Genomic DNA, 72,089 nt, shown 5'->3' on the forward strand with positions numbered 1-72,089 from the left:
CTTGGCGGGAGACGCTAATTTCTAGCCATCTTTACGTTCTCACTGTGAGCTCAGAACTTAAAAGAGCGACATGATGCGATCGACAGGCATACTAGACACAGTGCCCAACGCATCTGTGCAAAACTTCATCAGATTTTCACTGTATTTTCCATTTCGCGACCGACCGTTCCTTACTTTTCAAGAAACCACCGTATCTACATCCAGGGATGATCAGACAGTTCACCCGTAATGAGGTGCGTGACCATCGTGCTTGTGGAGTGGTAGCCACCTTCTCTGGATTTGAGACCACTACATTTCTGTCTATGAAGACATGTGAAGGAAATTGTGTGATGGGTGAAGATCTGGCACCCTGCACACATCAGAGAGGGGATTTTTCATGCTTGTCCTCGCATTCTGGTACGTCTGTTCCTTAAAGTTCATGAGGTATTGGTGAAGCGGATAACAAAAATCATGCAACGTGCTGAACAACACATCGAGCACATTATGTAGCCTTCATATGTTATCATCAGTATTTGCCTTCCTGTGTACAACACGCCACGTAACTCGAGTATCAAAAATCTATCATAAAATGAAAGGCCTCAGTATGTTTCTCGTGTAATTTTCTATCTCATATGTCACATGATTGCCATCCAAGATGGCAGATTCAAAAATGTTAGTAACAAGGTTCTTCTCCTGTCCCCTTTTATGTACATGGCACGAAATTGCTTTCTTTCCATCTCCTTTTGTTTTAGTTGTGTGGTTCCATTCCTACGGGTTACCCTCTACATTCTACACTCCTGGAAATGGAAAAAAGAACACATTGACACCGGCGTGTCAGACCCACCATACTTGCTCCAGACACTGCGAGAGGGCTGTACAAGCAATGATCACACGCACGGCACAGCGGACACACCAGGAACCGCGGTGTTGGCCGTCGAATGGCGCTAGCTGCGCAGCATTTGTGCACCGCCGCCGTTAGTGTCAGCCAGTTTGCCGTGGCATACGGAGCTCCATCGCAGTCTTTAACACTGGTAGCATGCCGCGACAGCGTGGACGTGAACCGTATGTGCAGTTGACGGACTTTGAGCGAGGGCGTATAGTGGGCATGTGGGAGGCCGGGTGGACGTACCGCCGAATTGCTCAACACGTGGGGCGTGAGGTCTCCACAGTACATCGATGTTGTCGCCAGTGGTCGGCGGAAGGTGCACGTGCCCGTCGACCTGGGACCGGACCGCAGCGACGCACGGATGCACGCCAAGACCGTAGGATCCTACGCAGTGCCGTAGGGGACCGTACCGCCACTTCCCAGCAAATTAGGGACACTGTTGCTCTTGGGGTATCGGCGAGGACCATTCGCAACCGTCTCCATGAAGCTGGGCTACGGTCCCGCACACCATTAGGCCGTCTTCCGCTCACGCCCCAACATCGTGCAGCGCGCCTCCAGTGGTGTCGCGACAGGCGTGAATGGAGGGACGAATGGAGACGTGTCGTCGTCAGCAATGAGAGTCGCTTCTGCCTTGGTGCCAATGATGGTCGTATGCGTGTTTGGCGCCGTGCAGGTGAGCGCCACAATCAGGACTGCATACGACCGAGGCACACAGGGCCAACACCCGGCATCATGGTGTGGGGAGCGATCTCCTACACTGGCCGTACACCACTGGTGATCGTCGAGGGGACACTGAATAGTGCACGGTACATCCAAACCGTCATCGAACCCATCGTTCTACCATTCCTAGACCGGCAAGGGAACTTGCTGTTCCAACAGGACAATGCACGTCCGCATGTATCCCGTGCCACCCAACGTGCTCTAGAAGGTGTAAGTCAACTACCCTGGCCAGCAAGATCTCCGGATCTGTCCCCCATTGAGCATGTTTGGGACTGGATGAAGCGTCGTCTCACGCGGTCTGCACGTCCAGCACGAACGCTGGTCCAACTGAGGCGCCAGGTGGAAATGGCATGGCAAGCCATTCCACAGGACTACATCCAGCATCTCTACGATCGTCTCCATGGGAGAATAGCAGCCTGCATTGCTGCGAAAGGTGGATATACACTGTACTAGTGCCGACATTGTGCATTCTCTGTTGCCTGTGTCTATGTGCCTGTGGTTCTGTCAGTGTGATCATGTGATGTATCTGACCCCAGGAATGTGTCAATAAAGATTCCCCTTCCTGGAACAATGAATTCACGGTGTTCTTATTTCAATTTCCAGGAGTGTATTTTATATTGTACATTGATTCGGTTTAGCGAAGTGATGCGACGCAAGTGTGGCTATATGGTGTACTAAATATGCAAGCCCAAATAATTAACGAAAAAATTTCTACGTGCTCAAGTTGTAACATAACGAGCAATGGGTCAGCTATGTAAAAAATAATCAGTGAACAGTAGGTTTATTTGAGCTTCACGTAGCTGGGAAATTACCATGTCGCGGGCAGATGAGGTAGGTACTGGTTTGGGCTCCTAGTCCTTCCAGAAAGGAGAAGAGGATGTGGGGTGAAGTGCAGCGGACAGCTGGATGGAAGCCGCCTGGAAATCCCGTAGCAGCAAGGGTAAACTGCATCACCGCATGATTATGGACGCTAAGCAGACTGACGAGATTCTTACTGTGTCAAAATTAAAGCTTCAAGTATTCACTAATAACACTGAAAACGCTAACAGTCATGCCACAGAAAATGTGGAGACAATGTTGAAACCGCAGTAAAGAGTCGAATATCATAAAATTATTACCACATTTATACACCAACGCTACTAATATTTACGTGTATAATTGTTTATTATAACCATATCAAAAACTACAGACGCGCTACTAATCGGTAGAACGTAACATCGGGTAGGACTGGATGTCAGTTATAAATTGACTTCTGCCTCGTGATGACTGGGTGTTATGTGATGTCCTTAGGTTAGTTAGGTTTCAGTAGTTCTAAGTTCTAGGGGACTGATGACCATAGATGTTAAGTCTCATAGTGCTCAGAGCCATTTGAACCATTTTATAAATTGACTACATTTACGATTGCACAGACTAGACGACTATAAATAAACTACTCAATCAATATTAACTGAATGCCAGACAAAGAGTTCTCCGCAAGTACAGGAAAAATTTTCTTGAGCATGGAAGACTTATACTATTGCTTCAATTTCTTTATTTTTGATTGACAAGAACACTTGGAAGACAATGATTGTAAGATATCATATTCGACAATGCTGGATGTATCATCATATGGCGAGATGCACCCAGGAAAATTGTCGAACATGGATATTTTGGTGGTCCATGTGTTATGGTATGGGGAGGTACAATGTTGTGTGGGCGGACTGACCTTTACATCTTTGAATCTTTGAACATGGTATACTCATTGGCCAACGTTATAGTGACATTCTACTCCTTCCAAGCGTTCGTCTTTTCAGGAGTAAAAGGACCCTGACGTCTTTTGTATAGATGACAATATGGAACCACATCGAACAGTATAGATGGAGGAGCTCTTGGAACGAGAGGATATACGGCAAAGGGACTGGCCCTCCTATTGCGCCGGATAAAACCCAATCGAATACGTGTGGGATGCGTGGGGGAGATGCATTACAGCACATCCACATGCACCCAGAAGTTGTCAGCCGCGCTGGCGGTGGAATGGAACGCCCTATGACACGAATTTCTTAATGATCTTATGGTCAGCGTGAGAGCGCATTACAGGGCATACATTTCTGTCCGTTGTGATTACACACACTATTAAGAACAACGTCTCATCTTTTGTAATATCTCGGGGACCATCATAAATCACAGTAACTTGAGGGTGATTATTGTCTTTGAATAAAAATGCCATTTATTTCGTCTCATTGGGTACTTCTTTCAGTTAAAAAGCACTCCGTCTTCCCATCTTCAGGTCACAAGTGGCCCGTCGGGATTATCCGACCGCCGATTCATCCTCAGCTGAGGATGCGGATAGGTGGGGCGTGTGGCCAGCACACCACTTTCCCGGTCGGTGTGATGGTTTTCTTTCACCGGATGCGCTACTGTTTGGTCGAGTAGCTCCTCAATTTGCATCAGGAGGCTGAGTAAACCCCGAAAAATTGCAACACTGCATCGCGGCCCTGATGATCACCCATCCTAGTGCCAGCCACTCACGACAGCGCTTAACTTGGGTGATCTGGTGTGTCCACTGTGGCAAGGCCGTTGCACTCTTTCAGTTACCTTTTACACTATATTGTAGGACTTCTTCCTAATAAGTTCCTATTTTAATCTAGCATGTTACTTGCCACTGACACAACATGCGAAAGTGGCTTTCGTCCTTAAGTTTTGCACGCCTGTGTATTTTCACGTGGCGTTAGGCTAAAGTGGTGTTTTTTGCTATAGTAACTTGTTTCAATTCTCTCATTTCATTACGAAGTTGTTAAGAAACCAACCATTAACCGTCTTGCAGAACGCTGAGGTTATTTTCTGGGTGTGCTAAATAACGATTACTGTGAAAAATGTGATCTTTGCCAATTTTTGGTATCATTGATCAACTAAAATGTTCGATTCTTCTGCACTGAGTGTGCCAATTTATTTGTCACAAAATGTTAGATTCCACGCCGTTGCGTAGTGCCAATTGTTCGCTCAATTCCAATACCTATTTTCGTTTTGTATTACATTCCATTAAGAGATCATAATTATATGATGCCACAACAAATAATGAATCTTAAGAAAGCACTCCAGAAAACTCGAATCCCAAGAACAACAATGAAAAGCTCAGTTCCAGGTAGCCCTACTTTATAATGACTCTTGACATATGTATGCGCACTGTAGCCTGGATTATCAGTATGCTTTTTACTATATTTTACGAATTTTCGATACTGTTGTTGTATTCTTTCATCTTTTGTTTCTTGTATGGCATAATGTACGCTCTGTTACTACTATATGTAAGGACATACGTACATGTCACCTGAATGTGACTGAACAATAAAAATTGGTCAGCACTGTGGAACAAATCATTTCGTTCACATTTTGCGACACATGTGTGTGAACTTCTCTAAATGTCACGTTATTTCTGATTAGAGACATTTAAGTCTTAGATTTAGAGAACATCATTTTTTGTAAATTATGGATTGGCAGCGTATACAGGGCGTATAAAAACACATTTCAAAAATTTTATAGGTTTATTCTTGACATCAAACACACTTCGGAAAACTCTGTGGCTCACAGCCTTTACGCAGCGACCGAGAGCCTCAGCGTTTGCTTTGAGTTGTCAGTTCTAACAGACAACCAACACTGTGTGAAATAACCTCAGCAGTCAACGTGGACGCACGACGAACATGACTGTTAGGACCGTGCCACGAAATTTGATGATAATGAGCTATGCCAGCATACGACCGATGCGAGTGTCTCTCTTAACAGCACGACATCGCCTGCAGCGCCTCTTCTGAGCTCGTAATGATTTCGGTTGGACCGTAGACGACTCGAAAACCGTGGTCTGGTCAGATGACTCGCGATTTCAGTTGGTAAGAGCTGATAGTAGGGTTCGAGTGATGCTTAGACCCCACGAGGCCATGGACCCAAGTTTTCAACAAGGTAATGTGAAAGCTGGTAGTGGCTCCATAATGGTGTGGGCTGTGTTTACATGGAATGGAGTGGGACTTCTCGATGTTCTGCTACTTAGAGACCATTTACAGCTATTGAAACAGAGATGGGATTTTGATGGACGACAATACGCCATGTCACCGGGCTTGAATCTTCGCGAGAAATTTGAAGAATGTTCTTGAGTGTCCAAGTCAATGGTTTGGCTACCCACATTTCTCTACATGAATCCCATCGAACATTTATGGGACAAATAGAGAGGTCAGATCGTGCTCAAAATCGTGCACCTGTAACACTTTCGCAGTTATGGACGGCTACAGACGCACCACGACCCAGTATTCCTGCGCGGAACTTTCAATGACTTGTTGAGTCCATGTCTCGTCGAGATGTTGTATTACGCCGGGAAAAGGGGGTGCGACACTGTATTAGGAGGTATGACTTTTGTCATAACAGCGTACTTGTGCTGTGTCCGCATTCACATCTACTGGACCATACAATCACGTAGTGCACATCCGTCATTTCAGACACTGAATACAGTTTTGTTATGTTGTGTGATAGAAGTTCCTATAAAACAAAATAATCGAGGAACAGACAAAACGAATCAAATACCATTACCAACGGTAGCAATACAGTGTGTAAATATGCACATTTGAGGTAAATTACACAACCAGGAGTCACTACAGTGAGTTCTTTCATACCCCCCCTAACGTTAGATACTCTGAGCAATGTTCATACAAACATTTTCTGACGTTTTGATGTTAAGAATGAATCTGACGCCAAGAACAATCCCCTAAAAGGTCAGGAGATATGATGTCATAAACGCTAAGATGTGGGAGAACTGTCAAATCATACATGATGTTTAAATTTATTACGTCTCCGCTACTTCCTGTATTCGACACATATTTCGCAGAGGGTATCCACGTATGCCACTGAATGTACGTTCACAAATATATCATTGTGTGACACATAGTTCAAGAGATAGGACGTCATAAAAACTGAGATGCGTGAAAAAATACCGCATCACGTATGAATTTTTAATACATTTACTCTTTGCTAGTAAAACACTCCTACAGCCGAGTCAGCTTACGGAAATCACCGACACCTGTCAGTGCTTTTGGCAGCTTTCAATTGCGGAGCTCAAACGACTTTTGGCGAAAACAGTAGCCGTCTATAGAGCTATGAAGAGGTGCTGCCATAGAGATGTTTACAAAATCGCGTTGTAGACACACGAATCAGCTGCGCCTAGTGTACAGAAACTATACACTACAAACACAATTAATTGTTTGTTTTTATTTCCAATAGCTAATTAGGAAAGTGAATACCCCCGCAATGCCGAGTTCTCAGCTGGTAATAAATATAACCTTTTGTAATCCTAAGCTGTTGGTCTCAATGTGACAGTGCTTTCGTTGTACTCTCAACGATCAGTTACTTAAAATTCAGAGAATCGAACGAGCGTTGCAGTCGCTTTTTTTATGTGGTTATAGATCAGATTATTGACCATAGTGAGTGGCTTCCAGTTTCCCTTGGTCTACAATTTGGCACTGTGTTTTCTCGTGACACGGTGACCAACGGACTTTAAAACAGAGATCACTTGATAAAATTTCGAGTAATAGTAATAATATTAACAGTAGTGATAGATCGCAAAGAGAAGTGACAACAAAGAAAGCCTGCAAAGACTGTTTCTGCAATCAGAGCCGGCGCTATTGCCCACAGTACTCCTCCACGCGTTTTGCGTTCAACAAGCGTGGCCATGTAGGCAAGTGACACCAGCGGCTCCCGCCACTGTGTAATAACGCACTGCACTACAACATTCCAGTGCAATATGTCGATTCGAGAAGTGCACTCAAACTCATGATCTCAATTGGCTATCGACAATGTGCTCGTGGGTTTAGAAGTAGATATGGGGGTTTCCGCATCCCTGATTATATCTGAAATGCACTGGCGTATCGACCACTGTACTTTGAGGAAACTAATTGTTTCGTGTCGTACAGTAATCAGCCAACTGTTTCAAAAGACCAACTAGCAGTTTACTTCTTCTTAGAGTTGTACTCTACCAAAACTACGGTTCGATAGTTTTGGTAGCTACATAAATGACATAGTAAATCGTATAATTACCGGTAGTTTTCAGTAGCTGCAGGGGCAACCGTCTGGATGATTGATTGAACTGGCTTTGTACCATTAACCAAAACGGCCTTGCTGTGCAAACGTCTAAAACCATGGGGAAAGTACAGCCGTAATTTTTGCCGAGGGCCTGCAGCCTTACTGTATGGTTAAATGATGATGGCGTCCTCTTGGGTAAAATATTCCGGAGGTAAAATAGTCCCTCATTCGGATCTCTGGGCAGGGGCTACTCAGGAGGACGTCGGTATCAGGAGAAAGAAAACTGGCGTTCTACGGATCGGAGCATAGAATGTCAGATCCCTTAATCGCGCAGGTAGGTTAGAAAATTTAAAAAGGGAAATGGATAGATTGGTGTTAGATATAGAGGCAGTTAGTAAAGTTTGGTGCAGGAGGAACAAGACTTCTGGATACAAGGTTATAAATACAACATCAACTAGCGGTAATGCAGCTGTAGGTTTAATAATGAATAAAATAAATAGGATCGCGGATAAGCTGCTACGAACACCACAGTGAACGCATTATTGTGGCCACGATAGACACGAAGCCCATGCCTACTACAGTAGTACAAGTTTATATGCCAACTAGCTCTGCAGATGGTGAAGAAATTGATGAAATGTATGATGAGATAAAAGAAATTATTCAGATAGTGAAGGGAGACGAAAATTTAATAATCATGGGTGACTGGAATTCGAGAGTAGGAAAAGGGAGAGAAGGAAACATAGTAGGTGAATATGGATTGGGGTTAACAAAGGAAAGCGGAAGCGGCCTAGTAGAATTTTGCGCAGAGCATAACTTAATCGTAGCTGACACTTGGTTTAAGAATCATGAAAGAAGGCTGTATACTTGAATGAGGCCTGGAGACACTGGAAGATTTCAGATAGATTGTACAATGGTATGACAGAGATTTAGGAACCAGGTTTTAAATTGTAAGACATTTCCAGACCACAACAACAACATGTGAAGAATACTCCAATTTATTTCAATCTAACATGGATTGTGCACAAAATTTTGAAGCGCAAATATCATTAAAATCTAATGCTACTCCTCGTTTTCTCTGGACAAGTCCCGTCGCTTTTGCTGTGAGTCAAGTGGCTAAAGCAGAACTCTCAGCTACGGTGACGCCATTGCACCAAGACAATGGAGATAACACATGACGGTAACTGAAGCATCCATCCTCACAATTCGAATTGATGGAGATTTTAAAGACTAATGTTGGTATTTCATCTATTCTGCGTCCCATATAGCAGCTACCAAAATTATCAGGGGCAGCTCTGTTCTAAGGTAGACTTAACTGGCGCTTACTTGCAATTACCTTTAGATGAAGAATCAAAACACTTTCTGGCAACTATTAAGCTATCCGTTCTGTAACTCTCGGTGTTAGGAGTGCTCTTGAAATGCAGCGTTTAACAAAAAAGAGTGAAGCACACAGAACGGAAGAAAGTAAAACGATACTTTATGGGTTGAGATGGTACGTGATGGTATTTCAGTAATTACAAAGCGAGTCAACTTTACAAGTACCTTGGTAGTATGAACCGATTTCTCAGTATGATGTTGCAAACTCTTTTGCCTGTTATGTGTACACTGAATCGGTTGGCAAGGCCATGGTAGACTCTTCTGACACAAACAGGCCCACAATTACATCCTCAATATTGGCACTGGGACGGAGTTAACATTTGAGATGGTCACACATATGATCTATCGAGGACGCATCTGGAGATCTTGTTCGCTACAGGAGGACCCTACGTCTCATATACAATTTGTACCACGTGTGCAAAAGCATTGTCCTGTTCAAAAATGACACCACGATATTGTCGCATGGGACGTAACACATGAGGACACAAGATGGCCATGAAGTATGGATGTGCTGTCAGAATTTCCTAAGTCACTACCACCTATGTCCTCAAGTCACACCTGATGATTGCACACACCATAGCGCTGGGAGTAACACCTCTGTGCCTCTCCATAACGTTGGAAAAATGGGACTTCTCTTCAGGTCGCTGTCATACTCACCGACATTTGTCATCCAGGGTAGTGCATAACCGAGATTCATAGCTGAACAAACACGTGATGCCACAAATGGACACTGCATGCATTCTGAACTGAGCCCCGCTCCCAATATAGCCGTTTCTTTTGTGGTATTAATGACAGTCTATTCTTGGGATAGTAATTCTCTAGTCTGGCTGCTGGTTGTTTCCGACCAATGGTGTGGGGTGACACAGAAAACTACAAAGAGTTCATTACTTGGTCTCGGGTATCAGGTACAAATATGAAGGGATTATGACGTGTTTGGTTCATAATACTGCGATCCTCCTTTGTGCTGGTCAGATGCGGTGAAGTGGAACCTTAACGACGAAATGCCTGCTCTCAAGTCCACATGTAGTTCAACATAGGGCCACTGTCACATTTGAATGCCCCATAAATCTGGAATTGCACCATGCGACCAGTTGGCCAAATGAACACCCACAATTAGGCCCCTTTCAAGCTCTGTGAGGAGGTGGCAACCGTGTCTCATACGAGACCTCTCTGTGCCCTTCACAGTCACCTCTCAGTGTTTGACGCCGTTATACCCATTATATACCTAACCAGGCCCGTTAACAACACGAAACATGAACAACTCTCTGGTGGCTTTTCCACCTGTTTCAGAGAATTGCAGCTCTAATCATTCATTTCCCTTCTCTGTGCCTTTCACAGTCACCTCTCAGTGTTTGACGCCGTTATACCCATTATATACCTAACCAGGCCCGTTAACAACACGAAACATGAACAACTCTCTGGTGGCTTTTCCACCTGTTACAGAGAATTGCAGCTCTAATCATTCATTTCCCTTTTCATGGTGTGTATGTGTGTGAAGTTACATTGGCATCGAACCATGTCTTCTGGATGCATCACTTTTTTTGACAGGCAACGTATTTAAAAATACCTTGGGCAGCGTTTTGTTTCACAAGCGTCGAAAGCTTCAGATGACATGCTAACCACAGCGCCTACCCAGGTACAACACCTGAACAATTAAAAACAGCTATTTAATAGATTTAAGGTTCGTGGACTCACATTTGAGTAAAGTAAGTGTAGTTTTACCGACTGGGTGTATAGTACACCAGGCACGTACTGGTCAGGCACACTACAGCCAACGTTGACTGATAACGTCCACAAGCCCAAAGATTTTAGGGTGTCTAGTCGCTCTTGGCCAGGATGAGTTACTATGGTAAATATATACCACAAGGTGTACAGCTAAATTATCATACCCTCTGTATCAGCTTCATAAATGGGGAGTCAGGTTTCAGTTGTCACCAACTTTTCAGGTCGTTTTCTTCAAGCTAAAACTGTATTTGAAGTCTTCGCACTGCCTGGCCATATTCATGCCAAGAAACTGTTTAATCCTGGCGACAGATGCGTCGCATTTCGGGATACGGGATGCTCTCTCACGTAAATGTCCTCAAGATGAGGAAAAACTGATAAGATCACATATAAAACATCTACAGCAGCATGGGTCGGCTATAACCAAATAGAAAGGAGCTCTTACAGCAATACAAAATCCCATGTTCTCTTATACAATACTAGCTCATCACTCGACACATGAGTGCAAACGTCCTGTTGTGGCTCCTGACAGATTTTGATCGTGAATTTGAGAAGCCATAGGCGCTGATGAAAACATTAGGGACCCGTTGACCAAATTCCCCATGGCTTAGTGCACCATACACAATTAAATGGGGAAGATGATAATGCATAATATTCTGCACAACAAAAATATAACTGACGTTATTGGCTGACATGGTTCACTTCGCCGACTATGTACCTAAACACATCTGTATTAAGACTGCAGGCATCACAAACAGGTAGTAGCTCTATTTTGTATTTTAACATTTTTCGAGAAAAAATATTTGAAGTTACAGTCATCCCTCTAGTTAAACGAACAATGGTTACAAAGAATTAACTATCAGGACCTGGTGTCTTTAGAGGTTTATCAGACACTGTTCATTTCAGCAAATTCCATTTTAGGGTGGAAGATGATAATGCATAATGCATAATTTTCTACAGTAGAAAAATATAATTCACACAATTGACTGTTTAATATAGTTTTGTGAGTTTTGATTTTAGGCTCTTTTGAGGCTATGTTCCAGTGGTAGAGGGCGTTATATTTATTATTACCTACACGATAAACATAACTGAAGAAGCAACTGAAGAAGGATGGCTGCAGATATTCACAATATTATTGCTGCCTGTCAAGCATTTCCAATACTGGAGCATGGGTTAAAAAGAAATTTGGAAATGTGATTGAACGAGCTGTGAGAATTACAATTGACCTATTTCAAAAAAATAGGAATGACGTAGGAAACTGGGGTGGGCTGGGAAGGGGTGTTACTTAGAAGTGGAAGAAGGTATGGGAAAGAGCAGGAAAGGTCGAGGGCTTGGGCGAGGCGGCGAGGTGTGGGAATTTTTAGGTCATATTTTATTCAAAGTCCCAGTTGCATTCCTACTTTTAAAAGCAGTTCACATTTGAGCTAAGACTCAGGTAAAGCCTCAATATTAATAAAAATGACGTTAAATTGGTATATAAATCAATAATAAATACAATTTTGCAGTAATAAATACGAATCACATTGAAACAGATCACTGATAAAAGGTTATAATCAGCAGAGCGAGTCGAGTGGTAATGTAATATGCGATAATGTGAGGAGCCAGCGACGTTGAATGAGAATGTATGCCAAACTAGGACTCGAACCCAGGCTCTCCTGCTTACTAAGCTGTTGTGTTAAACACTGCACTACCCGGACACATTGTTAACTGCAGATGCGTAAACTATTCCGGCACGCTCCCTGGCCGACTCACATTCCCACCCAGTGCCACCTATTGCTCCACTTCAATGGAGAACAAAAAATTTGTGCCACTGGGAACTTGAAATATGGTATCTACTGTGAGGAGACAAAGAACACAGCATATTAGATATGACATCCATTACAGTGCCTGCATAGCAGCACACATTGTTTTACGCTGCTCTTTTTCATCTTGCGCCAGACGCGAATACAATGAGGCTCTTCAGTACGTTTAAAGTCCAAACGAAAAAAAAAATTATAATGACGGCGACATTTGAGGGAGACCCTGACATACTTCCTCACTCTGCATCGATCCACCCTCGTATATGTCTGTAGTCCAACCACGATGGTGTATGAACGCAACCACTATCTCCTCTGTATACCTTCGGCCCAATGCAGCGAGCCTAGTCCTCACAGCCATGTTCCTGTTGCCATGCAGGCTGTTTGTTGTGAACTCATACACAATGCCATACACCTGACATCAATCATACGGGTAGCAGTGGCCATACAAGACATACACAGCATCGTATGCCTGACACAATTATCCACCAGATAGAGCTCAAGCAGATTAACTTGACCCATGTGCAGAAAGGCATTCCGATCCGGATCACTGGGTGATTCCATCCTTTTGTTCGGCATGGGTAGTTCAGTTCAGCTGGCTGCGGCCTGCCGACATACGTAGTTCGAGCGTTTTTGATATTATCTATTTATTACATTACATGGCTCCAAACACTTCATGCACTGAATGTGCAGGGAAAGCTCTCCACAGTGAGGCACATGTTACAAAGAACTGCTAGCTGTTCAGCCGTATAATGAAGGGAATAAAGAAAGACTGTGAAAACATAGTTATAAGTGCTACGTAAACTGAATCGGGAGGGAGGTGAAAAGAAGGGCAAGGGAAGGAACTAATGATATCAGCTGCATTGGGACTTTGTGAGGAGCCAGCGACGTTGAATGAGAATGTATGCCAAACTGGGACTCGAGCCCAAGCTCTCCTGCTTACTAGGCTGTTGTGTTAAACACTGCACTACCCGGACACACTGTTAATTGCAGATGCGTTAACTATTCCGGGACGCTCCCAGGCCGACTCACACTCCCACCTAGTGCCACCTATCTGCAGTTCCCATCCATATCCTACATGCTCACTAATTTCGGAGCACCACTGGGGGTTGAACGTGAATGTGAATCCGCATTGAAGGTCGAGAATTCATTGCTCATTGAGGCATATGTGTCTGTTCTTTCACATGGGATCTGCAGCTGTAATACATATTATGTAAATTGAAGGGAGAGAGGGGAGAAAGAAAAGGTAGGGGATGAAGTTATTGATATCAGCTACTTCGAGACTTTGTGTGAAATCAGTAGCGAAAATACGTTTCAGACTGAAACTTTAACCAGGGACCTTCTTCTTACTAAGCGGTTGCGTTAACCTCTGCTTTACCTAGACACCAGACTTATCGCAAATGCACGTGCTATTTCGGCATGTTCCCCGGTAAACTCACATTTCCACCTAGCGCCACATATCTGCAGTCCCGAAAGTCCTCCATGCTCTCTAATTTTAGATTCCCGCTGCAGGGTGAATGTTAATGTGCATCTGCGTTGAAGATAGTGGAGTCATTGCCCATCGTGGAGAATCAGTTATATGAATCAGTGATGTCTCCTCTTTTGGACATATCCGAAAGAGGAGACACTACGCTTTCCTACAAGGTGTTTCCACAGAATTGTGCAAAAATGTAACAGGACATAGGGAGTGCACCACCGAACAATTTGAGGTGGGGAACCTGCGGGCGGAGAAGCCAGCTTAATAAGATACGGTAGTAAATATTTACCACTTTGTCTAGCATTACTGTTTCCCAGCTCATTTACAACTGAAATGAGTACAAGTTTCCATGTACTATGCTGTATATTTATATGTACATTCTTTATTTCCTACAAGGAAACAAGGACGAGCCTCATTATTAGGAAGTCATGACGCAGTAGGCCGTCTGAAGGGACACCTGTACTTGAGGTTCGTGCTAAGAGTTCTACCTTTCACGCGAAAGGCGAAGGTCCCGAGTTCGAGTCTCGGTCTGGCACAACGTTTTAATCTGCCAGGAAGTTTCATATCAGCGCACATTACGCAGCAGACTGAAAATCTCATTCTAATTCTACCTGAGTTGGAGAACGTAACCTTGGCTGTTCGTGAGAGGATGTGGATACAACATGACGGTGCACCGTCTCATTTCAGTGTGGATGTCCGCAACTTCCGCAACCATTTCAATGCTGTTCGCTTGTTTTGAACGGGAGGTCCTATTCCATGGCCTACGAGGTCACCTGACGAGAATGCCTTTGAATATCTCCTATGGCGATATCTAAGGTCATTTGCGCATGAGACCCCAGTGGATACAGAAATTGAATTAGATCCCAGAATTGTAGCTGCATGTAATGTGATTCGAAACACAACAGGGATATTTGTCAGTTTGCGTCAGAATCTTGTTCGCCGATGTCATGCTTGCACTGAGGTTGATGACCCTCAGTTTCAGCAAACCTTGTAAGATACAGTACAAATGGTACGTTCATTGTGTCAGTGAGGGTCTTTACAGTTAATTGTACCTAATTTAAATAAAATATTACTCAGTAATGTGCTTTTACTCATATTATCTCCATAAGCTGGCTTCTCCGACCCCAAGTTCCCCACCTCAAATTGTTCAATAGAGCATCCTCTACGTCTTGTTAAATTTTTGCACGCTCTTATGGAAACTTCCCAGATCTTCACTACTTCACGTAAGATGCCGAAGAAAGAGAAGAAATTTTATATAATATTGAAAATCCAGTTGTCAGGGGATTAACACACGATTTCCATGTGCCACAGACTCTTTATTTTAGACATAGTAAGTGATATTATCTGCAGTCCTACATTTTCACGCTTTTTTATGAGATTTCCTACTGGCAAGGTATGATCGACTTGTTTTGTTTTGGTCGATCCTTTGAGTATGCGACTATTTCTTCTTCGATGTTCTACTGAGAAACTACTGTATTTGAATGTTAATATTTGTCAAATTATTACATGAACTGACATAACATGTTAATACAATTGTTTGCAGACCTGCTAACTGTAACTTACCAATAACGTCACTTGCCCATTTCTGTGTATGTTCCATTTGTCGAACTTCACCTCCCCTACTACATGGTGGTCATTCATAGTGGAACCCCCACCACTGCCGTTGTCCCCTCCTTTACCACGCCACCTACACAGACATGGGCCAAGCTAATTTTTGCACAGTCAGCCACACCCACTGCAGTCTATGCCTCACAGACGGTCCATGTCGCTGCAACTACGTCTCAGAGTTCCAAAAAGTTCAGAGTTCCAGTGTAATGACACAGAATATGGGTTACACATTATAGAAATAGTGGTAACGAACATGGGTGTTACAAATATGTGAGCCTATAAACGGCATCTGAAGTTTATTTACCGCAGTATAACGTTAATGCTAAATCATTAGAACGGTATGGTGACAAAAAAAATAGGACAGGTAAGAAAATAAATAAATTCTTTGATCTGTAAAAGAAGTTAACTGGCCCTGAGAAGATCCACAAACTTCAGAGTCAAGTTACGAGGCGTGTTTTTTAAGTAAGGTCCGTTTTGTTGTAGAGACTAGTAGTTCGCGCGCATACCGCAAAGAGCGCGTGCGTCGCGTTCCGGCATGCCTCGGAAACAACTGTGCTCAGTTTCAGCTCTGTAGCTAACCCGTACGGTTCTGTTCTGTGCTTTCAAAATGTTTAAGACTATCAACTCGCCCGCCGCGTGTGAGCTTCGCTCAGTGATACGGTTTTTGTCAGCAAGGAATCTGTCTGCTGCAGAAATTCATCGACAGATTTGCGAAGTGTATGGTGATACGGTTCTGAGTGAAAGCACAGCGTGTAAGTGGGTACGATAATTCAAAGATGGCCGTGACAACGTCCATGATGAGGGCTCTCATTTGATTACAGACGATTTGGTGGCTTCAGTTAAAGCGAGGATTCGTGAGAACAGGCGCTTCGCAGTAACAGGTCTCTCAAACGAATTTCCTGATGTATCGAGACCAGTGCTTTACATAATTGTTTATGAATACCTTAAGTTTAGGAAACTGTGCTTCCACTGGGTCCCACAACTCCTAAAAGCGCACCAAGGAAACCAAAGATTTGAGTGTGCGATGAAGTTCTTGACTCGTTATCACGAAGAAGGAGATGGCTTCTTGACTCAGATCGTAACTCGAACCGATATATGGGTTTCGCATATCACACCTGAAACGAAGCAACAGAGCATGGAATGGAGACACACACACTCGCCTGTAAAGATGAAGACCAAGCAGACTCCGTCACAGTGCTAAATAATGGCGTCAGTGTTTTGGGATGGGCATGGTGTTTTTTTGGTCGACTTCATGCAACAGGGAACCACTATCAATGCAGAAGCATACTGCCAAACCCTGAGAAAACTACACAGAGCGATTCATAGAAAAAGACACGGCATGCTGACAAAGGGAATTGTACTTCTCCATGACAATACAAGACTTCACACTGCAGGTCAGACCCGCGATTTCTTGGACAGTTTTGGCTGGGAAGTTTTAGACCACTCACCCTACAGTCCTGATCTTGCGCCAAGCGATTACCATCTGTTCCTCCACCTCAAGCAACATCTCAGTGGCAACCATTACAAAGATGACGACGACGTGAAAACGGCAGTGAACTCTTGGTTATCGGAGCAGAAAGCAAGATTTTCTGAAGCGGGAATTTTAAAATTGGTTGAGAGGTATGATACGTGTTTGAACAAACTTGGCAACTATGTCGAGAAATAGAGTGAAGTATGTGCTTTCTGAAAATAAATTTACTATTTTGAAATAACCTTTCGTTGTGTACTTATGTTCAAACGGACCTTACTTAAAAAGACACCCCTCATAACATAAAACATGGAAGACAGAAAGCAGAACCAGAATTAGATAATTTTGGATGAGATGCATGATACCAAGTAGCTTGTTGTACAGAGATATGACTAAAATGGAGAATGATACATATAAAGATTTCAAGCTTCTCATAGTTACAGCCATGATGCTGGAACTATCTAACATTGTATTAGATTTGGGGAATGGTATTGTGAGAATCAAAGTCATCTGAGATATAACAAAACTAAAGACTAATGCATAATGAAAATATTCGGTGATTGTCTCACAAGATACCAATAATTTTATGTGCATAGCAAACTGTTTGTGAAACATGACTACTACAATAAGGATTTCGGTAGAGAGATCACACAAACAAAAAATATGTAACTCAAAATAACATTTTCTATTAAGGCATAAAACTGTGCAATAAACTGCCAAAGGAGATTAAAAAAACGGTTCAAATGGCGCTGAGCACTATGGGACTTAACATCTGAGATCATCAGTCACCTAGACTTAGAACTACTTATACCTAACTAACCTAAGGATATCACACACATCCGTGCCCAAGGCAGGATTCGAAACAGCGACCATAGCAGCTGATTGGTTCCGGACTGAAACGGCAACCGAGGCTGGCTGCCCAAGGATATTAAAGAGACTAGTAGAAGAAACTAATACAGTCTGTACATAGGGTCATTTAGGTAACAGAGAGTGGGAGTTTAGTAAAAATGTATCACGTATAAATGATATTACCGATAATTAAACACATGTAGTTTCAAATAAGAGTTTCCTTCTTTTTAACCTTTCTGGAAAATATGACTCTCAAAGCCATTGATGTATAATACTAATATTATCTTCTTTCTCTGCTGAACATTTTACTCGATACAGAGGTATGCAGACTCAGTTTTACAGGCTAGCAAATGGGAAGTTAGGTGCATAAAATGGAAACGACACATCGTCACAATGGTTCTGACCTTAGCAGACAGTGAGCGCAGCGTTACATTACGAAACAATATGTATAGGCTGTATAGTGTGTGCAGTGACTAGCAGTGACAAATGAATGAACACTGTACCACTAGACTTTCACATAATAACTTCTTTGTAAAACTGTATTGTACACTAGGGATAAACTGAATGAGGTAGGACTGATTTAAACGGACTGACCTTGTACTCGAGAGGGTGGAGCCTTCGATCTTCATTCTGTCATCTTGATTTACGCTTTCCATGGTTTCCCTAAATTATTTCAGGTAAATGCTTTGATAAAGTTACGGCCGACTTGCTATCCTATCATTGTCAAACTAGCCTGGTAAATGTGTATCTGCCTGTATATTGCAATTAAGATATTGTTTTTCTTTTCTTAAACCGGTATACCAAGACATCCAGTATCTCTGTAAAAGTAATCTGCAGATAAATAGAATTATTAATAGTAGTAGTAGTAGTAGTAGTAGTAGTAGCAGTGCTAACGCCACATCGGTAATGAGCTCACTGTAGATGGGGGTAAATGCTCAGGATTGAGAAGAATGGGGAAACTAAATGACCATGTCCTTCTCAAAGTAGCCATCTTGACTTCTGCCTTAAGTGTCTTTGGAAACCTGCAAAAACCTAAATCTGAATGACTGGAGGAGATTTTGAAACTTGTGATGGACACTGGTATATTTTGTTGTTATCTCAAATTCAATGTTGACTCCCATCAGAATGAGAATAAAACTGTCCATATTGTGTAACTATGTAACGAGGAGTGCACATCACCTAAGGTGGAACATCGACTATCTAAACTTGTAATAGCAGGAAACAAATATTATTTAAAGTTATAAGACATCAAAGAAGCTCTGGAATACAAAAAGGAATCAAACTAACATGTGCAAGAAAAGGAAACTGGATGAAATAGTTTCACTCAACTACAAATGCAAGACTGATTACACACTAGAAGAAATACTATTCTGTCTTAAGGAAAGTAATTTAAAAATCAAACAACTTTAGTAGAATGTGTGAAGTCGGTAATTCAGATACTAAAATATGTATGGGCAATAATTAAAGATGAATCCAGAAATTAGTTCGGGTATGTGCACCTTATTATTAAAGAAATCAACCAAATAATAAATGAGAGCAGTCAACTCCTCCATAGTCAGTCCCAAGCACGGCTGAGAAAGCAGAAGGGGGAGGAGTAACACCTCGTTGAAAAACCTTGGTTCACCTGCAAGGGTGATAGTACCTGATGAGGGCCCCTTGCCGGGGATACGGTGAAGACCTCAACGGCAGCAAAGGCGGAGAAAATGGATTTCGGTATGGCGGAGCTGGCGGAAGAGGCAACCTCTTGTCCAAGGCCAAAATAAACAGAGGGCACAACGATTCCACATGTTCGTGGCGGCACCCCGACAGCGTCTGTTCCACACGTAAGTGGTGGCTGAATAAGTAATATTCCAGGCTAACAACCTGGTCTTACTTTGGGAATTCAGGGATGACTTTGGATTCCCTACTCTTTACAATTTACAGCTTCAAGTCGAAGAATGGGAAGTTAACACAATGGATGCGATGTTATACCCCAGGGGATCCTCCATTGCATCGTGTAATGCAATGGGACCTACGATTCTGGGGAGTCCCTAAATTTATTGTGAAGGAGAGACTGAATATATTGAAAGGCCTTCCAAGTTTCAGTTCAAGAATAAGTACTACTCTGGAACATAAAATGTAAATCCTCTTACGAAAACTTGGGAAACAAAAAGAATTAGAACTATTTCTGCAGAAGAACAATATAAAAATTACATCCGTCCAGGAAATATGATTCTTAGATGAGAATGTAGTTGATACACAACATTATAGAATTTATAAAGAGAAACCAGCAGCGAGAACAATGAAAAACATGCTGATGTTTGGAACAGCATTTTAAGTAAACAAAAAAATCGTAGACAGTGTAACAGAATTTAGATAGAATTCAGAAAGAATATTCATGTTAACAATAAAGTGGAAGAATAAAAGTTACACCTTCACAAACTGTCATACACCTATAAATGCTGACATCAGAAGAAATCTGGAGAAAGCAAATCAATTCTGGGATCTTTTAGAATCTGAAATTTATATAATACCTAAAGAGAACGTTAAAATACTTCTTGGTGACTTCAATGCGCAAATTGGGAGGGAAAAGAAATTGAGGACTATTGTAGGTGAATATCCAGCACAATCAAGAACAAACAGAAGTGATGAAAGACTGATCAATATGTGTAAAATGTCCACACATTCCCGCAAACTACCAAGAAAAGCCAAAACTTGGAGACATCCAAATCAAAACCTAGGAGAATTTCAGGTGGATCACGAAGCCATATTTAATAGGTATATCACGGAAATTATGAATGTTAAAATAGAAAGGGGGAATTCGATTCAGATCATCATCTGTCTAAGATCAAAATGAAATTTCTCCCATCTAAAAAAAAGAAGGTAACCATGAAAGTGATCAGAGACAACACCACTACAGCTAATGTTACAAAAGAAAATATAAAAAAAAAATTAAGAGAAGAAATTGAGACAAGTAAAGAAGGTGATTGGCGTGAACTCAAGATGCAAGTAACTGGGAAGCAGACTGGCCAAGAATAAAGAGAAGACTTGGTCGAATGAGGAGTGTGAAGAGGCACTAATACAAAGAACTCAAAAATGGACAAAATGGTGACGTTCGAAAAAACAGGAAGACATTGAAGAATTCAGACAAAAAAGAAAAGAAACATCAAAACTAATCCGGAAAATCATAAGAAACTTTGAAAATTCTCAGCTTATTGAAATAGAAGAAAATTTCACCAGAATTAATACTAGAAATTTTTACTAAACTTCGAACCACATACTTAAAGGATATCAGGCACCAAGTATTTGTTGCAAAGATGACAATGGCAAAATGGGACTAAATAACAAAGAAAATTGTGAAATTTTAGAATTTTTTAAAAGATGTTAAACTGTCCAGTTCCAACAGATAAATTAGAATTTCTAGTGACACCTCAAAACCTAAAGGAAGATTTCCCACCAACAGAGTTAGAAATTCATGCAAAACACTCAAAACCAACAAAGCAAGTGGTGAAGACTCCATTACAGCAGAGTTACTGAAGTGGTGAGAACCAAAAACCATAAAGGATCTACAGTTGCTTTTTGAGAACAGTTAGAAAACTGAAAAGATTCCAGTTGAATAGAAAACAGCATTAATCCACCCACCACGTAAAAAGGAAGACAAACAAAATCTCAATAATTACAGAGGAGTGTCACTTCTGCTAGTGGCATACAAAATATTATCGAGAATTCTCCTGAATAGAATGGTAGATACTTTGGACAAACTAGTGGGAGAATATCAGGGTGTTTTTCGAAAGGGAAGACCTGTGCAGAGCAAATTTTTAACTTAGAGTCAATAATTCGCCATAGAATGTTAAACAGACAACCGATAATAGTGTAATTTATTGATTTCAAGAAAGCATTTGATTGTACAGACAGAGAAACAACAAATAATGTCACTAGAGAATTTGATGTTAAATCAAAATTAGCAAATATAATTCGTGAAACACTAACAGGTACAACATCTAAGGTCAAATTTGTGCGAGAAGTATCTCAGCCATTTGAAATAAAAACTGGTATTAGGCAAGGTGATGATTTACCATCTTTACAGTTTAACTGTGTTCCAGAAAAAATTGTAAGGATCTGAAATTCGGAGCTAAGAAGTAGCAAAATTGAACCCATAACTCTAGGAAGGAAAACAAATGGAATTAAGGTAAACTGCTCGGCTTTTGCGGATGATTTTGCAATGCTTTCAGAAAACCTGACAGAAGCAGTGATTAAAATAAACCTTCTGGAAAAAATAGCAAACAGAACTGGTCTCAAAATTTCGGCTGAAGAAACAAAATTCGTTACAAATATAAAAAATGTCCCAAAATTAATAGAAAACAAGTAGGTAAAATAGAGTGAGTAAATAAATTTAAATATCTTGGAGAAAGTATACTACAGAACAGACTAGAAAAATCAGCAGTAGATGTAAGAATCAAAAAAATAGAAAGAGCTTATTGTATAACCAAAAATATTTACAACAAGAAATGTATGTCCAGGAAAACGAAACTAAAACACTACACCACAATGGTACGACCAGAATGTTTATATGAAAATGAATGCCTAAGGATGAACTATAAGTTGCACAAACTAGAGGTTCTGGAAAGAAGGATTACTAGAAAAATAATGGGTGCAATAAAATCTGCAGATGGTTGGAAAGTAAGAAGTAATGAAGAGATCTACAAAAATATAGATAAAATATCTGAAGTAATCGCCAAACGAAGATTAACCTTTTTCCGAAACCTCTACAGAATGGATGGAAATAGACTAACAAAACAAATACGCCTATATTTCTGGAAGAAGACATCGACAATAGCATGAACTTCAGAAGTAAGGAAAGATCTAGAAAGAAACAACATCAAAGATTCAGAAATATCAGAAAGAAACCGCTTTAAAGATAAAATACTAAATTTGAAGACTTTCAAAGCAGAAGAAATAAAAAATCGGGAACAACATGGACAGAAGAAAGGAAGTGACTCCATGGGGAGAAAATGAGGGAATACTGGAAAATTAGGAAACAACAACAAAGGAAGAAGAGGAACTGAAGTTGTTAACGTGATCCTAGTTGGTTAACACGATTGTAAAAAAAGTGTAGCAGTCGAGTAGCCATCCTACTTAACAGTCAGTTCATGGAAAAAACTGAGAAGTTTGGCATGCTCAGTTCTGGGGATAAAGCAATACGGAATATGAGAGAAATAGTGCCTCATACACACACGAAAACTATAAGTAGTTCACAATCTGCTGAAGAAATTAAGACTGTCAGTCCCTTAAAACCAAAAACTTTCAATTAGTTGACACAATCTCAAGTAAAGTACTAAATTTCTGTTCTTCACATACACTCCTGGAAATGGAAAAAAGAACACATTGACACCGGTGTGTCAGACCCACCATACTTGCTCCGGACACTGCGAGAGGGCTGTACAAGCAATGATCACACGCACGGCACAGCGGACACACCAGGAACCGCGGTGTTGGCCGTCGAATGGCGCTATCTGCGCAACTTTTGTGCACCGCCGCCGTTAGTGTCAGCCAGTTTGCCGTGGCATACGGAGCTCCATCGCAGTCTTTAACACTGGTAACATGCCGCGACAGCGTGGACGTGAACCGTATGTGCAGTTGACGGACTTTCAGCGAGGGCGTATAGTGGGCAAGCGGGAGGCCGGGTGGACGTACCGCCGAATTGCTCAACACGTGGGGCGTGAGGTCTCCACAGTACATCGATGTTGTCGCCAGTGGTCGGCGGAAGGTGCACGTGCCTGTCGACCTGGGACCGGACCGCAGCGACGCACGGATGCACGCCAAGACCGTAGGATCCTACGCAGTGCCGTAGGGGACCGCACCGCCACTTCCCAGCAAATTAGGGACACTGTTGCTCCTGGGGTATCGGCGAGGACCATTCGCAACCGTCTCCATGAAGCTGGGCTACGGTCCCGCACACCGTTAGGCCGTCTTCCGCTCACGCCCCAACATCGTGCAGCCCGCCTCCAGTGGTGTCGCGACAGGCGTGAATGGAGGGACGAATGGAGACGTGTCGTCTTCAGCGATGAGAGTCGCTTCTGCCTTGGTGCCAATGATGGTCGTATGCGTGTTTGGCGCCGTGCAGGTGAGCGCCACAATCAGGACTGCATACGACCGAGGCACACAGGGCCAACACCCGGCATCATGGTGTGGGGAGCGATCTCCTACACTGGCCGTACACCACTGGTGATCGTCGAGGGGACACTGAATAGTGCACGGTACATCCAAACCGTCATCGAACCCATCGTTCTACCATTCCTAGACCGGCAAGGGAACTTGCTGTTCCAACAGGACAATGCACGTCCGCATGAATCCCGTGCCACCCAACGTGCTCTAGAAGGTGTAAGTCAACTACCCTGGCCAGCAAGATCTCCGGATCTGTCCCCCATTGAGCATGTTTGGGACTGGATGAAGCGTCGTCTCACGCGGTCTGCACGTCCAGCACGAACGCTGGTCCAACTGAGGCGCCAGGTGGAAATGGCATGGCAAGCCGTTCCACAGGACTACATCCAGCATCTCTACGATCGTCTCCATGGGAGAATAGCAGCCTGCATTGCTGCGAAAGGTGGATATACACTGTACTAGTGCCGACATTGTGCATGCTCTGTTGCCTGTGTCTATGTGCCTGTGGTTCTGTCAGTGTGATCATGTGATGTATCTGACCCCAGGAATGTGTCAATAAAGTTTCCCCTTCCTGGGACAATGAATTCACTGTGTTCTTATTTCAATTTCCAGGAGTGTATATGCCTTGTATCGAGTGAAATATGCAGCACTTCGATATCACAGGGGATATTTCCAGACAGACTGAAATGTGCTGTTATTTGATCCATTTAAAAGAGAAGTACTAAGTTAGGTATTAATAATTAGCTGTCAGTCTCAGTACTTACCTTTCTCTGGAAGCTTCTTGAAGAAGTCATATATGCTAGAAGCAAAACATACCTCCCTCAAAATGAAATACTTAATCTCAGTTTGGATTTTAAGAGGGCCTCCCTGAAAGACAAGCTATTTTCCAATCCACAAATTAGTTTACACAAAATTTTAAGCGCCAAAATGTTGCCCGCTGATATTTCCTGTGATTGTTAAAAGTGTTTTATCGTGTCTTTATAGAATTTTTCTAAACAAGGTCAAATATTATAGTATTACACATCTGGCTGGCAGCTGGTTTTCATCCTGTCTAACCAAAAGAATGCGGACTTTTGCATTATAAAACTCATCGTGTTTATGCAATGAAACGACATTGGTGTCACAGTGATCGACATTGGTTTCGTTCTTGTTCTTGATGTGTAGAAATGATCTCTCATCATATATCCAAAATTAAGAAATAGTTCTCTTTACAAAAAATGCAAGTATTATCATGTTGGTTAACAGAATAACTCCAACATTTGAAAAAAAAATTGTTCAAATGGCTCTGAACACTATGGGACTTAACGTCTATGGTCATCAGTCCCCTAGAACTTAGAACTACTTAAACCTAACTAACCTAAGGACATCACACAACACCCAGTCATCACGAGGCAGAGAAAATCCCCAACATTTGAAAATCTACGTAGTATTTTCTTAAAAAGTAATGACTGGTTCCGTGCAAATGAACTGTTCCCGAATTCAGATGAAACAAAATACATGCTATTCAGTACTGCAAAAGGCAGTTTCATTAGAAACTGTACATGAAGGTAAATCAGTAAATGATATAGAATAATCAAAATTCTTTGACGTTTATATTGCTGAGAACCAGAGCGAAAACTCGCATGTTATAGATCTTCTCAAACGTCTAAGCTCTACAACTGTTGCATCACGTGTAACAACAGATATTATAGATGAAACTGTCAGATAGAGACTTATTTTTCCTATTTTCTTTCTCGAATGTTTTGTGGCATATATCCTGGGGTAACTCGTTATTGCGGAAAAGAATGTTTGTTGCACAGATACGTATACCACGTCTAATATATAGCGTCAACTCTATAACCTATTGTAGACAACTCATTTAACAGCTGGTCATACTGAAAATAGCTTCACATTACATTTTTTAGTATCCCCGCCTGAGGATGTGACGATGGAGGCAGGTGACCTACTATGGAGTAGTTCAGAAGCCTGCGATGAAAGGCGCACGAGTCTCGTCATAGAGGTAGACCCGCTGGCGGAAGTGTTTACTTGTCGGTGTAGCGATGCAAGGGGTACCAAATTTGTCGTAAGAGTCAGTAAATCACTCAACGGATAGCATTTTTCAGTACAGATATTTCGTTCATTCCAAGCAAGTGTCGATTCGTGACGTCATCGTCCAGACACGAATTGACTGTAATCTGAATCCGTTTTAGTAAACTAATAGTTTCTCTCAGGCGATAAATTTTATTGATTATGAAATACAGATTCTTGAAGCTTATTCAGAATCGGAAATGTTTAATTAGTAACTGTATGCCATAATTTATCTGTTTAATATAAAGGTGTTTTGACTTTTGTATGCATGAAATAAGTGTGAATTTATGTGCGGCTTTTACTCTGAGACGAGTTATCACTTAGAGTGCAAAAGTGCGCATGTACAGTTCGTTGACACGTGCGGTGAATTTCATTTTTATGAATTTGACTCGAATGGAGACAAATCCAGTTCCAGTTAGACATTATTACAAAAGAGTCGTTTAGCCCATTAGGGAAAACTGAAACTTGCACGCCCGATTTAAAATACGTTACACGCCAGTGCGTAATCGAGCTGTCCTGTAAATCACACACAATAGTTACAAATGCGCTTGGACTTAATGCACTGAGTTGGAAGTTAATTTTGAGACAAGTACTGATTTTTTTTAAAAAAAAAAAAAAAAAGAACCGAAAGTTTATCTAAAATATCGAGGTTCAGTTTTAATTGAGATACGTATCACCGTGTTGATTACGTTGCCTAGCAACGCTTTAATGCAGCTTAATTAATTTATCAGAACGATTTGCGACGCAGTAAATCCCATTACACACACAAAATGTTGCACGTGGCCGCATGAGAGTATGAGAGTGTTTTCCTTTCCATGAATGAATCGGCAGTTGAAAGAAGGAAATAACTCCATAAACCTGTTTGTTGGGAAATTAAAAAAAAAAAACTGTAAACTTGTGAATTTTTCATTGAACCAGAAATTATTTTTTACTGCACATACAAAACAATATTTCCATCCGTTTGCAGTGTTAGGACAATTTCCAGGTGTTGTACTTTGACTCGTAAAATTAAAAAAAAAGTTCATGGAGTTGTTTCCTTCTTCCAACTGATTGAAAATGTGACTAAAAATAAAGAAATAAACCAATAATGCCTTTCAAATTTTGTTCAGAATTGTAAAAACATAACACTATAGGCTATTGGAAAAGTGTGTAAAGCTGAAAAGTTTAAAAGGGCATCAACTATTTGACCCCAAGAATGCGCAGAAAGTTTTAGAGCAAAAACGTGGACACAAAAATTACTCATCGTCATGATCAGCTGGATCTGAGGTGGTAGGCCAGGTCATTAAGTCCTCGTAGAAGTCTTTCTTTTCTGTAGGTATGTAGGTGATTATCTTCTCTACGTCTTGCATTTTTTCCTCATTTATACATATTTTTCCTGTGTATGCAGTCTCTGTAGGAAGCGTTATTTTATCGAATAACTTAGGTTTTTAAGGACAAATCTTGTCTTAAGGATGTCATCAATGAATTAGAAGGCTATTACAGAACCCTATGAATCAGTTGAATATTGAAGGTGTCAGTGTTTAGAAATACAAAAGTTTGAATGTTTGTCAGTACTTTCCGTTGATTTCCAGAAGAACTTTGGCCACCAATCCTTATAGTTCACGATTTGATCTGAAGTCACCTTTCTCACAGAACATCCAGAGTCTCTTGCTGTTTGTATCAACTCACAGTACTCGTCCGGAGTGTATATTATGTCCATTTTCCTAATCTTACGCTTGGCGGCACCAAAGATCCTATCACGTTGCAGGAACGGATGTCCACGAATAGGAAAATATTGGTGAATTGTAGCAAAACGGCCAAGTGATACCAAGGCAAGTAGTAACCTGACGACAGTATTATTTCGGTTTTGCCCACCGCAAGCGTCGCTAAAAATGTGAAGTTCTATAACAGTTGGACTCATGTCCTGAATCTTCAACCAAAGTAGGCTACATACCTCATCAGGGCCTCTTTTAGCCACACCTTCTGGATATGTGTAGAAATTTGCTGATCCTGTTTTCACATCATAGATACAGAAAACGTACAACCAAAGTTGTCTTAGATAGAACGTCTCTTGCACCGGAATTTTCGGCAGTGGAACATTTTGCATGGAGTCAAAGACGAGGCACCCTACTTCTTCTTTTTCGTTGCACAGTTGCAACACTTTTTTTTGTTTGGAGTAAAATTTCATGACTCGACGTAAATGGACCATCTTCTCAGCGACTGGGAAACGTTTTGCGGTGTCGCTGAGAACTGGTAATTTGATCTGCGTTTCCAATTCCTCACATGTGCTACAGACGTCATTTTGGAGGCTCCCAAATCTATATCCATGGTTCTCATTATAATATTTCCGATAAAAATCGTATTTGACACAAAATGCGTAATGCGCATATTTCTCACAAAACAGGGGGTGTAAAGTTTTTATGTCCAGCTCAGCACTTAGATATTTAATTTCCTTCCTGCAGTAATGAGAATGGTGTATTGGGAACTCATTTACATGATCATCAGTAGCACCTAGTATTCGTGGATGTAACACATTACCCCAATTCATACACTCCTGGAAATGCAAAAAAAGAACACATTGACACCGGTGTGTCAGACCCACCATACTTGCTCCGGACACTGCGAGAGGGCTGTACAAGCAATGATCACACGCACGGCACAGCGGACACACCAGGAACCGCGGTGTTGGCCGTCGAATGGCGATAGCTGCGCAGCATTTGTGCACCGCCGCCGTCAGTGTCAGCCAGTTTGCCGTGGCATACGGAGCTCCATCGCAGTCTTTAACACTGGTAGCATGCCGCGACAGCGTGGACGTGAACCGTATGTGCAGTTGACGAACTTTGAGCGAGGGCGTATAGTGGGCATGCGGGAGGCCTGGTGGACGTACCGCCGAATTGTTCAACACGTGGGGCGTGAGGTCTCCACAGTACATCGATGTTGTCGCCAGTGGTCGGCGGAAGGTGCACGTGCCCGTCGACCTGGAACCGGACCGCAGCGACGCACGGATGCACGCCAAGACCGTAGGATCCTACACAGTGCCGTAGGGGACCGCACCGCCACTTCCCAGCAAATTAGGGACACTGTTGCTCCTGGGGTATCGGCGAGGACCATTCGCAACCGTCTCCATGAAGCTGGGCTACGTTCCCGCACGCCGTTAGGCCGTCTTCCGCTCACGCCCCAACATCGTGCAGCCCGCCTCCAGTGGTGTCGCGACAGGCGTGAATGGAGGGACGAATGGAGACGTGTCGTCTTCAGCGATGAGAGTCGCTTCTGCCTTGGTGCCAATGATGGTCGTATGCGTGTTTGGCGCCGTGCAGGTGAGCGCCACAATCAGGACTGCATACGACCGAGGCACACAGGGCCAACACCCGGCATCATGGTGTGGGGAGCGATCTCCTACACTGTCCGTACACCACTGGTGATCGTCGAGGGGACACTGAATAGTGCACGGTACATCCAAACCTTCATCGAATCCATCGTTCTACCATTCCTAGACCGGCAAGGGAACTTGCTGTTCCAACAGGACAATGCACGTCCGCATGTATCCCGTGCCACCCAACGTGCTCTAGAAGGTGTAAGTCAACTACCCTGGCCAGCAAGATCTCCGGATCTGTCCCCCATTGAGCATGTTTGGGACTGGATGAAGCGTCGTCTCACGCGGTCTGCACGTCCAGCACGAACGCTGGTCCAACTGAGGCGCCAGGTGGAAATGGCATGGCAAGCCGTTCCACAGGACTACATCCAGCATCTCTATGATCGTCTCCATGGGAGAATAGGAGCCTGCATTGCTGCGAAAGGTGGATATACACTGTACTAGTGCCGACATTGTGCATGCTCTGTTGCCTGTGTCTATGTGCCTGTGGTTCTGTCAGTGTGATCATGTGATGTATCTGACCCCAGGAATGTGTCAATAAAGTTTCCCCTTCCTGGGACAATGAATTCACGGTGTTCTTATTTCAATTTCCAGGGGTGTATGTTTACCACGCAAATCGTTTGCTGATTTTCCAGAAGCAACTAAAGTAGTCAAACGGAAAAGCGCTTTACTTTTGATGGGATATAAAACGGAAAATGCACGCCTACAAACTTGAATTCTTTTGTTGGTATTGTTCAGAACAAAGAAATCGAAAACGTTATCTCGTTTCTTAGGGTTTTCGTCGTTTGAACGGCGGCGTTTTGGATCACGTCGTATTATCAGACACATTAGGAATGCATGTTGTTCATTTTTGTTTCGTCCATCATATAAATTATCTAGAAAATATTTCTTCTTTTCAGTAGGGGAGTTGTCTGTACATTTCTACTTGGAAGAACACGAAATGTTGGTGTTTGATTTTGCAGGAATAGTGTTACTTGTCGAGGTACTCACATATTGTTGACCAAGAAGACGCTGTCTCTTCTGTACTTCACGTTTATAGCAGTGAACATTGCGACTCTTTTTTTCCGCTTGCTTATGAACGATGAAACCACTTCAGAATCAATCTCGGAAATCGATGACACTATAAAAGTATGTTGTAGTACGAAGAAATTAGTGATTATTAAAATCTCTACACGAACGCGTAATCACATTAACCAACTGTTTGCAAACTAACTTGTTAAAAAGATATCCAGCAGATGGAGCAAGAACGAATTTGTTCCGTGCCCTGCTGCCATGTCTTGGCCATGCGTGGCAGTAGTTGGAAGACAGAAATAAATCCAGTCATTGTTCCCTTCTTCCAACTTACGGAATATTCAGACCTGATTTTTCAAGGCTTGATGGAATGGTTTTCGTTCCTTTCTTGTATTCTATAGTTGTGTGTACCCTTTCACGACTCGAATTCGGCAAAATCTCGAGTTATTATTTTCGGTGTTTATTCCCTTCTGCCAACTAACGATTCATTAATGTCAATAAACCGGCAAGTTCAAAAGTCAAATCACCAACTGTTGCATAACTTCACTGTATCACAACGGAACTTATTATATCGTGTCTCTTCATCAAGAGATCTCAAGCAGCCAGGACAAACAAGAAGACGACTAAAAGAAGAGGCATCGGTATACCGGGACCCCACGAGAAATGCGGGCCTCGCAACGAACTTGTCAGGTCACACTAGCCGGCTTATCCGCCACACTTCGCGAACCGTCAGCTCCGTGCAGAGGCCACAGGAAATTAATATGTCACAGAAAAGGTACCCACTAAAGATCTTAACTTTGTCGTGTGCTATCGAGAGCTTGCATACATTTAAAAGCACGGTCAAGAACTTTTGAACTAGTCTGAAATAGTTAATCGCTCCCCGGCGGAGACGGCTGCTGGCACTCGCAGGGTCACCTGCTGTGACAGACGCGCCACGGCCTGTGTTTCTCGTGGACGTCGTTACTTGCGAGGAGCAGTAAGCTTAGCAGGCGAGTGCACCTGCGAAGTTAAACTGTCGCGGGCACAGTAGCAGTGCGCTTTGTGCCGAGAGTTATCATGTGTTCAGCCATTAGCCGCCCGCGCAAGCCTCTTTCTGAGTACATTGCCGTGCGTGTATTTACGAGGGTTCGGACGCTCCGCATTCCGTAGTTCAGTTCGCAAAGAGAGTTCATTCCACTCACGGGGCTCTGTTTCCCCGTCGGCTTGTGAAGTACCCGCTCCGACCATGTTGACTAGCAGCGTTGTCACGCCTTCTGCAGATAATAAACATTTACTCCCATAAAAAGTTTGTTGTCAATAGACAAAATATCCAAAAAATTCGTAAATATAAGACTGGCGACGAAATTAAGATCACTCAGTCTTCGTGTACCACAGAAAAGAGATTTCACCCACAAAAATGTTTACAACCAATCTAGTGATGTAAAGAATTTAATGCACAATATTTAAATAAACTTTGAAGACAAGCTGAGATAATATCTGCTTGGGGACTCCTTCTATTCACTAGAAGCAATATTGAATGTGTATTAGTATTATCTGTCTCCGCGCTTGCTAGTGTTTGCGTGCGTGTATGTGTGTGTGTGTGTGTGTGTGTTTGGTTTTTAGTCAACGGAGCGAAAGACATTCAACACAGTTAAATATAATTGTATAAGTGCAAAAAAGCTAAGAAATCACCTGTATGATCAGCATGTACTCATATTTTCCGCTGAGAAGATGTACCATAGCTTTAAAATTAACCAGTTAAACGTCGCAGTGAGAGATTGTACACTACCGGCCATTAAAATTGCTACACCAAGAAGAAATGCAGATGATAAACGGGTATTCATTGGACACATACGTTATACTAGAACTGACATGTGATTACACGCAATTTGGGTGCACAGATCCTGAGAAATCAGTATCCAGAACAACCACCTCTGGCCGTAATAAGGACCTTGATATGCCCGGGCATTGAGTCAAACAGAGCTTGGATGGCGTGTACAGGTACAGCTGCCCATGCAGCTTCAACACGATTCCACAGTTCATCAAGAGTAGTGACTGGCGTATTGTGACGAGTCAGTTGCTCGGCCACCATTGACCAGACGTTTTCAATTGGTGACAGATCTGGAGAATGTGCTGGCCAGGGCAGCAGTCGAACATTGTCTCTATCCAGAAATGCCCGTACAGGACCTGCAACGTGCGGTCATGCATTATCCTGCTGAAATGTAGGGTTTCGCAGGTATCGAATGAAGGGTAGAGCCACGGGTTGTAACACATCTGAAATGTAACGTCCACTGTTCAAAGTGCCGTCAATGCGAACAAGAGGTGACCGAGACGTGTAACCACTGGAACCCCATATCATCACGCCGGGTGATACGCCAGTATGGCGATGACGAATACACGCTTCCAATGTGCGTTCACCACGATGTCGGCAAACACGGATGCGACCATCATGATGCTGTAAACAGAACCTGGATTCATCTGAAAAAATGACGTTTTGCCATTCGTGCACCCTGGTTCGTCGTTGAGTACACCATCGCAGGTGCTCCTGTCCGTGATGCAGCGTCAAGGGTGACCGCAGCCATGGTCTCCGAGCTGATAGTCCATGCTGCTGCAAACGTCGTCGAACTGTTCGTGCAGATGGTTGTTGTCTTGAAAACGACCCCATCTGTTAACTCAGGGATCGAGACGTTGCTGCACGATCCGTTACAGCCATACGGATAAGATGTCTGTCATCTCGACTGCTAGTGATACGAGGCCGTTGGGATCCAGCACGGCGTTCCGTATTACCCTCCTGAACCCACCGATTCCATATTCTGCTAACAGTCATTGGATCTCGACCAACGCGAGCAGCAATGTCGCGATACGATAAACTGCAATCGCGATAGGCTACAATCCGACCTTTATCGAAGTCGGAAACGTGATGGTACGCATTTCTCCTCCTTACACGAGGCATCACAACAATGTTTCACCAGGCCACGCCGATCAACTGCTGTTTGTGTATGAGAAATCGGTTTCTCATGTCAGCTCGTTGCAGGTGTCGCCACCGGCGCCAACCTTGTGTGAATGCTCTGAAAAGCTAATCATTTGCATATCACAACATCTTCTGCCTGTTGGTTAAATTTCGCGTCTATAGCACGTCATCTTCGTGGTGTAGCAATTTTAATGGCCAGTAGTGTAATTACTGTCTACAGAATACGCAAATAACTAATTAGCTAAGTAGCCATCTGACACACAAACAGCTTGCTGCACTTATACACCAAATCACTCATAGTACCCTAAACAGCAAAGTCTTTCAACATCGTGGATTAGCTCTGATCTTAAAACGGCGTCTGGATGTTATCGAAAACGGCATGTTTTGTTCTGGAATGCATACACAAGGAAAATTAAGACAGTCTGACAGTGACTCAGTTGTGTTGTATCCATAAAAAATAATCAATGTTTTTCTATGCTGTTACTGTTCTTTCATACGTTGCGCGCAACATTTCCACGATATAGGTTCAGCAGTGGGTACCGGTTTTCCCCGAGTTAATATTAGCGTCATCGACGTTGATACACTAGTGCTAGACAGCACGCAAAACGCTCGTTTGGCGAATCGTTGCACAACTTCGAGGCAGTAATGATGTTGAACGGCCGGTTGCTGCTGTCCTAATTCTCCGTTAGAAAGCAGTGACATGCGTAGTTTCCTCTTAGTGAATTTTTTAGTCCAAATACTGGTGGAATATTTTCGAGCCACCTCTTCCCGATCATGTCATATCTAAGACTGCTTAACTTTCTTTTAGCCACCACGCAGGAATGTCGACATTTCAGCGCTTACGGCAGCGTATGCGAGGAAATTATTTCAGGTCTCCTAACTATTAGCTGATTTAGCATTATTGATAGTACCATCAAAAGAAACAGAGATAAGTCACCACAGTAGCAATGTTCACTTAAACAACAAGCTCAATAAGAAGGCTACATGCATCTTGTGTTTAGGAAATCTATAAAAATATAATATAATTATAAATTTATAATTTCCATAAAAGACAACCACCAATATCTTTCTTACAAAACGATATGAGAACATCTGGCTCAAACTTGAGAAACGTAGAGGACACACAGCAGGAAAATGTCTGTATTTGACAGTATCTGCATAGTTCGATGCAATGTTCCTTCGGACATGCATGCATGCTAAACAAAGGAAATCTGATGAGATAAATAATGTTTCTTCCTGTGCGTGAATCATACGGCTCGCGTGTGGGCATTATGGGGCGTGGGCACTAGAACATACGGAAGTTTGGGTGGGTCCTGCAGGCGTGCTCGGATGGCATAGGTGATTAAGGCAACCGCTCGCATAAAGCGGGAAATCCCCAAAATATCAAACGGCTCTGAGCGCTATGGGACTTAGCCTGCCGTTGTGGCCGAGGAGTCCTAGGCGCTTCAGTCTGGAACCGTGCGACCGCTACGGTCTCAGGTTAGAATCCTGCCTCGGGCAAGGATGTGTGTGATGTCCTTAGGTTAGTTAGGTTTAAGTAGTTGTAAGTTCTAGGGGACTGATGACCTCTGATGTTGAGTCCCATAGTGCTCAGAATCATTTGAACCATTTGAACTATGGGACTTAACATCTGAGGTCATCAGTCCCCTAGACTTAGAACTATTTAAACCTAACTAACCTAAGGATATCACACACATCCATGCCCGAGGCAGGATTCGAACCTGCATCCGTAGCAGCAGTGCGGTTCTGGAATGAAGCGCCTAGAACCATTCGGCCACAGCGGCCGGTGGGAAATCCCAATCGCGCACAAATTTTCATACGTTACAAATAAATCGTGTGGCTGTTGTACACTCGTATTCGCAATTTGCGTATTCATTTCATAAAGAGTTGCGACCACAGTTCGGAAAGCTCGTAAGCCACGCTCTGTCCGTGCTAAGTTGGAAACCTCTATCTCTTGTTCACAAGCTATGTTTACCTGCGAATTTCGACCGTTATATTAATGACGCTTTGCTAGTAAAAATACATGGAAGAGAGAATTTTTGTATCTTTGTAATCCATGTACTGAGACAATTCTCTTCTGCTGTAGAGTTCTCTAAATTACTCCGGATGCGTGTGTCGTCTATGTTCGACACATCTACTTTCCACGACGTGACAAGTCTGTATAAAGTATGACTTCCCGCAGCTACAGGGAATTCTTTTTGTAAACGACTGGCCTTCTGAAAATAAAACTGTCTTTAACAAAGCCTATAGTGCTCTGATTTTCAGAAGATACAATTGACTTCATATCTGTTCAGTAAATCTCTTATTTTTGAAGATACACCTCCGATATATGGCTAGACGACCATTTCTTTCTGTTCTTTGCTTTCTCCGAACTTTTTCAATGTCTGATATACGTTGAGTGTAAAGTACGATCAGTTCCCCGCTCGGAAAATCCATTTTGCAGAAATACGGTACGGAGGTGACGCAGGTCATTGGATAAGCTGTCTGAATCCGACATTGCTCGTACGCTGTGGGCCAAAGTCCGAAGCACGACACTTCGTTGCGAAAGAAGATGACAGTTGGTGTCTGTTACTTTGCAATACAAAGCGTGGCCCAAGATGTAATCTCCTTTCCTCCGTAACAAGACGTACAAGAACGGTATTTCGCTGTCTTTCTCCATGTCCATTGTTCCACGAGGGGGGGGAGGGGGGGGGGGCGTGTGGACAAAAATAAGGGAACACCACAAACGTAACTTATTATTGTGCCTAATACGGTGTAGGGACATCACTGGCATTGAAAAGAGCGTCCAATTCTCTCTGAATGGATAAATGTAAGCCATGTATGGTTTTGAAGGGAATATAGTAACATTCCTTCTGCAAAATAGTGGCAGCTTCAGGTAACGATGATGGAGGTGGATAGCGATCACGCACTCTACTTTCTAAAGTAGAGCACAAAGTCTCAGTAACATTCCGATCTCGCACTGTTCCCATATTTTTGTCCAACCCCTTTAAATTTGATGTTAGGATCAATAGAACTGAACTTTTTTAAAAGTACATCAAGAGATACAGTGCTGTTGGGCCATATTACAAAGATGTCACCTATATATCTCCAAAAAACGTAGGTTTTAACTCCGTCGACGGATTAACTTCTCAAAACTAGCATGTTGTCAGTTCCTTTTTCAGTAATATTTCAAGATCAACTACTTGTATAAATGTCCAAAAATATCTTTCTTATTTTCCTTATTGTTATTTTTTCTACTTTTTGGATATGTTCCACCATCACTACTTAATTTTCAAGAGTCTGTGCTTCTTATTGATCCAAAATTTTCCTCGTGATTCTTCTCGCTAGTACACTGATGGAAAAGAATCCCTAACACTGCCGGCCGCGGTGCCGAGCGGTCCTAGGGGCTTCAGTCCGGAACCACGAGGCTGCTACGGTCGCAGGTTCGAATCCTGCCTTGGGCATGGATGTGTGTGATGTCCTTAGGTTAGTTAGGTTGTAGTAGTTCTATGTCTAGGGGACTGATGACCTCAGATATTAAGTCCCATAGTTCTCAGAGCCATTTGAACCAATCCCCAACACTAAGAAATTACTACTGTAGAGAAATGAAATTTTTGGAATACATTTATCTACTTAAAATACTTATCTGATTAATGTTGCAAGTTCACAGGCTAATATAAGCGCGAGAAACGCCATTGCAAATCCAAAATACTGGTGCATCAATAACCGGTATAACTGCCGAATCTTCAATGTAAGCATGCAAACGTGCATGCACTGTGTTGTACAGCTTTTGGATGTCAGTTTGTGAGATGGTGTTCCGTGCCTGTTGCACTTGCTCAGTCAATACAGGGATGGTTAATGCTGGTTGTGAATGACGCTTGAGACGTCATCCCATGAGGTCATGTATGTGTTCGACAAGACAGGTCTGGTGGTCAAGCAGGCGAAGGCAATATGTGGACACTCTGTAGAGCATGTTGGGTTACAACAGCGTGATGTGGGTAAGCGTTATTCCGTTGTAAAAATAAATAAATAAATAAAAACCTTCGTAAATGTCAGCACAACAAGTCGAATCACCCGAGTGACGTACAAATTTTTTGTCAGGGTACGTGCTCCTGCTGTCACACGAAATCAAACCCCGGACCATAACTCAAGGCTTAGGTCCACTGTGTCTAAGCTGCAGACAGGATGGTTGCAGGCGCTCACCTGGCCTCCTTCTAACCAATTCACGGCCATCACTGGCGCCGAGGGAGAACCAGTTTTCACCAGGAAACACAATATGGCTCTGAGCACTATGGGACTCAACTGCTGAGGTTATTAGTCCCCTAGAACTTAGAACTAGTTAAACCTAACTAACCTAAGGACATCACAACATCCATGCCCGAGGCAGGATTCGAACCTGCGACCGGAGCGGTCTTGCGGTTCCAGACTGCAGCGCCTTTAACCACACGGCCACTTCGGCCGGCGAAACACAATAGATCTCTATTCCATCGTCCCATAAGCTTTCACTTGAAACAATTGAAATCACAAATGGCGTTGGTTTGGGGTCAGCAGAATGCACGCTACAAAGCGTATACCACGGAGCTGTCCTTGAAGTACCCAATTTGTATCAGTTCGTCGTGTCACTGTGATGCCAGCTGCTACTCGAGTTTCTGTTGTAGACGCAGTACGATGCGCCACAGCCATACGCCGAACACGACGATTTCCTTCTCGGTAGTGCAACGTGGCCATCCGGAGCTGTACCTTACGGTGACCACCGCTGCCAGAAATCATATTCATTCTAAGTTTTTCTGCAGTAACGTGGAAGGACCATACAGCTTCTCGTAGCCCTGTTACACAAAGTCGTTCATATTCATTGAGCTGTTAATAATGCGGTATTTGTCATCTTAACGACATTCTTGACCAACATCAGCCCACTATGCTCAGTCTTAAAGGGAGCTGAAACTCACGATTGTCACAGTGCATATTTAAAGGAAACAACAGTTGCTACTAGCGCCACTCTCACGCGACTGGCGCAAAATCTGAGCATACGGCATCTTTCAGATGTAGAAACATGCATACCAACATTCGTTTACCTCGAATCACACCTTCTTGGTGTTGGGATCTTTTCCCATCAGTGTATTTTCAGTTTATCTAATTTATAATTCGTTGACAGCATTAACTTGTGGACGGACATTATCTTTAAATGCGAAGATTTTAGGTCAGACTTTGCTGTGTGTTACTGGGTTCAAATGGTTCAAATGGCTCTGAGCACTATGGGACTCAACTGCTGTGGTCATAAGTCCCCTAGAACTTAGAACTACTTAAACGTAAGTAACCTAAGGACATCACACACATCCATGCCCGAGGCAGGATCCGAACCTGCGACCGTAGCGGTCGTGCGGTTCCAGACTGTAGCGCCTTTAACCGCTCGGCCACTCCGGCCGGCTGTGTTACTGGGGTTGACCAAAAATATGAAAACACCGCGAGAAATGTGTGCTTGACCTTAAGTACAGATTATAGACAGCCAATAGGTTGCATTGTTTTATTTGACCACAGTCAGCACTTTTGAAAAGCCCTCAATAGATTGCAAGTGTCAGTCGCGGTCAGACCAGTGTTCTGTGTACTTGTGAGTCACAGTGGACGGAATACTCTGTTGAGCAATCATGAAGAACCGTCATTGAAGATGATTGTCACGAAAAATAAGAGGATGAGAGCTGAAAAAGTCACTGAAGGATTGAATTTCGCTCTCGCGAACCCTGTCAACACCAAAACATCATGAAGGGAACTCCAAAAGCAGGGAATTGCAGAGCGATTTAGAGTTCCAAAACCACTTATCACTCAAGCAAATTCCCATATGAGGGGAACGTGGTGCCAAAGCCGTAAAACCTGAACTGTGTTGCAGAGCAATAATGTAATTTTGTCCTTCAGTCCGGAACCGCGCTGCTGCTACGGTCGCAGGTTCGAATCCTGCCTCGGGCTTGGATGTGTGTGATGTCTTTAGATTAGTTAGGTTTAAGTAGTTCTAAGTCTGGGTGACTGATGACCTCAGATGTCAAGTCCCATTGTGCTTAGAGCCTTTTTTTTGTAATTTTGTCGGATCAATCTTGATTTGCACTGTTTCCACCTTCTGGCCTAGTTTAAGTCCCAATAGTGTAACATGGCGTGGGTTCGGTGACGATTTGTGCGACTACGTCGTGGTCTCCATGGGCCCACGTTCACTTGGCTATATCGTTTTACTGCAAAGGCTTATGTGACCATGTTGGCCCATCATGGTACAATGTTTGTTCCTCAAAGGTAATGTGTGTTCCGACACGACAAGCTCATTGTTCACACAGGTCGCATAGTCCAGGTCTAGTTTCTTCAGCAGTGGGGTGAATTATCACACTAATCCTTCCCACCACAGTTAGCAGATCTCAAAGTTATTGAGCGTTTGTGGTCTGCTTTGGATAGAATGGTGCGTGATAGCTATACACCTCCATGATCGTTACCTGCACTTGCCACTATTTTACAGGGATAACGTTATAAGATTCCCCTGAGAATCATACAGTACCCCCTCACCACGTCATCTAAATCTCCCCTACTATGTCGCGACAACATTGCAGTATCCTTTACCATAATATCCGCTCCCTGTCCACCCACAAACTCCTCTTCCTCCACGCCCTCAATTGACAATGCGTGGATGCCTTCATCCTGAATGAAACGTTTCTCCAACTCCATATCTCTGTGTCCACAGCCCCTTATACCCTCCACCATACCAATAACACGTATCCACCAGCGTGTGGAGGGGTTGCTATTGGCCACGCAAGCACCTCCCTGTTCGGCCCCAACCTCTCCTCAACAATCCCCCTGAGCATCTCACCCTCAGCTTCTTCTTCCCCACCCTTAACATCACATGTGCCACCATCTACATTCACCCTCATACCCTCATCCCATACGATTTCCTGTCCCACACTGACTGCAACTTCTCCACCTACATGATTGCCATAGACCTCAATGTCCACAGCTGTGCTCCTGCCGAACTCCAGCAGTGGCATCGGTTTATCACCACTCTCCAGGAAGACCTGGTTCCACTCTCCCAACACACCCGACCCAAATCTAACAGCACTCCTGATGTGATCCTGGCCTCTCCCAACCTCCTTGGGAGCATCACCGCAGAAGTCCTTGAACTAATTGGCAGCGACCATGCCCCCATCCTCTTCACTATCTCTGATGGTAGCCATCCCTGCCCTGTTCCTTGCCCTGACATTCCTCCTAAACTTGTCCACAATTACTCCAGCGCCAATAGGGATGCCTGCCAGGACTCAAACACCCAAGTCGAACGCCACGACCCTACCCTCCACTCTCCCGGCGACATCTCCCACACCGTTGCCTTCCTCCACCAGACTTTGTCTGACGCTGTAGCCACCCATATCCCTACCAAATCCATCCACCCTCACCACCCAACCCTGACCCCACAGGTCGTCCTTCTCCTTAATGACACATCCACAACATGCTTACTGCAAAGAAACGCCGTGCCTGGCGACAGACAAGCACACAACTTAACGACACACTCCCAATAATGTCTTCCAAGTATTGGTCTGCTTTCCACTGCCTTACTGGGAACCGTCCTAACCCTCATTACCCTCTCCTCCTTGATGACCGCCCCTTTTCTAACAACTTCAGTAAGGCCAACCACATTGCCTCCCACATATCCGAGGTCTTTTACATTCCAAATGATCCCCAACTTGATTATTCCCCAAGTTCATCACACATACGGACACCTCTGCTCCTCCTCTTGCTCGTAGCTTCCAGTACTTGGGCCACACACCACTATCATGACTCAACACTCTGATCACTACACAGGACATCATCCTCATACTCCACACTAAACGCAACACCACCCCCGGCCACGACCTCATTACCTACTTCCATCTAAACACTGCCCTCCCTCCTCCCTTACAGTCCTTGCTGCCCTCTACAACATAAGCCTTGCTACTGGCTTTTACCCTGACCTGTGGAAAACGTCCCATATCCTGATGTTCCCCAAACCTAACAAGCCTCTATCTGATGCCTCTTCCTATTGCCCTATGCGACTCACCTCAGTAGTCAGCAAGCTCTTGGAATCCATCCTTACCCAGCAATACATCACCATCTCCATCGACACCACCTCCTCCCCAACACGCAATGTGGCTTCCGACCTTCCTTCTCCGCCGACGACCAACTTCTACGCCTCACTCATCTTCTCTCCCTCCAGCTTAAGACCCATTGCTCTGCCAGTTTTGTCTCCCTAGTCCTTGAAAAGGTCTACAACCGTGTACGGCATCCTGGTCTTCTGTTTAAAATCCAGACCTGCACCCTTCCTATCAACTATGTCCGTCTGATTGTCTCCTTCCTCTCCCATAGCCCCTCCTATGTTACCATCCATAACGTTGATTCTCACACCTTCTATCCTTCTGCATGTGCCCCAGGGCTCTGTCCTCTCCCCTCTCTGGTACCTCCTGTACACAGCAGATTTGTCCATTCCCCCCCCCCCCCCGCTCCGGTCCGCCTCCTGCAGTATGCCGATGACACTACCTTCCTTGTCCTCACTCCTACTCTTCAATGGTACCAACACCTTCTCCAGAATCATCTCGACTTTTTGCCACATGGTGTAAATAGTGGCTCCTCAAAATCAATCCTTCCAAGACCCAAACAATCATTATAGGTTGAACCACTCGCTCCTTCCAGCTCCTTGATTTTTCCCTTACCATTTGCGCCTGTCCTGTCTGCCTCTCCCCCTCTCTCACCTACCTTAGATTCAACATTGACTGTCAGCTCACTTGGATCCATTATCTCTGCTCTATCGAATCCAAAGCCCACCACTGGCTACATCTTCTTAAACTCCTCTCTGGCCAGACATGGGGGTTGAGCCCCTCTACCACCCTCTACACCTACAAATCCTTAATCCATCCCATCTTCTGTTATGCCGGTCTTGCCTGGATATCTGCCCCCCACCCCTCCAAATTCTATAAGTCCATCCAGATTCTCGAGCACCATGCACTCTGTCTCACCTTACATATATGCCTCCCGTCCGCCAAGCGGATCCTGTATGATCTGATTCCTGTCCCCCATCTACTCCTTTTCCTTGAACATATCTGAGTCATCTATGCCTTCCGCCCACTTGATCCCCCCATCCCCTGGTTGCTCCTCTCCTCTCCAATCCCTGTCCGCTACTGTGCCTTCACTGTTGTGTCCCCCCTACCCTCCACCTCTACACACTTCATCTCATTTATCAAGGTGGCATCCCTCAACTCCCCATCCCGGATGATGCCATTTCTCCCTCCATTTATCCCTCTTATCAACTCTGAGCCTCACCTCCCCCTCCCTCCCTCTGTCCTTTCCCTGGGCTCCCTCTGACCCCCTTCCATCCTGTTTCTTTTTTCCCCACCTACCCTCACTTTGACTCCTTTCTCTCCCCTGAGTACTTTTGCTTTCCCCTGCACTGCCTTCCTAACTCCTTCTCGCTTCTGCTCTACCCCCCCTTTTCTGTATCCTGCCTCTCCATCGGTTCCCCCCTTCTGCTTTTCCTGTCCTCCCCTCTTTGTTCCGCCTTTCCTGTCCAGGTCCTCCCCCCCCCCCCCCCCCCTACCATCTGTATTCGTGTCTACTTTATAGTGCAGTGTTTCAGTGATGTGTCTATGTTGTGGGTCCCGCTATTTTACGTCTTGTGATCAGACACCATCATGTCAATGGTGTGTTTTTTAACTCTTGCGACCTAAAAACAGACTGTCACCATGTTTTTTTAAATTTTTCCTGTCTAATTACGATGTGTTTTTATCAGCATCACCAACAATTTGTTTTATATTTTAACTTCCGCAACTTTTAGCCTGTTACAGTTTTAAACAGTGACCGTTTTATCGCCTGTTTTTATGGTTTATTCTCTACTCATTATATTTTTAAACTCTACTGTAGGCTTCAGAGCGGCATATTATACTGTTGCCAGTCCCCCCCCCCCCCCCCCCCACGAATCGAAATTCAATAAAGAGAAAGAAAATCATACAGGACCTGTATTTATTCATTCCGAGACGACTTTAAGCTGTTGTGAATATCAACGGTTCTCCTACACCACACTAGGCATGGTAGTGTCTTGTGTTTCTGGTGCTTCCATATTTTCATCCACCCTCTGTATGAATATCAACTGAAATAACGAAGTGATTGGTTACAGTAATTTGTAGTTTCAGTTTACAGAGGCATTATTTTTGCATTTATTGATATTCACTTTTTCTTGTTCATATTTTTTTTGTTATTCCATATGATCTTTCCATTTTATATATCTCTTCATTCTAAGCCATTTTCTTGAATTATCTCTCCTAGGTACCTGATTTTTTTTACTTTTTCTATTTTAGAACGTCTTTGTAAAAAATTCTGTATGCCTGTTAGGTCAGTGGTAAATTTGGTTTCCTCTGCAGAGATTTCTTAATCTGCTCTACTTACTATGTTTACCAAGAGATTCATTTTTGCTGCTACATGTGCTAGGTATCGAGATAGTGCAGCAAAATTATCTGTAGATGAGAAGCGGTTTACTTCAGTATATTATTTCCTTCTTTCCCCTTTTTCGTATTACTTGATATTCTTTCCGCTTCTGCTGAACAACCACATCAGCTTCGAGACTAAGAAAAGATTTGTTAAGAACGTTGTATGGGGTGTCCTGGCACGTATGAGAAATTTGGACGTTGTAAAACTGGACAAAGCTCGCCCCAAAGCTGCAGAAACATGATTCTGGAAAATAATTACAAAAGTAGCTGGACTGACAGAAAAACAAGTGAAATGGTTCTACAAGAAATAGGAGAGAAGAAATATGTACTGAAAGTTGTAGACCGATGCAAGGCAAAAAGTGTTGTGGTCACTTAATTAAACATGATATTCTTTTATAGACACTTTCGAGGCAGGATCGTAGAGAAGGAAACGAGTGGATGACCGAGAGCATCCTATTCGATTGACGTGACAAGTGAGATGGGATGTTCTTCATACATGGAGATGAAGGGGACTGCTGAAGAGATGAAGCTGTAGCTGCAGAGACAAGGCTTAGTCCTTTGAAAGAAGAAGATATTCTTCCAAATTCCATTCCACATTCTTACTATTTTTCATAATACCTAAGGGACTGAAGAAACGCCATCAATTTGTTTTACACCTGCGTTTATTTCAGGAGGTTTAGAAGTTTCTACCAATTACTATTTTACTTTTCAGAAAGAAATTTGTAGATGTATTTTTTCTGCTACAGCCATTAAAGTTTTCACTGTTTGTATCATAACTATAAAACCTCTAGCAACATGTGTGTCTTACATAATGGAGAATACGTGATAAGACGTAACAATGAGGTCACATGGCCATAATACAAACGAAAACTGCTGCACACTAGTGCTGAATAATAACATATCATCTGCTTCCATCTCGAAAGATGTTTGCATTGTATGTGTAGCTGACTGAACGTGCTTCTGTTTAGCCTGTAAAAAAGAAAGAAAGAAAGAAAACATGATGTACCGTCTGGTTCAACGATGCACCTCTCAAATAAAGAAAATGCGTAAAACATGTAAGGAGACACTCTGAAAACTGAGTCTGCGGCCGGTGCCTGGTAAAGCGATAATTCAGGTGAAATAGTCAGCTGTGGCAGAGGCCCTTTGTAGACTGCTGACAAAACGTTCGCCGTCTTTGCCCTGCAGGTTCTCATATATCTGCTATGCGATGCGTGTTACGGTCAGACGGACAAAAAAACTTTGTATTTTTTGTATACTGCATTCACAGTGGCCTTTCTCTGCCATTCCTGCAGTTTTCCTGTTCATATGCTACTCTGGCAGAAATTTCGCTATATTTAAATTAATGGCCGGTTTCTGCTTTGCAGCCATCAGCTGATGTAAATAGAAGAAAATATGAATAAAGCATACAAATATATTCATGAAACAACGAACTGATTTATTAAATGTGCGAAAAAAGTGAAGAAGTATGGCAACGAATACAGCAGCAACACGTATATGTGTAGTCAATACATAGAACAAAAGAAAAGTGTATATTTAACCCTCCTACTGCCAGAATTGTTGTCTTTCACTGAGTACCACTGGGCTCATAAAGATATCAAGTTTTCCAATATTTTAATGAACTAACGAAAGAACATACAATTTCAGGTATTCAACGTAATAGTTATTATTATAGTTACGTTCAAGAAACAAAAAGAAATCTAGTTTGGGGTCACATTGACCTCAGTGCCACTCAGTTCAAAAACTCGTGAACATATTTCAATGTGTTGTAAATATAAAAATGAATAAAATATCATTGGACTCAACTGACTCAGTGGTAGATTGATTTTCAAAAGAATAGTTTTGAAAACGGAGGAGAAATATTATTTTCATTGTTGGAGTTCTTTTGTATAACAGCTGTCTAGTGTAACAGTCACATTCTGTTTCATATATGTTACATATGAGAAACAAACAAACAATTTAAATTGGTGTAATATTGACCCCAGTGGTACTCACTGCACAAAAATTTAAAGGTCTTGTAAGTATTAAAATGAACAAAACATTATTGGATACAATTGACTCAGAGGGAGAAAGAAGAATATTTTTAAAAGAATACTTCTGAGCCGGCCGGGGTGGCCGAGAGGTTCTAGGCGCAACAGTCGAACCGCGCGACCGCTGCGGTCGCAGGTTCGAAACTTGCCTCGGGCATGGATGTCTGTGATGTCCTTAGGTTAGTTAGGTTTAAGTAGTTCTAAGTTCTAGGGTACTGATGACCTCAGAAATTAAGTCCCATAGTGCTCAGAGCCACTTGAACCAATACTTCTAAAAACAAGGGAGATACCTTTCCTATGTGCTTCTGGGGTCATATTGACCCCAGGTGTACTAAGAGGGTTACAGACAAAGTAAATGTTAAAATATTTGACGCCAGTGGCTCTAGCAAAGAATCAATTACAGGCAATGACAAATGTAGCTGACTTTCATACATACCTAAAACTAGCATTATATGTATTTTTAAAATGAATCACGAATTTAATAATGTAAAAGCATCTATTAGCTCGCTTGTCACACGATGAGAGAATATAATATACACATCAAAAAAAATTTGCGTCACCCTGGTTCCCAGAACTCTTGAAGATAGACGTTGACTGTGGATAATGTATCACAGACAGTTACTTTGACTGTTCAGAGTTGTCACTAAACCCACCCAAAGATGTAAACAACCATGCATGAGCAGCACCCATTAGACGGAGGGAGTCTGACAACCGATCAGGTCCAATCATTCCACCAGGAAGGAGGTCCACGGCTCGTGTTGTCTGTAGTTCAACCATGCCTAGACGGTTAATACCGCGGTTCAATCGCGTCCGTATTGTTACTCTGTGCCAGGAAGGGCTCTCAACAAGGGAAGTGTCCTGGCGTCTTGGGGTGAACCAAAGAGATGCTGTTCGGACATGGAAGAGATACAGAGCGACAGGAACTGTCGATGACATGCCTCGCTCAGACCCGTCAAGGGCTGCTACTGCAGTGGCTGACCGCTACCTATGGATTACGGGGCGGAGGAACCCTAACTGCAATGCCACCATGTTGAACAATGTTTACCGTGCATCCACAGGACGTCATGTTACGACTCAAACTGTGCGCAATAAGCTGCATGATGCACAGGTTCACTCCCGATGTCCACGGTCATATCCATCTTTGCAACCACGACGCCATGCAGCGCGGTACAGACGGGCCCATCAACATGCCGAATGGACCGCTGTGTATTGGCATCACGTTCTCTTCACCGATGAGTGTCGCATATGCCTTCAGACAATCGTCGGAGACGTGTAACCCGGTCAGGCTAAATGCTTTAGAAACACTGTCTAGCGAGCGCAGCATGGTGGACGTTCCCTGATGTTTTGGGGTGGCATTATGTGGGGCACATTTACGTCGCTGGTGGTCATGGAAGTCGTCATAACGGCTGTACGATACGTGAATGCCATCCTCCGAGCGATAGTGCAACCATATCGGCAACATACACTCCTGGAAATGGAAAAAAGAACACATTGACACCGGTGTGTCAGACCCACCATACTTGCTCCGGACACTGCGAGAGGGCTGTACAAGCAATGATCACACGCACGGCACAGCGGACACACCAGGAACCGCGGTGTTGGCCGTCGAATGGCGCTAGCTGCGCAGCATATTGTGCACCGCCGCCGTCGGTGTCAGCCAGTTTGCCGTGGCATACGGAGCTCCATCGCAGTCTTTAACACTGGTAGCATGCCGCGACAGCGTGGACGTGAACCGTATGTGCAGTTGACGGACTTCGAGCGAGGGCGTATAGTGGGCATGCGGGAGGCCGGGTGGACGTACCGCCGAATTGCTCAACACGTGGGGCGTGAGGTCTCCACAGTACATCGATGTTGTCGCCAGTGGTCGGCGGAAGGTGCACGTGCTCGTCGACCTGGGACCGGACCGCAGCGACGCACGGATGCACGCCAAGACCGTAGGATCCTACGCAGTGCCGTAGGGGACCGCACCGCCACTTACCAGCAAATTAGGGACACTGTTGCTCCTGGGGTATCGGCGAGGACCATTCGCAACCGTCTCCATGAAGCTGGGCTACGGTCCCGCACACCGTTAGGCCGTCTTCCGCTCACGCCCCAACATCGTGCAGCCCGCCTCCAGTGGTGTCGCGACAGGCGTGAATGGAGGGACGAATGGAGACGTGTCGTCTTCAGCGATGAGAGTCGCTTCTGCCTTGGTGCCAATGATGGTCGTATGCGTGTTTGGCGCCGTGCAGGTGAGCGCCACAATCAGGACTGCATACGACCGAGGCACACAGGGCCAACACCCGGCATCATGGTGTGGGGAGCGATCTCCTACACTGGCCGTACACCACTGGTGATCGTCGAGGGGACACTGAATAGTGCACGGTACATCCAAACCGTCATCGAACCCATCGTTCTACCATTCCTAGACCGGCAAGGGAACTTGCTGTTCCAACAGGACAATGCACGTCCGCATGTACCCCGTGCCACCCAACGTGCTCTAGAAGGTGTAAGTCAACTACCCTGGCCAGCAAGATCTCCGGATCTCTCCCCCATTGAGCATGTTTGGGACTGGATGAAGCGTCGTCTCACGCGGTCTGCACGTCCAGCACGAACGCTGGTCCAACTGAGGTGCCAGGTGGAAATGGCATGGCAAGCCGTTCCACAGGACTACATCCAGCATCTCTACGATCGTCTCCATGGGAGAATAGCAGCCTGCATTGCTGCGAAAGGTGGATATACACTGTACTAGTGCCGACATTGTGCATGCTCTGTTGCCTGTGTCTATGTGCCTGTGGTTCTGTCAGTGTGATCATGTGATGTATCTGACCCCAGGAATGTGTCAATAAAGTTTCCCCTTCCTGGGACAATGAATTCACGGTGTTCTTATTTCAATTTCCAGGAGTGTATATCAAGGCATTCGTCTTCATTGACAACAATTCGAGCACCCATCGTGCAAATCTTGTGAATGACTTCCTTCAGGATAACGATATCGCTCGACTAGAGTGGCCAGTATGTTCTCCAGACATGAACACTATAGAATATGCCTGGGGTAGATTGAAAAGGGCTGTTAATGGACGACGTGATCCACCAACCACTTCGAGGGATCTACGCCGAATCGCTGTTGAGGAGTGGGACAATCTGGACCAACAGTGACTTGATGAACTTGTGGATAGTATACCACGTCGAATACAGGCATGCATCAATGCAAGAAGATGTGCTACAGGATATTAGAGGTACCGGTGTTTACAGTAATGTGGACCGCCACGTCTGAAAGGTCTCAATAATGGCTCTGAGCACTATGGGACTTAACTTCTGAGGTCATCAGTCCCCTAGAACTTAGAGCTACTTAAATCTAACTAACCTAAGGACATCACACACATCCATGCCCGAGGCAGAATTCGAACCTGCGACCGTAGCGCCTAGAATCGCTCGGCCACTCCGGCCGGCGAAAGGTCTCACTCTATGGTGGTACAATATGCAATGTGTGGTTTTCATGAGCAATAAAAAGGGCGGAAATGATGTTTATGTTGATCTCTATTCCAATTTACTGTACAGTTTCCGGAACTCTCGGAATCGAGGTTACGAAAAACATTTTTTGACGTGTGCATATAGTGTAAGATAAATTTAAGAGAATGAAAATAATTTCAAATATTTTGGAAGGCTGTATTTTTACAGTTGATTCATGACTGCATCATGTGAAAAGTAGTATATTATCTCACAAGTGATATTGTATGATGACATATTGCAAGATTTATATTTTCTGGCCGTAGTGGTGAAACCTGAGCTAGCAACTTCCGATAAAAGAACAACTAACACCTAATATCTCACAAAAATAAATGAAATTTAGTAAATTAACGGGGTACATTCTCTACTGAAATAAGAAACTCTATTCATTGAAATGACTAATTTAATACAACAGAATTATGCATGGAATATTATGTTATGAGTAAATAACAAATAAAACAGATCCAACGAATCATTTGGAGATCACAATTACCTAAATACTAATGTTCTGATGTTAAAATTGCATTAAGGGATGGAATTCCCTATGTGAAAAATCCCTCCTCGTGTAACAATGGTAACACTACCTTACTGACTCTGAGATTACACTGCTGCTGGAAGTTGAAGATACTTGCGACTGAGAGTGTAAATAAACCGAAAATTCGCTATATGCTGCAGCCATAAAGATGCTGACAGTAGACATCTGCACAGCATGGGTGAACGTAGTGCTCAGCAATACGAAGAATCTCTAAGTCCACACTCAGAGCACCCGCGCTCAGGCTCGGACATCCGACTTCATCACGATCACTACCTGCAGGCCAAACTCTCCAGTGCATACTCAACGCTGTCTACAAACGAACTATCCTCATTGTAGTTCTGGCATGGGCCCCCATACATTCACCACATAATCCTCAAACGATCTCCTTTCCTGTGTTGAAAAAGAACTCTCTCGCTCTCCCTTTATAATCCCCATTTCGCAAAATATATTACAGGAGTGTGGAAATCTCGCTTACAGACGTATGAAACAAGTAACACCCAATAACGTGATCACGTTCGAAGTCCGTGAGTTCCGCGTAGCACCCCATTCTGCTCTCTCACGATGTCTAATGACTACTGAGGTCGCTGGCAGTAGGTGGCAGCACAATGCACCTAATACGAAAAGGTATGTTTTTGGGGGTGTACGGATATGTCTGATCACATAGTGCATTTTTCGCCCCAAACAGCGCTGCTGCCTGCCGAGAAGTGGTCAGACTAGTTCTAATATACATCGCCATTGTTGTTAGTGTGACTGACAGAGAACGCTTGTTCCATTATTTTTTAGTAAAAACATTTTTAACCTTTTGATGTAAGATAAGTCATTTATATTATTTTTACGTCACATGTATAAAGAGTAATAATTTTCGCAATATCAATGTTTAAACAATTTTTGGCCTGCAAATGTAGTTCGTTGGGTTTGATAGTTCTTTCTGTGGCTTACTAACGCCAGCATGGTGTCCGATCGTAATAAGTGGCCACACTACTCTTCAGGGAAAGAGGCTAACGTGTTCACGCTAATACGAGTTAGTTACTTCCAAAAATGACGCATAATACAACATATAAAAGCGACTTCTAAACACTTTTATATACAAAGTTATCATTCACTATTGTATTCCTTTGTGACAATTCTGACTTAAGATTTATTATTTAAATTAATGCAATTTCAGTATATTATTTTCTTTCTCACTTAATATATTTGGTGTGCTACATTATAATGTGTAGATTCAAAATGTGTAAGTGGTAAGGTCTATCTACAATTATGGTTTCGGGAAATCGGACTACTTTTTGAGTGGCCACTTTACACCACCGCCCCTCCCCCCCATTTCCCACACATTCGGACGTGTCGGCCTGCAATGTCAACATTGGCTCTTAAGCAAATAGTTTGACGACCACTGGTCTGAACTGTCCTCGCTATCCCTACGGGACCGATACGTAGTGGGCTGTAGTATATTCATAGATACATAATTTAAAGGTGGTTCTTGATGTTTACCAACTAGGATTTTTCGGGGTAGGTTGCCTCCATCTTCAAGCATCAGCCAGTTCAGCTTCATCAGCATCTCCGTTACAACCTCTCACTGGTCAAACAAACCTGTGGGCATTAGTGCTGCCTTTCTCTTTTTCGTTGAATATCAGTTATTAGTCCTGTTTGGTACGGGTCCCACACACCTGAGCAATATTCTAAGCTGGCTCACACAAGTGTTTTCTATGCAGCGTCCTTTGTATACTCATTGCATTTTCTAAGTACCCTAACAATGAACCGAAGTCCATCCCTGCTTTACCTACAACTGAGCCTATGTGCTCATTCCATTCCACATCCCTGCAAGTGTTATACCCAGGTATTTGTATGAGTTGACCGATTCCAGTTGTGACTCGTTGATATACCACGTTTTTTTCGTTTTGTGAAGTGTTTCATTTTACTTTTCTGGACATTTAAAGCACGTCTTTTCATCACTTTGAAATCTTATCAACCTCTAAGTGTATATTTGTGAAGCTTAATTTTTTTTTCTTTTTCAGACAGTACCTCATTATGCCTTGAAGTGAAGACAGTTATGATATAGCGATATGCACAATACAGATGGAGGTGTTATCACTTACACAAGGTATAAAATGGCAGCGAATTAGTGGAGCTATCATTTGTACGCAGGTGATTCATGTGAAAAGGTTTCTGGCATGACTATGGCCTCATACGTGAATAAAAACGTCGAACACAGAATGATGGATGGATCTGGACACATTGACGTACTGGACATTTCATTTCGGATATCATTAAGGAATTCAATATTCCGAGATCGACAGTAGCAAAAGAATGCTGAGAATAACGGATTTCAGACATTACTTCTTATTACGGACAACGCAGTGTCCGATGGTTTTCACTTAAAAACCGAGAGCAGCGGTGTTTATATATAGATTTGTCAGTTCTAATAGACAAGCAACACTGCGTGAAATAACCATTAGGACAGGGCGGCGGAATATGACATTAATAGGATATGGCAGCAGACGACCGAAGCGAATGCCTTTGCTAAGTGCATAGCATCGCCTGAAGCGCCTCTCCTGGGCTCGTGACCACTTCTTTCGGACCCTAGACAACGGGCAAAGCGTGGCATGGTCAGTTGAGTCCGATTTCAGTTGATGGGAGCTGATGGTAGGGTTAGAGTGCGGCGCAGACCGTACGAAGCCATGGACCCAGGTTGTCAACAAGACACTGTGCTAGCTGGTGGTGGCTCTATAATGTTGTGAACTCTGTTTACATGGAGTGGACTGGATCCTCTGGTCAAATTGAACCGATCATTGACGGGCAATGGTTATATTCGACTATTTTGAAACTACTTACAGCCATTCATGGACTTTGAGTTCCCAAACAACGATGGAATCTTCAAGGATGACAATGCGCCATGTCATCGCATCAGTATCGTTCACGATTGTTTTGAAGAACATTCTGGACAATTCGAGTGAAAGGTTTGGGCACCCAAATCGCCCGACATGAAACCCATCGAACATTTATGGGACTTAATCGATAGGTCATTTCGTGCGCAAAATCATGTACCGGTAACACCTCCGCAATTGTGGAAGGCTGTAGAGGCAACATGACTCAGTATTTCTCCAGGGGATTTCCAACGACTTGTTGAGTCCATGCCACGTCGACCTGCTTCAGTGCGCCAGGCAGTAGGTGGACCGACGCGATATTAGGAGGTATTCCATGACTTTTTGTCACCTTATTGTGGATAACTATACGATCTGCGAAACGTCTGACTGTCCGCAAGGTCATTACTTTAGAACATTAACAGCAAGGGTTCCAACACACTTCCATAGAGCACTCTTGAAGTTACTTCCACATCTGTTGATGACTGTCCATCTACGATAATATGCTGCGTCCTCCCTACCAAGAAATCTTCAGTCCAGTCACAATTTTCGCCCCAACCCCATACGATCGCATTTTTCATAGTAAGAGTAGATGTCGCACGGTATGTAACGCTTTCAGGATGTCAGGTAAAAACATCGAGTTGAGTTTCACATGGTCGATATTTTCGGAATCCTCGTTGAGTGGCATGAAGGAGATACCACATTATGTTTCAACTCAGAATATGATCTAAGATTCTACAACAAATGGATCTCAAGGATATTGAACGATAGTTTAATAGTCCACTTCTGATACACTGTTCATGTATGGGTGTGACCTGTACTTTCTTCCAACCAGTGGGCACCGTTTTCTACTCGCGGGATCTATGACAGGTTATGGTTAAAAGGGAGCTAACTCGGACGGAAGACTGGTATAGAATCTGAAAGGGATCCATCGGGTGCTGAAGCATTGTTAAATTTTAGCGCTTTCAGTTGTTCCAAATCGGTACTGACACCAATATTTTATCACCCATCTTTGCAGTGCTGAGAGAAATATGTAGGAACAATACTCCTGGACAGTTCTGTAGATCATTGTCCTTATTGTTAAGTGGAAGGTACCTAATCATTATAAAATTCTGTACTAAGTAAGATGCACTAAAAGATCTGGGTATTCATCACAACTTACGTAACAAAACTACAAAAATTTTTTCAAGCTGACAAGGCATAACTATTTTTCCTGTTAGGACAGAGTACGCATGGTAATGTTACCGGTGACAATGCTACTTAAGGGGAGTTACTATATCCGCTTTTACGAAATTCCTTTACTAAAGAAGACTAATCAAGAATGCGAATCAAGAACTGCCGCCAACGTGACTAACTTACAAGTAGATATCCTCGGTGTAGTGAAGCAACTCAAATCACTTAATAAAGGGAAATCTTCCGGCCCAGACTGTATACGAATTAGGTTCTTTTCAGAGTATGCTGATGGAATAGCTTCATATTTAGCTACCAAATATAAGCGCTCGATCGGCGAGAAATCAGTACCAAGAAACGGGGAAGTTGCACAGATCACACCAGAACTCAAGAAAGGGAATAGGTGTAATCCACATAATTACAGACCCATGTCACGAACGTCGATTTACAGCAGTATTTTGGAACGTAATTATAGTACGTTCGAAAATTATGAATTGCCTACGTGAAAACAATCCATTGACACATAGTTCGCACGGATTTAGTATAATCGTTCTTGTGCAGCACAACTAGCTCTTCATTCTCATGCAGTAATGAGTGTTATCAAGAGGGTATCTTAAACTTAAGCCATGTTTCTAGATTTGCAGGTTTTTGCTACTGTTCCTCACAACAAGTTCCAATCAAATTGCGTGGCTACAAAGTATCGTTACCGCTGGGCGAATTGATTCGTTATTTCCTGTCACAAAGGTCAAAGTTCGTTGTAATTGACGTAGAGTCATGGAGTAAAACAATAGTGAAATCAGACGTTCCCCAAGGCAATGTTATAGGGACCCACAGTCTGAGCGGGCATCTTAGAGTGTTTGCAGATGGTGCTACCATTTACCGTTAAGTAAAGTCATCAGAATATCAAAACCAAGTGCGAAATGATTTAGCTGAAATTTCGGTATGGTACAAAAAGTGGCAATTGACTGTAAATAATGAAAAGCGTGGAGTCATCTACACGAGTACTAAAAAGAATCCTTTAAATTTCAGTTGCACGATAAATCACACGAATCCAAAGGCTGTCAATTCAACTAAGTTTCAGGGATAAGAGTTACGAACTAATTGAATTGGAACTAGATATAATCTTGTGTGGAAGGAAAAGTAAAGACTGCATTTTATTGCCAGACCAGAAGCTGCAACACGTTTACCAAAGAGACTCTGTACGCTACGCTCGTCTGTCCTCTGCTAGAGTATTGCTGTGCGGTATGGGATCCTTACCAGATAGGATTGACGGAGGACATCGAAGAAGTCCAAAGAAGGGTATCTCGTTTTGTACTATCGCGGAATAGCTCAGAGAGTCACGGATATAACAAGCAAGTTAGGGTGACATTCATTAAAAGGATGTCATTCTTCGTTGCGACGAGTTCTGTTTACGAACTTTCAATCTCAAACTTTCTCCCCCTAGTGTGGAAATGTTTGTTTGTGAAATGATGATCATAATAAAAAAAGAGAAATCAGAGCTCCTCCAGCAAGACTTAGGTGTTCGTCATTCCTGCGTGCTCTTGAAGAGTGAAGCGGAGGAGAAATAGTGCGAAAGTACGTCTGCAAGGCACTTACCTGCGAAATACGGAGTAGTCATGTATATGTACAGTCGTGGACAAAACGAACGAGACCCCTCGCCTTTTCGTTATGCTGATCCGCACGGCTTTAAAGTCTGCTACATTGCATAACAGGCAAGGCGACGAAGTGCTACCAACATACTCTGCACAGGCGTGAAATTGACAAACTATCTGAACATTTTTAGACTGTTTTCCATAATTTGTAAGACTATATTAATGCTGATTAATGTGTTAAACACAAGACGTAAATATAAGACAGAAATGAAAGAAGAAACGCTAATTGGTATGAACTGTGCCAATAAAAATGAATTTCAACTTATCGAGAAAACATAACTGTTTTAGTAAGACAAAGAACCCCAGATCGTTACGAATTAGCAAAATATTATCCGCATTTGGCCGCGAAACGGTCTGTGTCAACGTTCAGACCAGTTACACTGGATTACTGTTGCTGACCTACCACGAAAGTGTGCAAATTTAGCAATTCGTGAAGATTCATAACGAAATTCAGTTAAAAATCATTCAGTGCCACACTTAAGTCAATTTCATTATTGACAGAAGCGGAAAAAGTAGGCAGTAACATGTATTAAATTCTACGAAAGTGTCATATTGACATCCACAGTATAGAATAAAGGTAGCGATAAAACCTATTGGGGGCGCGAGAATTTCATAAAATTGCTTTACTGGTATTCTACCTGCCTCCATCGAGATTAGAACCGAAAACCAACCACACCTTCCTTTCACTACACTAGCAGACAACCCAGGCAAACAGCCCTCTATTATTACCCCTGACATGAATAAGAGGGCAATTTCGCAATGAAAATGGCAAAATGAACTGCAGTTTCTGTTGCATAGAGCCTTCTGGACTCAAAAATATGAGTTTTCTACCTTTATGTCACCGGTTATGTGACAATCATTCGGGATGTTTATCGAAATAACGAAATACTGTTATTAGCGAGTAAATTTAGTAGGATAATTCTGCACCACCCCAGGAAATAAACGGCTACATAGCTGTTAAACCTATTCTGCACTGTTTAGAATTCTCTACTATGCTCGCCACAGCCAGAAAATGTTCATTAGCCGAAGTGTTTCTTAAGCTAGCTAGCAATGGGAATGTTCGCACTTCTAAAACGCGGTGGCATTAATACTGGGATGTGAATTACCACGTGTATAGGCAAATGGTTCTATTTGCATTCTTGTAAACGTGATTTGGATCGAAAGCGTAGCTACGATTAATATGCTGGGGTATCTACTGCAACTAGAACATTTCGAATAAAGAGTAGGGAGTGTTATTTATGCGGCCCTCATCTTCAGTAACTGTCGTAGCTGTTTTCGTTGTTAGGATTTCGTCACCTAAACCGGTAAAAACGGAACCCTACTAGTCTCACTTTCTTGGCCGTCTATCGGTCTACCCAACCCTTAAAACCCGTTTACCTCGAGAACGGGTAGACATAATAAGCGGAGATGTATCGCACTTCTTGCGGTAACCGGTCACTTGGTGGTGTAAAAAAAGTGAGCTTCTATGTCAACGCAATCTAAGGATACGGCCGTTTATGTAAAGAAAGTTTACGTGAAAGGTCAAAAAATGGCTCCAAGAAAGGTGCGACCAAACTGCTTAGGTCATCAGCCCCTAGACCTAGAACTACTTAAACCAACCTACCCTAACACACATCCATGCCCGGGGAAGGATTCGAACTGACGGCGCAAGCAGTCGCGCGTTCCTCGGTATGACGTCGTTGAAAGCACGGCTAACCCGCGCCGGCAAGCTGTTAATATCTTCTGATGTTGCTAAGAAGTAATTTACTTCTGGTGAATGATTTTATGCGCAGTTCATTTAAGATAGAATAACTAAAATATATTTGATGTTACGGAAGACGAAGGACGTCTAATTCATTTCCCTCACTTTATTTATGATGTTAGATTCGCAATCTGAGCATACGTATTATCCATAACCACACTTAAGCGCCACATTGCAACACATTGGCGTACACTGGAGATATTTCATTTCCCATGAAGTGGTGGCAGACGATGCTGTGGCGTCTTCGAAGCGCGAGCTTCGTCAGTGCAAGATATCTCAGCACAGCTGAGCGAACGTTTTCTTCCTGCTGCTAGTCTAATGGGCAATGGAAATACTGTAGAATACTTTTGACAACTATGTGACCATAGATTTACGTTCGTGAGTCGTTCATAATTATGTTAGTAAATTCACTCGATATTTTTATGTTCTTTAAATTACATTTGCTACATGATTCGCATTGAAGACGTAGGATATGTATATTATTTGGTCCCGGAAGCACGTTCCAATAGAAATTGATGCTTACATTGACATTTATGCTGTGAATTAGTCGTCTTATCCATCACATGGATAACGAGGATGCTCCGTTTTGCTACAGTTGTTTCGTAGCTTACAAGGGTACCTCCCCATTGCACCCCCCCACAGATTTAGTTATAAGTTGGCACAGTGGAAAGGCCTTGAAAAACTGAACACAGATCAATCGAGAAAACAGGAAGAAGTTGTGTGGAACTATGAAAAAAATAAGCAAATTATGCAACCTGAGTAGTCCATGCACAAGATAAGCAACATCAAGGACAGTGTGTACTCACGAGCGCCGTGGTCGCGTGGTTAGCGTGAGCAACTGCGAAACGAGAGGTCCTTGGTGTAAGTCTTCCCTGGAGTGAAAAGTTTAATTTTTTATTTTCATTCAATTATTATCTGTCCGTCCGTCCGTCCGATGCGAGGTAACTGCCACGTAGTTGGTTGGTTGGTTGTTTGGGGAAGGAGACAAGACAGCGTGGTCATCGGTCTCATCGGTTTAGGGAAGGAAGTCGGCCGTGCCGTTTCAGAGGAGCCATCCCGGCATTTGCCTGGAGTGATTTAGGAAAACCACGGAAAACCTAAATCAGGATGGTCGGACGCGGGATTGAACCGTCGTCCTCCCGAATGCGCCCCGTAGTATGGGGACGCTACACCTAAACAAACGTCGAAACACAGAACGTCAGTCGACTACAGCGCACGGAAGAGAGAGTATTCCTGCTAACGAGGCTCCCTGGCTGGCAGTTGACTGTTTGCTACTTTGGACGAGAGTGCTTTAAATACGTGAGATGTATTCCGTGGGCAATACGAATCCAGAAAATATAGCTCGCGACTTCAATAACAAGGTCAATGAATATTTTCCGAACTGTAAGGAATCGGAAAGTTCCTTGAGGGAACGAACGATGGTCGAACATTTTTATGATTATTTCCTACATTTTTTTGATAAACAGTACGTGTAGTGATGATTGCATGAAAATAAAAAAATTAAACTATTCACTCGTGGGAAGACTTAAAACAATGACTCTCGTTCCGCAGCTGCTCACGCTAACCACGCGACCACGGCACTCCTGAGCTCACATTATGCTTGATGTTGCCTATCTTCCACATGGACTACTCAGTTTGTATATTTCGCTTTTTTTTTTTCGTAGTTCCACACAACTTCTTCCTGTTTTCTCGATTGATCTGTGTTCAGTTTTTCAAGGCCTATCCACTGTGCCAATTTATAACTAAATCTGAGGGGGGCGCGCAAGAGAGGTTCCCTTGTTAGTGGTAGAGTGTAAGCAGATAAGCCGAGACACGTGTTCGCTTATTTTGTCCCCTCTTTCAGTGAGCGAAGTTGCAGCAAGATCGGGGTAGGCAGTAAGATATATTAAATTCGACAAAAGTGTCATGGTCGGACGCGGGATTGAATAAAGGTACAGAATAAAGGTAGCGATAAAACCTACTGGGGGCGCGAGAATTTCATAAAATTGCTTTACTGATATTCTACCTGCCTCCATCTGAGATTAGAACCGAAAACAAACCAGACCTTCCTTTCACTACACTAGCAGACAACCCAGGCAAACAGCCCTCTATTATTACCCCTGACATGAATAAGCCGGCAATTTCGCAATGATAGTGGCAAAATGAACTGCAGTTTCTGTGGCATAGAGCTTTCTGGACTTAAAAACATGGAATTTCTACCATTATGTCACCGCTTATGTGACAGTCATTCGGGATGTTTATCGAAATAACAAAACACTGTTATTAGCGAGTAAATTTAGTAAGATAATTCTGCACCACCCCAGGAAATAAACGGCTTCATAGCTGCCAGACGTATTCTACATTGTTTCGAATTCTCCACTAGACTCGCTACAGCCAGAAAACGTTCATTAGCCGAAGTGTTTCTTAAGCTAGCTAGCAATGGGAATGTTCGCACTTCTAAAACGCAGTGGCATTAATACTGGGACGTGAACTACCACGTGTATAGGCAAATGGATTCTATTTGCATTCTTGTAAACGTGATTTGAATCGAAAGCGTATTTACGATTAATATGCTGGTGTATCGACTGCAACTAGAACATTTCGAATAACGAGCAGGGGGTGTTATTTATGCGGCCCTCATCTTCAGTAACTGTCGTAGCTGTTTTCGTTGTTAGGATTTCATCACCTAAACCGGTAAAAACGGAACCCTACTAGTCTCATTTTCTTGGCCGTCTATCGGTCTACCCAACCCTTAAAACCCGTTTACCTCGAGAACGGGTAGACATAATAAGCGGAGATGTATCACACTTCTTGCAGTAACCGGTCCCTTGGTGGTGTAAAAATGTGAGCTTCTATGTCAACGCAATCTAAAGATACAGCCGTTTAAGTAAAGAAAATTTACGCGAAACGTCAAAAAATGGCTTCAAGAACTATGCGACCAAACTGCTTAGGTCCGCAGTCCCCTAGACCTAGAACTACTTAAACCTAGCTAGCCTAAGGACATCACAGACATCTATGCCCCAGGTAGAATTGCAACCTGCGACTGAAGCAGCCGTGCGGTTCGTGACTGAAGCGCCTGGAACCGCTCGTCCACCGCACCCGGCGAAACCCTATTCACCTCATGTATAATGATAATACATACTGTCTAGTGAGGATAAACTGTATACGCCAGCAACTCAGATCGTTTGATCACGGAACTTTTACGAAGCTACATTCAAACTTTGTTCGAAGTCGTCTGCAATATCCTTTTATAAACACCCTAGGAACATCGTATGCGATATCCACTTCTAAAGACGCTGGCAGGTACTGCAGAACCATAACAAGTAGGTAAGAATTTATTGTTATTGATCCATGCATGACACTTTATTTCAGTAACAATTTAGCGTGCCTAGGTGTTTGTATATGGCTGAAAATAATGAACAAAAAGTAAATAAACAGCAAACAACTTCGATGTTCAAATCAAATGTGACTCACATGTCGCAATTAAAACATACTTTTGTTGTTACATCTACATGACTACATCTACAGGATTTCTTTGCAATCCAGACTTGCGTGCCTGGCAGAAGGTTCGGATTATTTCTCTACCGTCCTACTCATTAACAGTGTGCGGGAAAAAGGACTACTTAAACCATTTCTTACGAGCCTTGAATTACATTTTTACTATGGTTTCCTCCTGTGTAAGTTCCCGAGGAAATAATGTTTTGGCATTCAGAACAGATGTTGGTGATTGAAATTTCGTGAAAAGATCTCGCGGGAACGAAAAGCGCTTTTGTTTTCATGAATGTTACCCCAACTCGATTATCAAATCTGGGACTCTCTCTCCCCTATTTCGTGACATTACAAATCGTGCTACCGTTCCTTGGACGTTTTTGCGTGCACAGTCAATCACGGCTGTCAAGGATATTATAGCAGTGGACGGACAAACGTAGTGTAGGCAGTGTTTTTAGTTGGCCTGTTGCGTATTCTTAGTGTTCGGCCAATAAAACGCAGTCTTTCGTTTGCCTTCCCCACAATTCTATGTTTTCGATCGTTCCAGTTTAAGTTTTACTGGGTACTGAGATGAACTGCCAGTGCTTCGACTTGTGTTTTGTCACGTAACCGAAAGTTAATTATTGTTATTGGACGCAGCTTTCGTGTTTAATGTATTCCTCATTCAACATAGTACACTCCTCGTGCACCACACATAACTGTTTCAAAGTATTAAATTGTTACTGATGTTACCAAGTTTCAGTGGTCATCTAAACTTGCCGTTTTGAAACAAAGGAAAATATTGTAGCGAAATATGCAACTAAGAAGCGGAATATCCAAATAAACAAACATTTCCGGTTCAAGCAGTTGCAGTAGGTCTACTACACAGTAATTTAAATTAGGAGCAAAGTTCATAAGTAGATCGTTATCAGGAAAACTAGCCCTCATAATGCAAAGTGCCACTACAAGAAAGAAAGTTTCCAAACATGTGCACGAGTAGTCGAGGAAAGTGGACGCATTCTGTCTACTGAATCGCAACGCACGCCACTTACGAGGGAACACGCCAAGTGCCATACCCCTATCTTGCTGAAACTTCGCTCAGTGGAAGAGGGGACAAAATAAGCGAACACGTGTCTCGGCTTATCTGCTTACACTCTACCGCTTCTGAGAAAACGACGGTCAAAGTTTTCAATGCGCTCTTGCTATAGTGTAGATACCTCTTAGCGGGTAAGGATTCAACTGAAGCGGTGGCTCTGTGGCTACCATCGCGACTTCGGAACTTTGCGCTACGAGTTCGAAACCTGGTTTTTCCTTTTTTTGCCCCCCTCACTCTCTGCATTATCTACGAATGTTTATTCCAAGTTATGTTAAAACAATGTTGTCGTTATTCGTCAGTTAATTCACTGTGTAAAGAAAGAAGTTAAAAAGGGAACACACAGCGCGTAGTGGGGCGATCACTCTGTTGTAGAAATAATTCAGAAGCCAAGATCGCTTAAATACTGTTTACTGGATAACCGGTTTCAACACATTAAAGGTGCCATCATCGGATCTGAATGTAGATTAACATTTATAAACCATTTGGATATAACGATACATGAGGCAGACCAGATGATTTTAGATCAGCTTGTCTCATTCTTTTATTATTTTTTTAAATTCATTAATTACACATAAAGTTAATTGGCGAACAACGACAAAATTATATCAACATAAATTAGAAAAAAAAACATTCGTAGATAATTCTGATAGAGAGGCAGGAAAAAATAATAATAAAAAAAACAAGATGGTCTCGAACACGGGAATGAAAGTTATGAAGGAACGACGGTAGCCATGAACCACCGCTTCAATTGCGTTCTCGCCTGCAGAAGGTATCTATACTATAGCAATAGCGCGTTGATAACTTTGACCGTCGCTTTCTCGGAAACGGTCGAGTATTTGCATATAAGCCGAACCACAGGTTCGCTTATTTTGTAATCTCCTTCACTGAGCAAAGTTTCCGGACAATCAGCCTATGACACCTGACGAGTTCCCCTCGTTAGTCGAGTCGCTTCTTACGCCCGGCGAGAACTACGTATGCCTCAGAGTAAACTGCGCCGCTTGGAAACACGGCGAGTGAGGATAAACACATTTTCCTTCCTATAAGGCAACCTTCTACAGCTAAAATTCACGAAGTGTTCTTCAGGTTGCCTCAGATATTTCTGAAATGTTTCTTGCGTTTGGCCTGCCGCATATTCAAAACGTAAACATTTCATTTCATGTAATATTTATCAGGATAAGACATGACAAGAGTGGAACAGTCCCTTCTGAGAAAAATTACAGATTCTAAGTTGCTCCACTATGTAATGACACGGGTACGGGCTTGCGATCTATCGTTTATACTATCGATTCCGTGTTACACATACTTGGCCACTGCGTTGTGGCTGCCGTCGTGGAGGAGGCAGCCTGTTTCCTGCTAGCGCTGTTTCCGCAGCCGATATTAACCGCGACGAATCATTCAGTCAACGCAAAATGGCCCATCTGGCTGAGGCAGACAAGGGCGCTATAGTAGCACTCCATGCAGAGGGATTTTCAAATGGCTATATAGCAAGAACTATGGGTCTTCACAAGTCGACGGTAGCCAGGTGGATTAGACGAAAGGAAGAGAGTGGTAACCTGAATGGGAGGCCTCATGGCCGTCGCCGCAAAACAACAGCAGCTCAGGATCAGCAGATACGCCGTTTCAGTGAGAACCACCCATTTGTCAACGCACGACAAATTCAGCAGACTTTGGGTCTCAATGTTAGCAGTAAGATCGTCACTCGTCGTCTAAGGGAAGGTGGACTGAGAGCAAGAAGCGCTGCTGTCAAAGAGACATTGACAGTTTCCCACAGAGAAGCTCGCCTTGCTTGTGCTGCTGAATATGTCGACAGACCTCTCCAATTTTGGAGGCGAGTGATTTTCACGGACGAAAAAGTTTTCTCTACGGCATCAACCGGAAAAGAACTTTTTTACCGATCTAAAGGTGCTAGGTATAATCGAAAATACATTTACAGTTGCCGAAGGAGTGGCAGGGAGTCGGTAACGGTATGGGCATGGATATCGGCCGAAGGGTGTGGGCTCCTGTGGGGAGTGGAAGGAAGATTCGATGCGCGCAATTACATCTCAGTTCTGGAGAACGTGATGTTGCCTTCTGTGACAGCAAGATTTGGCGATGATCAGATCATGTTCCAACAAGATCGCTCGCCCATTCATATGGCACGTGTGGTTAAGAGGTGGTTCGACGACCATAGTAATATTACTGTAATGGAATGGCCACCTAAAGCAGCTGACATGAATCCCATTGAGAATATTTGGACAGAAATGGTCAGAGTAATACGAGAAAAGGGGCAGGCACCGTCGACTCGCCGACAGCTTTCTGATGTGATTCATGACACTTGGAATGAGTTACTTGAATCTCCTAGTTATGTGGCTCGAGTTGTGGGGTCAATGCCCAACAGACTTCGAGCTGTTGTGGAAGCCGAAGAAGGCTATACGCGATACTATGCAGCATCAGCAGAGGTGTTTTTTTTTCAACCCTTCACCAATCAGATGCAACAGATGTTTCAAGGTTTTTTTTTTGTTTTTTTTTTTTTTTACAGGCGTGTTTTTATATAATTTTAGGGAAACGCAGTAAGTGGAATGTGGAAAAACAAATTAATTCACAGCAAGATATGTAATATTTAATTTGCTAAGAGAAGAAATACTCACCTTATATATTCATGCAGTCTCTAAAAATATATGACACACGTTTATATGCAAGAAGGGCACAAAACAATTCAGCACAAATGAAAAATATTGAGGAGAAGCTCGCCGATGAAGGCGTAATTGGAGAACAAAGGTTGGGCTAGAAGGAGAGGTAAGGAGGCCCGAAAAGGCAGAGAAAAATCGAATACCCAGTAGACTTTGAGTTGTTGTCGCAGCAGAGGGCGGTTGGTATATGCGATTCGGAGCAACAGTAGAACAATAGTTTTATTTACTCATTTTTGAGGCTTTATTTTGTGGCAGCTAAACAGTGCTCCATCATGAGACTCACTATTTGTCCACATGTGGCTAAACATCAGAGGTGTAAAAAATTTTGAGAGGTGCCGAAGTTCTCTGGAACAGTAACGTGTTTTAGATAAGAAGATGATTTATAGTTCATTTCATTTTAACCATTCACACTATGCTTTGACATTCTAATCTTTGATATTATTTTATTATTATGTATCTTTTCTTCAGTGAAAGTGAACGGTAGTAATTTTCAAGATATGAAGAATAACTCGAAGTTTTTAATTTGTGGAATAACGTATTTAACAGTTAATATAAAGGGTAACGACGGTCAAATAGCAAATACGAAACTATGGGTAACAACTATTGTTGATGGTGAGCAGCCATAATCGATATGCCACTATTCTGTAATTGTATTTCTGAAGTTTATCGTCAATCCTAGGACTGAAACCGATACTCTGTTTTACGTAAAGAATATAATCTTCAAAATTTATTTAGCAGCGCAGAATATTAAATCATAGTTTATAGATCAGAAACCTAATCCAACTGCCTTTAATTTTATTCTCACGGATGACATTGAGACAGTAAATAACAAGAGAAATAACAAAACTCTCACAATCAATATAGAGAATTCAAGTGTCCAGTGGGTTCAAAAGTTAGCTATAATAGCGAATAATTGCTTTTACTGACTCCTTCATGCCTACGTTTTCTGTCAGACAATGTTTGAAACTAGGACTAGCAAGATAAACAAAGCCTGAAGAGTCACAATTTTTCCACAAATTGTCGAATTGGAAGTCGAAGAGCCAGTTACATAAATTACGATGACAAAAAACGTTTTTCAAGTGAACTGATCACAGGAGACATCCAACGCATTTATAGTGTGTTACATGCACAGTATGTAAACTGGCAACGCTACCAACACACAATATCACTAACAAGGGAACCTCCCTATCGTACCCCCCTCAGATTTAGTTATAAATTGGCACAGTGGATAGGCCTTGAAAAACTGAACACAGATCAATCGAGAAACCAGGAAGAAGTTGTGTGGAACTATGAAAAAAATAAGCGAAATATACAAACTGAGTAGTCCATGTGGAAGATAGGCAACATCAAGCATAATGTGAGCTCAGGAGTGCCGTGGTCGCGTGGTTAGCGTGAGCACCTGCGGAACGAGAGGTCATTGTTTTAAGTCTTCCCACGAGTGAGTAGTTTAATTTCAGACAATCATCACCACACGTAATGTTTATCAAAAAATGTAGGAAATAATCATAAAAATGTTCGACAATCGTTCGATCCCTCAAGGAACTTTCTGATTCCTTACAGTTCGGAAAATATTCATTGACCTTGTTATTGAAGTCGCGAGCTAAATTTTCTGGATTCATATTGCCGACGGAATACATCTCACGTATTTAAAGCGCTCTCGTCCAAAGTAGCGAACAGTCAACTGCCAGCCAGGGAGCCTCGTTAGCAGGAATACTCCCTCTTCCGTACGTTGTAGTCGACTGGCGTCGTGTGTTTCAATGTTTTTTTGGTGTAGCGTCCCCATACTACGGGGGAGTTACCTCGCATCGGACGGACGAACGGACAGATAGTAATTGTCTGAAAATAAAAAATTAAACTTTTCACTCGAGGAAAGACTTGAACCAAGAACCGCTCGTTCCGTAGCTCCTCAGACTACCCACGGGACCATGGCGCTCCTGAGCTCACGCTCTCCTTGATGTTGCCTATTTTGCGCATGGACTACTCAGTTTGTATATTTTGCTTGTTTTTTTCGTAGTTCCACACAACTTCTTCCTGTTTTCTCGATTGATCTGTGTTCAGTTTCTTAAGGCCTATCCACTGTGCCAACTTATAACTAAATCTGAGGGGGGTGGGGGGGGGGGGTGCAATGGGAAGGTTCCCTTGTAAGCTACGAAACAACTGTAGCAAAACGGAGCATCCTCGTTATCCATGTGATGGATAAGACGACTAATTCGCAACATAAATGTCAATGTAAGCATCAATTTCTATTGGAACGTGTTTCCGGGACCAAATAACATACATTTCCTACGTCTTCAATGCGAATCATGTAGCATATGTAATTTAAAGAACATAAAAATATCGAGTGAATTTACTAACATAATTATGAACGACTCACGAACGTAAATCGATGGTCACATAGTTGTCAAAAGCATTCTACAGTATTTCCATTGTCCATTAGACTAGCAGCAGGAAGAAAACGTTCGCTCAGCTGTGCTGAGACATCTTGCACTGACGAAGCTCGCGCTTCGAAGACGCCACAGCATCGTCTGCCGCCACTTCATGGGAAACGAGATATCTCAAGTGTACGCCAATGTGTTTCAATCACATATCTATGTGGCGCTTAAGTGTGGTCATGGAAAATACCTATGCTCAGATTGCGAATCTAACATCATAAATAAAGTGAGGGAAATGAATTAGGCGTCCTTCGTCTTCCGTAACATCAAATATATTTTAGTTATTCTATCTTAAATGAACTGCGCATAAAATCATTCACCAGAAGTAAATTACTTCTTAGCAACATCAGAAGATATTAACAGCTTGCCGGCGCGGGTTAGCCGTGCTTTCAACGACGTCATATCGAGGAACGCGCGACTGCTTGCGTCGTCAGTTCGAATCCTTCCCCGGGCATGGATGTGTGTTAGGTTAGGTTGGTTTAAGTAGTTCTAGGTCTAGGGGCTGATGACCTAAGCAGTTTGGTCGCACCTTTCTTGGAGCCATGTTTTGACCTTTCACGTAAACTTTCTTTACATAAACGGCCGTATCTTTAGATTGCGTTGACATAGAAGCTCACTTTTTTTACACCACCAAGTGACCGGTTACCGCAAGAAGTGCGATACATCTCCGCTTATTATGTCTACCCGTTCTCGAGGTAAACGGGTTTTAAGGGTTGGATAGACTGATAGACGGCCAAGAAAGTGAGACTAGTAGGGTTCCGTTTTTACCGGTTTAGGTGACGAAATCCTAACAACGAAAACAGCTACGACAGTTACTGAAGATGAGGGCCGCATAAATAACACTCCCTACTCTTTATTCGAAATGTTCTGGTTGCAGTCGATACACCAGCATATTAATCATAGCTACGCTTTCGATCCAAATCACGTTTACAAGAATGCAAATAGAATCCATTTGCCTATACACGTGGTAATTCACATCCCAGTATTAATGCCACCGCGTTTTAGAAGTGCGAACGTTCCCATTGCTAGCTAGCTTAAGAAACACTTCGGCTAATGAACATTTTCTGGCTGTGGCGAGCATAGTGGAGAATTCTAAACAGTGCAGAATACGTTTGGCAGCTATGTAGCCGTTTATTTCCTGGGGTGGTGCAGAATTATCCTACTAAATTTACTCGCTAATAACAGTATTTCGTTATTTCGATAAACATCCCGAATGACTGTCACATAAGCGGTGACATAAAGGTAGAAAATCCATGTTTTTGAGTCCAGAAAGCTCTATGCAACAGAAACTGCAGTTCATTTTGCCATTTTCATTGCGAAATTGCCGACTTATTCATGTCAGGGGTAATAATAGAGGGCTGTTTGCCTGGGTTGTCTGCTAGTGTAGTGAAAGGAAGGTCTGGTTGGTTTTCGGTTCTAATCTCGATGGAGGCAGGTAGAATATCAGTAAAGCAATTTTATGAAATTCTCGCGCCCCCAATAGGTTTTATCGCAACATTTATGCTATACTGTGGATGTCAATATGACACTTTTGTAGAATTTAATACATGTTACTGCCTACTTTTTCCGCTTCTGTCAATAATGGAATTGATTTAAGTGTGGCACTGAATGATTTTTAACTGAATTTCGTTATGAATCTTCACGAATTGCTAAATTTGCATACTTTCGTGGTAGGTCAGCAACAGTAATCCAGTATAACTGGTCTGAACGTTGACACAGACCGTTTCGCGGCTAAATGCGGATAATATTTTGCTAATTCGTAACGATCTGGGGTTCTTTGTCTTAGTAAACCAGTTATGTTTCCTCGATAAGTTGAAATTCATTGTCAGCAGCAAGTGGTCGTGCGGTAGTGTTCCACCTTCCCGCGCCCGGGTTCCAGGGTTCGATTCCCGGCGGGGTCAGTGATTTTCTCTGCCTCGTGATGACTGGGTGTTGTGTGCTGTCCTTAGGTTAATTAGGTTTAAGTAGTTGTAGGGGACTGATGACTATTGATGTTAAGTCCCATAGTGCTCCGATCCATTTGAACCATTTATTTGAAATTCATTTTTATTGTTACAGTTCATACCAATTAGCGTTTCTTCTTTCATGTCTGTCTTATATTTACGTGTTGTGCTTAACACATTAATCAGCATTAATATAGTCTTACAAATTATGGAAAACAGTCTAAAAAAGTTCAGATAGTTTGTCAATTTCACGCCTGTGCATAATATGTTGGTAGCACTTCGTCGCCTTGCCTGTTATGCTGTGTAGCAGACTTTAAAGCCGTGCGGATCAGCATAACGAAAAGGCGAGGGGTCTCGCTCGTTTTGTCCACGACTGTACATGCAGATATTCATCATGAAAGAAGAAGAAGTAGAATGTAAAAAGTGTCGTATGTGTATGTAAGAAGGAATATCATAGAGCGTTATGTAGACAATTGGTGGCACTTTTGCTCTTCTTTCGGTAGTATGATATGTTGTTCACATAGTCATTTGCGTGGCGGCGTCGACGCAGCTTGGTCAGGGTCGCGCAGCACACCTCTACGGCCGGCGCATTGGTGCGAGTGAGAACTCGGGGCGCAGGCAGACCGTGACGTAGTGAGCAGGTAGTTTCCAGCTAACTGGGTGCAAATGTCACAGGTTTCTGTCAAATTTGTCTGTGTGCAGTGTTCATATATCCGAAGTAGTCCGGCTCCGCATTTCCCGATAATGTCTCATTAGGGCCGCCCTCGGGTAGGATTCTGTGCAGAACGTTTCTCTTCACGTAACGGCAGCACAGACAGAAAACGAAAGCTTAGTGAACAGAAAGGAAGACCCGTGACCTGTAATTATCCAGTATAACTAGACGGAAAGGCACGCAGCGCGCAGTCAGTGTTATCCCATCTCATTAAACTTATAACAATAATAAAAATGAACGGGAGGCGAGCCCTTAGGACTTGCCGTCTATCAATATAATAAAGGACGCTATATTAAAAGCAAAGACGTTTTTAAATAAGCTTCAAAGCATAAAATACAGAAAGTGCGGCGGGGCGGATTGGTCTCTTACTATCCTGTAAACTATCAGTCCACCTACCTGGGTAGGTTTCAGGTCGTCTGCTCTTTCGCTCTGCGATGAGCCGGCCGCCGTGCTCGAGCGGTTGTAGGAGCTTCAGTCTGGAACCGCGAGACCGCTACGGTCGCAGGTTCGAATCCTGCCTCGGGCATGGATGTGTGAGACATCCTTAGGTTAGTTAGGTTTAAGCAGTTTTAAGTTCTGGGGGACTGATGACCTCAGACGTTAAGTGCCACAGTGCTCAGAGCCAGCCACTCTGCGATGGTAGATATTGGTTTAGTCGACAAAAGCAGCGTTGACGAAAACTCGACTAAATACCTATTACGCAAAGGCCACATAAGTCTAGTCCATGAGCAGTAGCTGAAAGTTAGTTAGACTAGCGAGTGTTCGGGATTCTTACATGACTCGTTAGAAAAAAAATGTCTAAAATTTCTTTTAAGTTATTTATTGTCTTTATAAAAGGAAAAAGGCTATCAAGTCTGTATTTAACATCCCAACTTCAATTATGCAATGTTATTGACTGTCTCTGTTGCAGGTTCACACTCGAATGCAGCCAGAAGACAATTATTTCGATTCGATATTTTGTACGTCTTGAACCGTCACTAGCCCACGACTGCTTGCGAGTTAACACATTCAGTCGTTCAGCAGGCTTCTTGTAAATAAGTGCTCTCCATAATGTCTCGTGATCTGCACGAAATACGCCACGAGGAATTTATGGAGGACGTGAAATCTTCACACCCGAATATTTCACGAAGCTCAAACTTTCGGAAAATACTCAACACTGTAGTCAATTTTCGTCAACGACAAGAGAATCGATCAAATGGGCGAATTTATTCATTTTGGTACAAAACTGATCAGCGCGGTTTAATATGAGTGTTTACCAGAAGACAGTGGCTCTGAGCACTATGGGACATCACACACATCCATACCTGAGGCAGGATTCGAACCTGCGACCGTAGCGGTCGCGCGGTTCCAGACTGTAGTGCCTTGAACCGCTCGGCCACCACGGCCGGCAGACAGCTGCAGAGCGACTGTTTCGACTCGTTGATCTGAAGACAAAGCCCTACTCAACCCAGCAGGAAATGCTGAATTCCTATTGGCTAGTATATTAAGCAACCAATGAGATCATCTCGAGCACTGCTATAATCACGGTATTTCTAATGTCAGCCGATCAGATTATCACAAGTAATTTTGACTTGAAATCTCGTAATTCCGAAGCGAAACAAAATTTTAATGAAAAAACAATACGATTCTTATCCAAATAATAAATTACTAATAAATTTAATACTAACGCCCCTTCTGGCTGCCTTCTACAAAATTAAGCTCACGCAGATATACATCACGAATTCACCTATAGCACAACGAATTTCTCACGCGTACATTTACACAGTTTTAATAAAATATCACATTATCACTTTATGTATGTCCTTCATTCACTCTATCAGTCTCTCAAAAACACTCACACAACCAAAACACGATGAAATAATAATTTTCCAAAGTTCTTTTAATTACGTCAGAAATCTGTGGTAACGAAACTAAAGAAAATTCCAGAAAATTAGATTATATGAATCTATCCTCTTGCTTGTAGTTTGAATTGATGCTATATATAAATACATTACAGTCCCCAACTCAGTTTCTCAAGCCAACACGGTTACAATGTGTTTTAGGTAAAAATTTATTACTCCAAAAGTATGGAAGATATTGATTTGAAATTTTGGCCGTATTAATATTTAATAGCACTTCTTCACATTCATAGAGAGTGTGTGTAACATATTTCACGCAGCGTTAGTCAAGTACATGGCTCGCTCGGCCCAGTAGCCAGCGTCAGCTGTGCCAGCATGAGAATCAACATCTGCTCTCCTCCCTGTTCGACGGCAAACTATGTTTTCATTGCAAGATGACAAGTCTTAATAATTTGTTACGTTACAAAAGGAAAGATAACTTAAATAAAGGTATGTCCAGTTGTCATGTACAGGATCCCAAAATAATCTTTATAGGTCGTTTCTAACGGTACACAAATTGTACAACAGTTTAAACAAACATTTCTGAATGTGTTTAG

Source organism: Schistocerca americana, chromosome X (genome assembly GCF_021461395.2).
Source record: "Schistocerca americana isolate TAMUIC-IGC-003095 chromosome X, iqSchAmer2.1, whole genome shotgun sequence".
In the NCBI taxonomy this organism is placed as follows: Eukaryota; Metazoa; Arthropoda; class Insecta; order Orthoptera; family Acrididae; genus Schistocerca; species Schistocerca americana.